This window comes from Triticum aestivum, chromosome 4B, assembly GCF_018294505.1.
Source record: "Triticum aestivum cultivar Chinese Spring chromosome 4B, IWGSC CS RefSeq v2.1, whole genome shotgun sequence".
In the NCBI taxonomy this organism is placed as follows: Eukaryota; Viridiplantae; Streptophyta; class Magnoliopsida; order Poales; family Poaceae; genus Triticum; species Triticum aestivum.
The window spans coordinates 443,736,667-443,808,755 of record NC_057804.1 but is presented as its reverse complement, the minus strand read 5'-3'; the positions used below and the strand labels follow the sequence as shown (position 1 = coordinate 443,808,755).

General features: G+C 45.9%; 1 protein-coding gene across 1 annotated transcript; it reads left to right on the top strand.

Moving 5' to 3' along the window:
* The first annotated feature begins 44,831 nt into the window (after positions 1–44,831).
* Positions 44,832–47,054, top strand: LOC123092605 (phosphate metabolism protein 8). Its single transcript, XM_044514406.1, has 7 exons — positions 44,832–45,046; positions 45,275–45,357; positions 45,527–45,592; positions 45,691–45,826; positions 45,926–46,013; positions 46,099–46,371; positions 46,491–47,054. Exons 2-7 carry the CDS (start codon positions 45,297–45,299, stop codon positions 46,710–46,712), a joined length of 846 nt encoding a protein of 281 aa, XP_044370341.1. The 5' UTR covers positions 44,832–45,046; positions 45,275–45,296; the 3' UTR covers positions 46,713–47,054.
* The last annotated feature ends 25,035 nt before the right edge of the window (positions 47,055–72,089 follow it).

The following is a 72,089-nucleotide window of genomic DNA, read 5'->3' as shown; positions in this document are numbered from 1 at the left end:
CATGATCCTATTTAATTGTGCATTTGCATTCAAAAGCAAATTTCAAACAATGCAAAAATTTAGGGGGAGCTCTTGCTTATCACATACTTCTCAAAGTGACAATGTATTTCATTCTTATTATCATTTGTCTAAGCTTTGATCTATATGTTGTCATCAATTACCAAAAAGGGGGAGATCGAAAGTGCAACTATAGTGATATGCTCCAAAATGCTCAACCACTTTCTCATTTCCACATATGTCCTAAACCTAAAAGTCAAATTCAGCCCCACTGATTTGATCTACCTGGCGCCACCGAGTTTCATTTGACATAGCCACTGCCACAAACCCTAGTCACTTCAGTTTCACCGATAGGGATCTTGGTCTCACCAAGATGGGATTGAAAACTCCTTGTTTCCTTTTTGTAACATTTTGGTCACACCGAAATGAGAAAATCGGTCCCACCGAGTCTGCAATGCAAACTCCTTGTTTCCTTTTCATAACACTTCGATCCACTGAAGTGAGCGAATTGGTCCCACTGAGTTTGCCTAACCAACTCCCTGTGTGCCTATTGCTGAAATTGGTCGCACCGAGTTCATGTGATCGGTCACACCGAGATTACGTTATGCCCTAACCCTAGCATATTGGTCCCACCGAGATGACTGTGTCGGTCCCACCGAAAAGCTCAACGTTCATATTTTGACTGGAATCGGTCTGACCGAGTTTGGGAATCTATGTGTAACGGTTAGATTTGTATGGAGGCTATATATACCCCTCCACCCACTCTTCATTCGTGGAGAGAGCCATCAGAACGTGCCTACACTTCCAGCATTCATTTTCTGAGAGAGAACCACCTACTCATGTGTTGAGACCAAGATATTCCATTCCAACCACAATAATCTTGATCTCTAGCCTCCCAAAGTTTCTTTCCACTCAAATCATCTTTCCACCATAGCCAAATCTGTGAGAGAGAGTTGAGTGTTGGGGAGACTATCATTTGAAGCACGAGAGCAAGGAGTTCATCATCAACACATCATCTATTACTTTTTGGAGAGCGGTGTCTCCTAGATTGGTTAGGTGTCACTTGGGAGCCTCCGTAAAGATTGTGGAGTTGAACCAAGGAGTTTGTAAGGGCAAGGAGATCGCCTACTTCCTGAAGATCTACCCTAGTGAGGCAAGTCCTTCATGGGCGATGGCCATGGTGGGATAGACAAGGTTGCTTCTTCATGGACCCTTCATGGGTGGAGCCCTCGGTGGACTCGCGCAACTGTTACCCTTAGTGGGTTGAAGTCTCCATCAACGTGGATGTATGATAGCACCACCTATCGGAACCACGCCAAAAATCTCCGTGTCAACATTGCGTTTGCTCTCTCCAAACTCCTCCCACTTACTTTCTTGCCAGTTGCATGCTTTACTTTCTGTTGCTCATATACTCTTTGCATGCTTGCTTGAATTGTGTTGAGATTGCTTTACTTGTGCTAAGTTGCTAAAATCTGCCAAGAACTAAAACTGGGAAAAGGTTAAGTTTTTATTTGGTCAAGTAATCTAATCACCCCCCTCTAGACATACCTTCGATCCTACAAAAATAATGATTCCTCCACCTGACAGCTGGGACCCACCGGAAGGGCCAATGTATTTCACAAAAAACGCCCCCCCCCCCCCCCCGCTGATAGCTCGGACCCACCAGCTGTATCTTCGCACACAAGGAAGTGCATCCTTATTATGCACAAAAATATGAATACTCCCCCTGCTAGCATGGACCCACCATAGCGAGAGGCTGACTTGTGGGCCTACTAAGTTGACGCGGATGGAGGGCTTTGTCAACTTAGTCAATATGAACGATTATAGCTCCAATGACCGTACGATGTCCATACAATGGCCATAGTGCTTCTACAACCTCTGGTCTTCTTGCTCCAGCCACCCAAACCAGCGCCGGTCGTGCCGCCTGCTCCTGCCTGGGTGGCTGGCGCTGCTGCCGCACAGTCCTCACCGCCCCACCCTACTCCAACCTCTGGTCAGGCTATCCCTCTACTTATCCACAACCCTTGTTATTCTGCGACGACAACAGCCTCACACTGTAGCAGAACTAGTCAACCCTCGTACTCCTCTCCGCATGGGCATCCACTGTCGCGTCTTCCCCGGCTCTGTGTCGTTCCCTTCCTAGGCTTCGCCGCCGTCCATCACCTTGGTGCTCTCGGCGTGGCATCGTCAATGTGGTCAAGCAACAACTTCCATCGGAAGAGTACTATACATGGAGAGGCTGACAGCTGGGTCCACGACCGCAGCAAGGAAGTGCAACCTTATTATGCGTAAAATAATTATTCCTCCACCTGACAGCAGGAACCCACCAGACGGGCCACCATATTTCACAAAAAAAAACATTTCCCCCCTGTCTGCTGGGACCCACCAGCTACATCTTTGCACACAAGGAAGTGCGGCCATATTACGGGCAAAAAAATTATTCTCCCCTTGACAGCTGGGACCCATGAGCAGTAACTCCACACGTAAGGAAGTACCTTCTTCCTCCCTAATAGTCGGGACCTACCTGGTCCAAGCGTACGTAGTGTTATCATTTTGGTCACGAATGTGTACGTACATACTGGTCGATCAGTCTGTCTGCAGGCTGTAGCGATGAACCGTGGCCGTGTAAGGAAGGGCACGTGTTGTAGTAGAGGCGCGGACGTAGGATGTCACGCAGTCCCGTCAATATCATGTACACGTACGTACAACCAGGGTGTAATAAAGTAAACGACCACGCACGTACATATGAGCGGGTTCTCGAACGCCTACTCGCGCATACGTACGGCCAGGGCTCGTGTACATGGAGAGGTAGCGGAGGACAGCAACGGCGTCCTGTTCATCGGCAGCCAACTGGCTGGGTCGAAATGGAGAAACTACACCATTGTATTCATCGGGAGGCAACGGAATGTGCCGTGTTCATCGGGAGCCAACTGGCTTGGAGGGAACAACCGAAACGAGGCCTGGCGTACCACAGAACGGAGGAAACAACCTTCTGTTCGGCCGCCTACGGTCGAAACGAGATCCTGTTCACCGGGAGGGGTCTAGCGTACTGTAAAACAGAGGAAACGGACTTCTCTTCGTCTTCCTACAGTCGAAACAGGGTCGTGTTGATCGGGAGGGGTGTGGTATACCGCAAAATGGAGGAAACAAACTTCTCTTCGACCTCCTACGGTCAAAATGGGGGTCCTGTTCATCAGGAGGGGTGTCGCCTACAGCAAAACGAGACTCCACGGGCTACTGTTCATCCACCGTCTACTGCCTCGCTACAGCCTCCACGGGCTACTGTTCATCCACCGTCGACCTCCTCCAGACTCCACCTACGACCGTTCATCCTGGGCATCTCCCTCCTGCCTCCATAAGCTACTATTCATCCACGGGCTCCTGTTCATCCAGCCTCCACCGGCTACTGTTCAACCACCCCTCCACGGGCTATGGTTCATCCATCCCTCCATCGGCTACCATTTAGCCCTCCATGGGGTCCTGTTCATCCACCCCCAACTGGATCGATCGGGGTCCTGTTCATCCAGCAGCAATGGCCTCTAGCTACTACCACGGGGTCCTGTTCATCCAACCACCAACAACGCTCACAGTTCATCAAGAGGCTACAAGTTTGATCGGCTTCAGTTAGCAGCAGTAGCAAAGGAATTGTTCGATCGGGTTTAGTTAATAGCTAGGGATCAATTGATCGCTTGGGTTCATTAATGCGTAGCCAGTGCAATCGCTAGGGTTTAGTAGGCGAACGCCTCGCTCGGGTTCAGTTAGAGCCCAATGCCTTGCACCCACGCACGTATGTGTATGAGAGAAATGCGCAATCCCTCCATGCATCGCTCGGCCCCGACCACCCATCGTAACCGTGAATTCTCGGATATTTTCCTCGCCCTCGCTTCTACCACAGTTTTTTCCATCATGGACGACCCAATGAATGTCATGCAATTGTGTCTCCGGCCCACCTAGGATGAAAAGCCAATTTTTTGTCATGATTTTTTGTCATAGAAGTAGGAGCCCACCACATCTATGATGATACCGGGTTTTGTCACAATTATCGTCAAAGAAGTGTCGTAAGCATGATAGAAAATAATTCGTTTGGCACAAAATGTCACGGATGTGTCTTTTTTTGTACTATCTATTTAAGTTTCCGGTCAATACAATTATAGCATGAATGATAAACATTTATCATGAACAAGAAATATGATAATAACCAATTTATTATTGCCTTTAGGGCATATTTCCAACACCATCACCTCGTCTGTGAAACACATAGGGTGGGCAGCTCCTTGGACATTGGCTACAACATGGCGGGTGTCAGACATTGTCAGGGTTCGATTGCGCATATAATCATGCGGGGCCCCATTCTTGGCTACCCAAGCAAGGTATTCTTTATGTCCTGTAGGTGGGTGCTCCCTGGACTTGTAGATTGATTATGATGGAGCAGCTGGTTGTTTGCCTTGTAGGTCATTTTTACGAGTCAGCTGTAGCGACACGATCCCAATTGATCGAAGTCTTTGTGCTTGAGTGTCATCACTGGATCGGTATGCTGACACACACAATACTCGAGGATTTTGTAATAGAGTTCAATCACACACTTATTACATCGAGGTCCTCATAAAGAGTATTTATTACATAAATATGGCTGAAGGATAACAAAATAAATTAACTGCGGAAGCTTTGAAGATAAATGAGTCCATCCAACTCCATGGCAATACCGAGTGCAGAACAACGACCTATTGCACCTTAATCTTCATCGGAAAACTCTGTAACATGAGACGTTACAGCCGTGTAGGTCACCACATGGAATATGCTGGCAAAGATACACAATAGGAGAATGATTGAAAATGAATATCTCTACATGCAAATTTGGCTGGTGGAGGCTCTAAGTTTAATTTTTGCATAAAGCTATTTTTGCCTACAACAAAGGAATAAATTTTATTTACCACCAAGTTTGTGCCATCATTGAGAGGGTTCCTCCAACTCAATCCCAAAATTACCAAGTATAAATAATAACCCAATTCAGTAATTAAATAGAGTGATGAGATCAACCAATAATTGACTTCTAGATACTCAAATTTGTCCATAACCGGGGACATGGCAAATCATGATAAATTTGTACACTCTGCAGAGGCTTGCGCACTTTTCCCCACAAGACTCGACCACCTCCATGATCGGAAGATCGAGACGTAGCCTTTCTGAAGTATTTCCTCTAAACCCTGGGTAGACTGGTATGCCTACTTTCCCCTATGATATGTCTCCAACGAATCTACTTTTCAAAACACTTTTGCCCTTGTTTTGGACTCTAACTTGCATTATTTGAATGAAACTAACCCGGACTAACGCTGTTTTCAGCAGAACTGCCATGATGTTGTTTTATGTGTAGAAAACAAAAGTTCTCAGAATGTCCTGAAAATCCACGGAGACAAGTTTCGGAAAATATAAAAAATATTGGCGAAAGAATCAAGACCAGGGGGGCCACACCCTATCCATGAGGGTGGGGGACACGCCCACCCCCTCTGGACGCGCACCCTGTCTCGTGGGCCCCCTCAGGCTCCGCCGACCTCAACTCCAACTCCATATATTCTGTCTCGTGGAGAAAAATATCAGAGAGGAAGTTTCATCGCGTTTTACGATATGGAGCCGCCGCCAAGCAATAATCTCTCTCGGGAGGGCTGATCTGGAGTCCGTTCGGGGCTCCGGAGACGGGGATTCGTCGCTGTCGTCATCATCAACCATCCTCCATCACCAATTTCATGATGCTCGCCGCCGTGCGTGAGTAATTCCATCGTAGGCTTGCTGGACGGTGATGGGTTGGATGAGATTTACCATGTAATCAAGTTAGTTTTGTTAGGGTTTGATCCCTAGTATCCACTATGTTCTGAGATTGATGTTGCTATGACTTTGCTATGCTTAATGCTTGTCACTAGGGCCCGCGTGCCATGATTTCAGATCTGAACCTATTATGTTTTCATGAATATATGTGTGCTCTTGATCCTATCTTGCAAGTCTATAGTCACCTATTATGTGTTATGATCCGACAACCCCGAAGTGACAATAATCGGGATACTTCTCGGTGATGACCGTAGTTTGAGGAGTTCATGTATTCACTATGTGTTAATGCTTTGGTCCGGTTCTCTATTAAAAGGAGGCCTTAATATCCCTTAGTTTCCACTAAGACCCCGCTGCCACGGGAGGGTAGGACAAAAGATGTCATGCAAGTTCTTTTCCATAAGCACGTATGACTATATTCGAAACACATGCCTACATTATATTGATGAACAGGAGCTAGTTCTGTGTCACCCTATGTTATAGCTATTACATGAGGAATCGCATCCGACATAATTATCCATCACTGATCCAATGCCTACGAGCTTTTCACATCTTGTGCTTCGCTTATTTCCTTTTCCGCTGCTACTGTTACAATTACTACAAAACTATTATCTTTTTTTTGCCACTGTTACCTTTATTATCATACTACTTTGCTATGAAATATTGTGCTGCAGATACTAAGTTATCCAGGTGTGGTTGAATTGACAACTCAAGTGCTAATACTCAATAATATTCTTTGGCTGTCCTTGTGTCGAATCAATAAATTTAGGTTGAATACTCTACCCTCAAAAGTTGTTGCGATCCCCTACACTTGTAGGTTATCAAGACTAATTTCTGGCGCCGTTGCTGGGGAGCATAGCTCTATTCTTTGAGTCATTGGGATTTATATCTGTTGATCACTATGAGGAACTTGAAAGACGAAAGAACCAAGATTTTGCCCTCAACTACGAGGGGAGGTAAGGAACTGCCATCTAGCTCTGCACTAGATTCACCTTCTGTTATTAGTAAGCTTGTGACACCTAAACCTGCTAGTGCTATGAATTCTGATATGTCGCATGTTATTGATGATGCCACTTGTGCTATGCATAATACTTATGATGAAACTACTTCTGTGCGTGATACCACTTTGCCATTAGGTGAATTTCTTGATGAACAACTTGCTAGGGTTAGAGAGAATGAAACTATTGAAGATGATATTATTGATGATAGTGATGATGAAAGTTCTCCCCCTGATTATGAATTACCTATTGTTCCTAAGGGTTATGTTATGAATGAGGAAGCTGCTAAAGCTATCTTTGCTTGTAAAGATAGATATGATCTTAAAAAATTATTAGCTAAATGGAAGCAACAATCTCTTAATGCTAGAATGAAACCTGACCCTTCTTTTGCTACTTCACCTATCTGTGTTACTGATAAGGATTATGAATTCTCTGTTGATCCTGAGATTATTACTTTGGTTGAATCTGATCCTTTTTATGGCCTTGAATCTGAAACTGTTGTGGCACATCTTACCAAGTTAAATGATATAGCCACCTTGTTTACTAATGATGAGAAGTCCCGCTATTATTATATCCTTAAGATATTTCCGTTCTCATTAAAGGGTGATGCCAAGACTTGGTTTAATTCTCTTGATCCTGGTTGTGTGCGTAGTCCCCAGGATATGATTTATTACTTCTCTGCTAAATATTTCCCTGCTCATAAGAAACAAGCTGCTTTGTGGGAAATATATAATTTTGTGCAAATAGAAGAAGAGAGTCTCCCAAAGAAGAGAGTCTCCCACAAGCTTGGGGGAGGCTTCTCCGATTACTTAATGCTTTGCCTGATCATCCTCTCAAGAAAAATGAAATACCTGATATCTTTTATAATGGACTAACTGATGCTTCCAAGGACTACTTGGATAGTTGTGCTGGTTGTGTTTTCAGGGAAAGAACAGTTGATGAAGCTGAATTACTATTGAATAATATGTTGACTAATGAAAATAATTGAACTCTCCCTGAGCCAATTCCTGAGGCAATTTCGGAACCAACTGAGCCAACTCCTGAGCCTATTCCTAAATCCACTCCTAAGAAGAGAGGTGTTCTATTTCTCAGTCCTGAAGATATGCAAGAGGCAAAGAAATCAATGAAAGAAAAAGGTATAAAAGCTGAAGATGTTAAGAATTTACCACCTATTGAAGAAATACATGGTCTTAATATACCTCCTGTCGAAGAACCACATTGTCTTGATAACCCGACATAGGTAGTAAAGGTAAATTCTCTCTATAGATATGATAAAGTTGAAATTCCCTCTACTAAATTTCATAGCCCATGCTTAGATGAATTTGATGACTTTATGGCTAGGCAAGAAAGTTTTAATGCTTATGTTGGTAGAGAATTAAAGAATAATGCTTTCGAGATAGGACGCGTGAGTGATTATATGGCTAGAGTTAAAGGTGAACTTAAACTCGTTAGAGAATATGCTTCTATGGTTGCTACTCAAGCTGAGCAAGTACTTAAAGCTCAAAATGATTTGCTCGATGAATTAAATAATAAACCTGACCTTGCTGTTAAGTGGCTACTAGAACTGGTAGAATGACTCGGGAACCTTTGTATCCTGAAGGCCACCCTAAGAGAATCGAGCAAGATTCTAATAGAAACAATTTAGAGGCACCTAGTTCTTCCAAAAATAAGAAAAAGAAAATCGATAGGACTTTGCATGATTCTAGTGAACTTGTTGTAGACACACCTGAGAATCCCAATGATATTTCTAGCTCTGATGCTGAAACACAATCAGGTGATGAACATGAACCTAGTGATAATGTTAATGATAATGTTCATGTTGATGCTCAACCTAGCAAAAATAATGAAGTAGAAATTGAACCTACTGTTGATCTTGATAACCCACAATCAAAGAATCAACGTTATGATAAGAGAGATTTTGTTGCTAGGAAGCACGGTAGAGAAAGAGAACCATGGGTTCAGAAACCCATGCCCTTTCCTCCTAAACCATCCAAGACAAAGGATGATGAGGATTTTGAGTGCTTTGCTGAAATGATTAGACCTATTTTCTTATGTATGTGCTTAACTGATATGCTTAAACTAAACCCCTATGCTAAATATATGAAGGATATCATTACAAACAGAAGAAAGATACCAGAAGCTGAAATTTCCACCATGCTTGCTAATTAAACTTTTAAGGGTGGAATACCAAAGAAACTTGGAGATCCGGGGTACCAACTATACCATGCTCAATTAAAATAAACTATGTTAGAACTGCTTTATGTGATCTTGGAGCTGGTGTTAGTGTTATACCTCTCTCTTTATATTGTAGACTTGAATTGAATAAGTTGACACCTACTAAAATATCTTTGCAAATGGCTGATAAATCAACTGCTATAGCTGTCGGTATTTGTGAGGATGTGCCTGTTATGGTTGCAAATGTCACTATCTTAACGGACTTTGTTATTCTTGATATTCCCGAAGACGATAGTATGTCAATTATCCTTGGTAGACCCTTTTTGAATACTGCAGGGGCTGTTATTGATTGCAACAAAGGCAATGTCACTTTTCATGTGAATGGTAATGAGCATATGGTACACTTTCCGAGGAAACAATCTCAAGTTCACAACATCAATTCTATTGGAAAAGTTCCAACTATCATTATTGGAGGTTTTGAATTTCCTCTCCCTACTGGCAAGAAAAAGTATGATATTCTTATTGTTGGAGATTTTCATATCCCCGTTGAGGTAACTTAGTGTTATTCGAAATTTCTTCGATTCCGTGTTATTCGGAATGAGTTTGTTAACAAGACTTGATCAACCTTGTTAGTGGATTCATTTTGATGATCATGAGATGGATGAAACTAGAAGGCACAACCTTCTGTACCCTCTTTTTACCTTCTGTTATTTAGAATAAATAAAGCAAAAATAGTATTATCCATCTATTTTTTGAATTATCCGTGCAATAAAAAAATATCTTGAAAATAAAAGTGCTCCAAATGCCCTGCAAATTTAGTATGATTTTTTATGGAATATTTGAGGATTTCAGGCACTGAAAACACTGGAGGAGGGGCAAGCACCAGGCCACGAGAGTGGAGGGCGCGCCCACCCCCTGGGCGCGCCCCCTGTCTCGTGGGCCCCTGGTGGCCCCCTCTACTTATGCCAGCACCCACACACTCCATCTTCTTCCCAAAAAAATCCCCATCCAGCTCAAGCACGAGTTCTAGCTCATTTTGCTGCGGTTTTCGATCTCCTTGCTCAAAGCTCCATTCACAAAACTGCTTTGGGAGATTGTTGCTTGGTATGTGACTCCTCCATTGGTCCAATTAGTTTTTGTTCTAGTGCTTTATTCATTGCAATTTTTTGCTGCATAGGTGACCCTGTTCTTGAGCTTGCATGTTAATATTATGAGGTCCCAAGTAATTTTAATCCATGATATAGGCTCTAGGCACTTGTAGGAGTAGTTGCTATGAATTTTGTTTAGTTTTATTCACTTTTATTTTGAAGTTACTGATATTTCAGAAATTTTCAGAAAATGTTAAGGAGATTTTTGAGGGGCTCTTCTAGCCAAGGCTCCCAGGAAAAACAAGCTAAAGAGACGGAAAAGGCCAAGTATAATCTTCCTCTCATAGCGGAAGTACGGCCATGTGAATGGCCATGCGATGATTTCTTAAGAGAAGCCGGTATTCATGAAGACTTTTATTCCTTGGTTGAAAATGCAGGCCTCAGCGACTTCCTCCACGACCGGATCGATCAGTATCTCTTACTCACCAATACTTTTGTGCAAAACTTTTATTATTATCCTAAGAGGTCATCGCCTTCAGTATCATTTCATTTATATGATGAATTCAGGGAAATGTCTTTACGTAATTTTTGCATGGTATGTAGGATACCCTTTGAGGGAAAATTAGATGAACCACATCGTAAAGACGTGGATGGATTTGTTAACACTATCACCTTAGGGGATCTAAAGAAGGGTTCCGGTGCGAGAATCTCTAGCATACACTTTCCTATTTTATGCTACTTTGCCATATTTGCTAGTAGATGCTTCATTGGTCGTGGAAATAGTGGAAACTTCAATGTTCCTGATATTATTATTCTTCACCATGCCTTGTTTGGAGATAATAGTTTTAGTATGGGTGTCGTCATTGCTAAACGGCTAAGCCTGAATCGTACAAAAGGCCCCATCTTTGGAGGTATCTATGCTGCACGTCTTGCTAGACATTATGAGATACCTATTAGGCATCATGAGAAAGAGGAGACAAAATTGCCTCCTTACATTTTAGATTACAAGATCATGGTAGCACATGAGTTCATTGTTAACAACGAAGATAAGATGCTCTTGTATAACCTGAGATTTAATAAGAAACACAATGAGACTATTATTTTGCCTGCACCTCTGTTGTTTGATTTGATTGTAGATAATTTTCTTGTCACGACGGAAGCAGTGTACGCTCATCGAGGCCAAGCATCCACTCCAGAACCTGAGCCTGAGTCGAAACCTTCACTGGACCCTTATCGTGCATCATCTTACCAGTGGGATTCGGAGGAGATGGCTAGCCCGTGGTATCCTGATTACACTCCTCAGTACACCGGGGAGAGTAGCCACGATCCTTGGCATTAGACCAACTTAGGCCAAAATCCTAAGCTTGGGGGAGTACGTATTTCTCACCGACTTTACATTCATGTTCACACACTATACTAGTCCTCGGTGCTCATACTCTTCCGTTGTATTATCCATGCTAGTTTAATTTTCCTTTTCTAGTTTTCTTCTTGTGTGTTTGATAAACCTTAAGAAAAAACAAAAAAAATAGTTAGTTTAATTTCCATGCTTGCAGTAGAAATTAAAATGAAAACCCAAAAAGATTTCTCGTTCTTCTTCTTACTTGTTGGGAGCTTTCCCGTGTAAATAGTTTTATTTTCTTTTCTTTCCTTTGGGGGTCGAGAGTAGAAGACCATATTGAAAATGTTTAGTGGCTCTCATATGCATGATTGTTTATTTAACTTAGAGCCCATATTACTTTGTCTTCTCTCTTGAGTTGAATGTTTGCAGATTCCAGCTTAGTCCAATGCACGTGCACAATTATTATTATACACATTGTTCGGTCGTGCAAGTGAAAGGCAATAATGACGATATATGATGGACTGATCGAGATGAGAAAAGCTGGTATGAACTCGACCTCTCTTGTTTTTGTAAATATGATGAGTTCATCGTTCCTGATTCAGCTTATTATGAAGTAAACATATTTGCAATGACATTTAGAGACTATAGTTGCTTGTGCCATGCTTGATTAGCTATGAGTTATAATGGTTTTAACTTGCGTGCCAACATGCTATTAGAATGATTATGATGTGATATGATGGGATGGTATCCTCCTTTGAATAAATTGAGTGACTTGACTTGGCACATGTTCACGCATGTAGTTGAAAAAAATCAACATAGCCTTCACGATATTTATGTTCATGGTGGATTATATCCTACTCATGTTTGTATTCGGTGTGAATTAATTTTAATGCATGTTTATGACTATTGTCGCTCTCTCAGTTGGTCGCTTCCCAGTCTTTTGCTAGCCGTCACCTATACTAAGCGGGAATACTACATGTGCATCCAAACTCCTTAAAACCCCAAAGTTATTCCAATGAGTCCACCATACCTTCCTATATACGGTATCTACCTGCCGTTCCAAGTAAATTTGTATGTGCCAAACTCGGAACCTTCAAATGAAATTCTGTTTTGTATGCTCTAGCAGCTCATGTTTAAACTAGGGTTGCCTATATCTTTCATGCTAGGTGGGTTATTCTTAAGAGGAGTGGACTCCGCTCCTCATTCACGAGAAAGGGCCGGTAACCGGGATGCCCAGACCCATGATCCAAAAAGATCAGAGCAAATCTAAATAATTAAACAAAACTCCCCCGGGTCTGTTGTTAGTTGGAGGCACTCGTTGTTTCGAGCAAGCCATGGATTGATGCTTGTTTGTGGTGGGGGAGTATAAACTTTTACCATTCTGTTTGGGAGCTGCCTATAATGCATGTAGTATGGAAGATACAGCCATCTCATAGTTATTGCGTTGACAGTGAAAGTATGCCGCTCAAACTGTCATTCAGTCTCTATTTTAAAATCAAGCTCTAGCACCTCTACAAAGCCCTGCTTCCCTCTGCGAAGGGCCTATCTATTTATTTTTATGTTGAGTCATCACCTTCTTATTAAAAAGCACCCGCTGGAGAGCACACTGTCATTTGCATTCATTACTATTGGTTGATATTGGGTATGACTTGAATGGATCTCTTTTACCATGAATTACAATGTTTAGTCAGTCCTTGATCTTTAAAGGTGCTCTGCATTTATGTTTTGCGGTCTTAGAAAGGGCTAGCGAGATACCATTTTGTTATATCATGTTATGATTGTTTTGAGAAAGTGTTGTCATCCGAGTTTTATTATTATGGCTCGCTAGCTGATTATGCCATTGATATGAGTAATTGTGAGACCTAAGTGTTATTGTGAGTATGGTTACTTCATAATACTTGCTGAAACATGAATGCTGGCTTTGCATGTTTACAACAACAAGAGCAAACCGAGTTTTTAAAAGTTTTTCTTTATCACTTTCAGTTTATCAACTGAATTGCTTGAGCACAAGCAAAGGTTTAAGCTTGGGGGAGTTGACACGTCTCCAACGTATCTACTTTTCCAAACACTTTTGCCCTTCTTTTGGACTCTAACTTGCATTATTTGAATGAAACTAACTCGGACTGACGCTGTTTTCAGCAGAACTGCCATGATGTTGTTTTATGTGTAGAAAACAAAAGTTCTCGGAATGTCCTGAAAATCCACCGAGGCAAGTTTCAGAAAATATAAAAAATATTGGCGAAAGAATCAAGACCAGGGGGCCCACACCCTGTCCACGAGGGTGGGGGGCGCGCCCACCCCCTCTGAGCACGCCCCCTATCTCGTGGGCCCCCTGAGGCTCCGCCGACCTCAACTCCAACTCCATATATTCCGTCTCGCGGAGAAAAATATCAGAGAGGAAGTTTCATCGCGTTTTACGATACGGAGCCGCCGCCAAGCCCTAATCTCTCTCGGGAGGGCTGATCTGGAGTCCGTTCGGGGCTCCGGAGAGGGGGATTCGTCGCCATCGTCATCATCAACCATTCTCCATCACCAATTTCATGATGCTCACCGCTGTGCGTGAGTAATTCCATCATAGGCTTGGTGGACGGTGATGGGTTGGATGAGATTTACCATGTAATCAAGTTAGTTTTGATAGGGTTTGATACCTAGTATCCACTATGTTCTGAGATTGATGTTGCTATGACTTTGCTATGCTTAATTCTTGTCACTAGGGCCCGAGTGCCATGATTTCAGGTCTGAACCTATTATGTTTTGATGAATATATGTGTGTTCTTGATCCTATCTTGCAAGTCTATAGTCACCTATTATGTGTTATGATCCGACAACCCCGAAGTGACAATAATCGGGATACTTCTCGGTGATGACCGTAGTTTGAGGAGTTCATGTATTCACTATGTGTTAATGCTTTGGTCCGGTTCTCTATTAAAAGGAGGCCTTAATATCCCTTAGTTTCCACTAGGACCCCGCTGCCACGGGAGGGTAGGACAAAAGATGTCATGCAAGTTCTTTTCCATAAGCACGTATGACTATATTCGGAATACATGCCTACATTATATTGATGAACTGGAGCTAGTTCTGTGTCACCCTATGTTATAGCTATTACATGAGGAATCGCATCCGACATGATTATCCATCACTGATCCAATGCCTACGAGCTTTTCACATCTTGTGCTTCGCTTATTTACTTTTCCGTTGCTACAATTAAAATTACTACAAAACTATTATCTTTATTTTTGCCACTATTACCTTTATTATCATACTACTTTGCTACTAAATACTTTGCTGCAGATACTAAGTTATCCAGGTGTGGTTGAGTTGACAACTCAACTGCTAATACTCAATAATATTCTTTGGCTCCCCTTGTGTCGAATCAATAAATTTGGGTTGAATACTCTACCCTCGAAAGTTGTTGCGATCCCCTACACTTGTGGGTTATCACCCTACATCAGCTAGTCTACCACAGAAAGAGGTTATACAACTTACTCAACTATGCTAGAGCCCATAATGGCTTGTGGATGCACATGGAAGTTTCTAGGCATGAAATATCGTATGATCTATTTAGCCTCGGTGGCGGACCTAGGGTAATCACACGGATACTCCGGGATCCCCTTGGGCAAGCACTAGTTTCTCCATGTGCCCCAAACAATCCACCCAGATGTGTATTAAAGTTGCCACCGTAAGTTTACCCAAAATTATTATTTCTCTCACAACTTGCATGAATCACACATACCAATCCCCGTCTACAAGCATGGCTAGGCAATATATGATACAACGAATATTCCCGGGGTGTTTCAAGGATCATTGGTTCCTACCTCATGAACTACATAGAGTGATGCCCCAATTCCCAATCCTACTCATGCAAATTTGTAAGAGTAAACTAATGCATAGTGAAAACTAGGAATATAAGAGTATGATCAAAGTGTAACTTGCCTTGCTGATGATCGTTAAACTCTAGGGATTCGTAGTAAGAAGCTTCGCACTCCGGATGATCTAACGAAGCAAACAATAACATACATAAGCACACAAGCAAAGAATCAAAAAGAAATCAAAGAAAAGACTTATGAAAACTCCAAAAACAACCAAATAAAACTTCTGTACATAACGAAATTTTAATAATAGAAAAATTGTGTGGTTTTGATCTTAACAGAAAGTACATGCCAAGAGCTTCGATTTGCAAAAAGATTCACCTAAAATAGAGTTACGAAACTCAAATTATAGCCAAATGAAGTTTGAATTCAGATCTGTAAAATTCAAATTTGAAAACTTTCAAAAATATTTTTAGTTTGGTTCCCTAGATAGAGGTAATCATGATGAAGAATTTGGTGTTGGTTTCGTTGCATTTGGACAAACGATTTAAAAGTTGTGAGGGTTTCAAAATCAGGGGCTAAACTGAAAGAAAACAAAACTACAAATAGGTCCCTAGGCACGTGTCAGATTGCTGTTGGGTGAAAACGTTCGCTACGAGGCTAATTGAGCGAACGCCCGCTACTTAGTGCATACCAGTTCGAAAATAAATAAAAACGTAACGTACTAATCCTATCCATCTAACCTAGATCGGACGGCTGAGACCGACAACAGCTTACTGCCGCGGTGGTTGACGTCGGCGGCGGCTTCGGCTTCGAATGGGGTAGCGTCTCCGGTGGGTCTCCGGCTCATCCAAGAGCACGAGGCGGCGCTGCACGACAAGGCGAAGACAATGGCGGTGGCGGCGTCGGTCGAGGGCGGCGGTGGAGCGCGGGGCGAGGCAGCGGATCTTCGACGGAGCTCAAGAATTCCGACGAACTCATGCGGAAGCTGCAGTGGCTTTCGGGGGTTGAGATTTGAGGAAAAAGAGAGTCGGGGTCGAGGCTATATATATGCGGCTTTCATGGAGGAGGGGCAAGGCGGGGAAAATAGACCCGAGCGGACTCGGCTTCGGTCGGCGTCGGTGTTCTCGAGCGGGACTCCGCCTTGGTGTGGGGAATAGGAACCCGACAGGTGGGACCCATCTGCCGGTGGCTGGGCAAGCGAGCGGTTCTGCGAGCGGGCGAGCGGGGCGGAGGTAGTTCGGGCGCAGCGATGGGCGAGAGCGCGACAAGATGGGCCGGCTCGCTTGTCGCCTAGCCTGGACGGGCACGGTTTTTCTTAAAAAACGTTTTCAGATTTGTTTTATTTACAGAAAACACTAAACCACCGAAAAGAAAATAAATAAATAAATTCAAAAAAAATCCAGAAAAAATCACATAATTCCCTCCTAATAAATGGGATTAGGTGAACATTTTTCCTGGCCTGAATGCAAATTTTTAAAATAAACTTTTTGCTTTGCTAATAAAATTTGCACCAAAATAATTTGTAAATAAATCCCAATATATACTTTGATTTCAAATTCAACTTCCAATATTTCTATTCTGTTTTTTAAGAAGTCATTTTATCTTCTCTCTTTATTTTATTTTTGAAATGGAAATGAATTTTTGGTGAAACCAAAATTGATCCAAATTCCCAACTTTGAAAATTTCAAAAATGGTTTTAGGGAAACTTCCAAGTCTATCTTTTGGTCCTTGAGTTGCTCAAAGTTCCGTGGATCAATATTCAAATAAAACAAATGAAGGCAAAAATGACTAAATCATGGATGCATATGAATGATCTATAAATAACATCCAAATTGAAAATCGGGATGTTACAAACCTACCCCCCTTAAAATGAATCTCACCCTCGAGATTCGGGTTGGGTAGCAAAAAGGTGTGGGTGGTCCTTTCGGAGGTCTTCTTCTCGTTCCCAAGTGGCTTCCTCCTCAGTATGGTGACTCCACTGTACCTTTGCAGAACTTGATGACCTTTCTACGTGTAATTCGGTTGGCAAACTCAAGAATCTTAATGGGTTTTTCCTCATAGGTCAGGTCACTCTCCAATTGAATTGCCTCCAGTGGCATGGCATCTCTCAGAAAAATATTGGCCATCTCCGCATGACACTTCTTCAACTGGGAAACGTGAAACACATCATGAACTCCTCACAAACCTTCGGGTAATTCCAACTTGTAGGCAACTTCACCCATGTGTTCCAAGACTCTGTATGGCCCCACAAATCATGGCGCTAACTTTACTTTGGCTCCAAACCGTTTAACTCCTCGAAGTGGCGACACATGAAGATATGCTCTGTGTCCGACTTCATAGGTTACCTCCTTGCATTTAGTATCGGCATAACTCTTCTGCATGGACTGGGCTATCTTGAGTCTATCACGGATCAATTTGACCTTCTCCTCAGAATCTCTAATTAAGTCTGGTCCGAACAATTTACGGTGTCCAACTTCATCCCACATCAATGGTGTCCTGCACCTCCTTCCATACAAAGCTTTGAAAGGGGCCTTCTTCAAGCTAGCTTGATAGCTATTGTTATATGAGAACTCTGCGTAAGGTAAATTATCATCCCAACTAGATCCATAATCCAGCGCACAAGCGCTCAACATGTCCTCCAGAATCTGGTTGACTCTCTCGGTCTGCCCATCTGTTTGCGGATGAAAGGTTGTACTGAACTCTAGCCTGGTACCCAAAGTTTCGTGTAACTGATTCCAAAACTTCGAGGTAAATTGTGTTCCTCTATCTGATATGATGGTCCTCGGAACTCCATGCAGACACACAATCCTGGTCATGTATATCTTGTCCAACTTAGCACTCGTATATGTGGTTTTTACGGGGATGAAGTGAGCTACCTTGGTCAAGCGATCAACTACATCCCAGATGGAGTCTTAACCTGAACGAGTCCTGGGTAATCCCGTGATGAAATCCATGCCAAGCTTATCCCATTTCCAATCGGGTATCGATAAAGGCTGAAGTATTCCTGCTGGTTTCTGATGCTCTGCCTTAACTCTTTGACATACATCGCATACTGCTACATACTCGGCAATATCCTTCTTCATACGTGTCCACCAGAAATTTTTGCCTTCACGTCCAAATACATCTTGGTGTTTCCTGGGTGTATTGAGTAAGGCGAATCATGAGCCTCCTGAAGAAGCAACTTCCTCATCTCTGGGTCATTGGGCACATAAATACGCTGCTCAAACCATAAGGTTTCATGTTTATCCTCACAAAATCCTTCTGCCTTCCCTTGGTTCATTCTATTCTTTATCTCTGCAATTCCTTGTCTAACTTCTGGGCTTCCGAAATCCTTCCCAACAAAGTGGACTGAATATCTAGTGTTGCAACATATCCTCTCGAAACTATCTCCAATTGGAGGTCTCTGAGATGTTCGGCTAACACCTACGGTAATCCTCCGGTTACGAGAGTATTAACATAACTCTTGCGGCTCAAAGCATCTGCCACGACACTGGCCTTTCCTGGATGATAATGCAATCTCATGTCATAATCCTTTATGAGCTCCAATCATGTCCTCTGCATGTGGTTTAACTCTTTCTATGTGACGATATACTTCAAACTTTTGTGATCCGTGTAAACATCACAATGATTTCCAATAAGAAAATGCCTCGAGGTCTTGAGCGCATGCACTACGACTGCTAACTCCAAATCATCTGTGGCATAATTCAGCTCATGAGGTCGAAGTTGGCGTGAGGTATACGAAACAACTCTTCCTTCCTGCATAAGGAAGCCTCCAAGTCCCTGACGAGAAGCGTCGTAATATACTTGGAAATCCTTGCGTATATTTGGAAGAATTAGTACTGGGGTTGTAACCAAACGTTTCTTCAACTCCTTAAAACTGGCCTCACAATCCTTGGTCCAATTAAACTTGGTGTCTTTCTTCAATAACTCCGCCATGGGCTTCGCAATTTTGGAGAAATTCTCAATAAACCTCCGGTAATATCCTGCGAGTCCAAGAAAACTGCGTATCTCTCCAATTAAGGTGGGTGCCATCCATTTGGTGATGGATTAAACCTTAGTAGGGTCTACTTCTATTCCTTTTCCTGATATAACATGTCCGAGAAATCCGACTTCCTTCAACCAAAACACACATTTGTTGAACTTGGCATATAGCTGATGTTCCCTGAGCTTCTCGAGAACCAAACACAAATGTTCCTTGTGTTCTTCTTCATTCTTCGAATAAACCAATATATCATCAATGAACACCACGACGAACTTGTCCAAAAACTCCATGTATACCTTGTTCATCATACTCATAAAATAGGAAGGGGCATTAGCCAAACCAAACGACATGACCTTATACTCATACAACCCATACCTCATGGTAAAAGTTGTCTTAGCTATGTACTTCTCTCGGATTTTCAGCTGGCGGTAACTTGTTCAAATATCAATCTTGGAGAATACTCTTGCTCCTTGCAGCTGGTCAAACAAATAATTGCTCATCGGCAAAGGATATTTGTTCTTGATCGTCACCTCATTCAACGCATGATAATCTACAACCATTCTCAAGGATCCATCCTTCTTCTCAACTAGAAGCACTGGGGATCCCCAAGGTGATGAACTCGGTCGAATATAACCTTTCTCCAATAATTCTTTAATATGCTTTTTAATTTCCTCTAGATCATTTGCAGGCATCCGATACGGTCTCTTGGATATTGGTCTGGTGCCTGGCAACAACTCGATCAAAAACTCTATGTCTCGGTCTGGTGGCATGCCTGGTAATTCCTCCGGGAATACATCGGGATAATCCTTCACAACTGGTACTTCCTCCTGAACAACTCCCGAAAGGGAATTCACTTGAGTCCTCCTTGGCATATGCCTAGACACATACTTGATCCGTTTTCACTCTGGGGTGGTGAGAAGAATCGACTTACTGGCACATCGATGTTTTCCTCGTACTTGGATAGCCAACCCATGCCTAGGATCGCATCCAATCCTTGTGATTCCAGGATAATGAGGTCTATGGGAAAAACATGCCTACCTTGGTCAATGGCAACTAAAAACATCCCTGACTAGCCATATACTCTGCTCCTGGGGAACTCACTAACATAGGTGACTTAAGGGTGAAGGAAATATGCCCAAGAGGCAATAATACAGTTATTATTTATTTCCTTACATCATGATAAATGTTTATTATTCATGCTAGAATTGTATTAACCAGAAACATGATACATGTGTGAATACATAGACAAACTGAGTGTCACTAGTATGCCTCTACTTGACTAGCTCGTTTATCAAAGATGGTTATATTTCCTAGCCATGGACAAAAGAGTTGTCATTTGATTAACGGGATCACATCATTGAGAGAATGATGTGACTGACTTGACCCATTCCGTTAGCTTAGCACTTGATTGTTTAGTATGTTGCTATTGCTTTCTTCATGACTTATACATGTTCCTATGACTATGAGATTATGCAACTCCCGTTTACCGGAGGAACACTTTGTGTGCTACCAAACGTCACAACATAACTGGGTGATTATAAAGGTGCTCTACAGGTGTCTCCAAACGTACTTGTTGGGTTGGCGTATTTCGAGATTAGGATTTGTCACTCCGATTGTCGGAGAGGAATCTCTGGGCCCACTCGGTAATGCACATCACTATAAGCCTTGCAAGCATTGCAACTAATTAGTTAGTTGCGAGATGATGTATTACGGAACGAGTAAAGAGACTTGCCGGTAACGAGATTGAACTAGGTATTGAGATACCGACGATCGAATCTCGAGCAAATAACATACCGATGACAAAGAGAACAACGTATGTTGTTATGCGATTTGACCGATAAAGATCTTCGTAGAATATCTAGGAGCCAATATGAGCATCCAGGTTCCGCTATTGGTTATTGACCGAAAACGTGTCTCGGTCATGTCTACATTGTTCTTGAACCCGTAGGGTCCGCACGCTTAAAGTTAGATGACAGTTATATTATGAGTTTATGTGTTTTGATGTACCGAAGGAGTTCGGAGTCCCGGATGAGATCGGGGACATGACGAGGAGTCTCGAAATGGTCGAGACGTAAAGATCGATATATTGGACGACTATATTCGGACTTCGGAAAGGTTCCGAGTGATTCGGGTATTTTTCGGAGTACCGGAGAGTTACGGGAATTCGCCGGGGAGTATATGGGCCTTATTGGGCCATACGGGAATAGAGGAGAGAGGGCGAAAGGAAGGAGGTGCGTAGCCCCCCTCTGGTCCGAATTGGACAAGGGGTGAAGCCCCCTTTTCCTTCCTCCTCTCCCCCTCTTTCCTTCTCTCCTACTCCAACAAGGAAGGGGGGGAGTCCTACTCCCGGCGGGAGGAGGACTCCCCCTGGCGCGCCCCTCCTGGCCGGCCGACCCCCTCCCCCTTGCTCCTTTATATATGGGGGCAGGGGGGCACCTCTAGGACAACAACAATTGATCCCTTGGATCTCTTAGCCGTGTGCGGTGCCCCCCTCCACCATAGTCCACCTCGATAATATTGTAGCGATGCTTAGGCGAAGCGCTGCGACGGTAGAACATCAAGATAGTCACCACGCCGTCATGCTGACGGAACTCTCCCTCGACACTCGGCTGGATTGGAGTTCGAGGGACGTCATCGAGCTGAACGTGTGCTAGAACTCAGAGGTGCCGTAGTTTCAGTGCTTGATCGGTCGGGCCGTGAAGACGTATGACTACATCAACCGCGTTGTGCTAACGCTTCCGCTTTCGGTCTACGAGGGTATGTGGACACACTCTCCCCTCTCGTTGCTTATACATCATCATGATCTTGCGTGTGCGTAGGATTTTTTTTGAAATTACTATGTTCCCCAACAGTGGTATCAGAGCTAGGTTTTATGCGTTGATGTTATTTGCACGAGTAGAACACAAGTGAGTTGTGGGCGATACAAGTCATACTGCTTACCAGCATGTCATACTTTGGTTCAGCGGTATTGTTGGATGAAGCGGCCCGGACCGACATTACGCGTACGCTTACGCGAGACTGGTTTTACCGCCGTGCTTCGCACACAGGTGACTAGCGGGTGTCTGTTTCTCCAACTTTAGTTGAACCGAGTGTGGCTACGCCCGGTCCTTGCGAAGGTTAAAACAACACTAACTTGACGAACTATCGTTGTGGTTTTGATGCGTAGGTAAGAACGGTTCTTGCTCAACACGTAGCAGCCACGTAAAATTTGCAACAACAAAGTAGAGGACGTCTAACTTGTTTTTGCAGGGCATGTTGTGATGTGATATGGTCAAGACGTGATGCTATATTTTATTGTATGAGATTATCATGTTTTGTAACCGAAGTTATCGGCAACTGGCAGGAGCCATATGGTTGTCACTTTATTGTCTGAAATGCAAATGCCCTGTAATTGCTTTACTTTATCACTAAGCGGTAGCGATAGTCGTAGAAGCAATAGATGGCGTAACGACAATGATGCTATGATGAATATTAAGGTGTCGCGCTGGTGACGATGGTGATCACGACGGTGCTTCGAAGATGGAGATCACAAGCACAAGATGATGATGGCCATATCATATCACTTATATTGATTGCATGTGATGTTTATCCTTTATGCATCTTATCTTGCTTTGATTGACGATAGCATTTTAAGATGATCTCTCACTAAATTATCAAGAAGTATTCTCCCTGAGTATGCACCGTTGTGAAAGTTCTTCGTGCTGAGACACCACGTGATGATCGGGTGTGATAAACTCTAGTTCAAATACAACGGGTGCAAAATAGTTGCACACGCGAAATACTCAGGATAAACTTGACGAGCCTAGCATATACAGATATAGCCTCGGAACACAGAGACCGAAAGGTCGAGCGTGAATCATATAGTAGATATGATCAACATAGTGATGTTCACCATTGAAAACTACTCCATCTCACGTGATGATCGGACATGGTTTAGTTGATTTGGATCACGTGATCACTTAGATGACTAGAGAGATGTCTGTCTAAGTGGGAGTTCTTAAGTAATATGATTAATTGAACTTTAATTTATCATGAACTTATTCCTGGTAGTATTTTGCAAATTATGTTGTAGATCAATAGCTCGCGTTGTTGCTTCCCTATGTTTTTATATGTGTTCCTAGAGAAACTAAGTTGAAAAATGTTAGTAGCAATGATGCGGACTGGGTCCGTGATCTGAGGTTTATCCTCATTGCTGCACAGAAGAATTATGTCTGTGATGCACCGCTAGGTGAAAAACCTATTGCAGGAGCAGATGCAGACGTTATGAACGTTTGGCTAGCTCAATATGATGACTACTTGATAGTTTTGTGCACCATGCTTTATGTCTTAGAACCGGGACTACAAAAACGTTTTTGAAACGTCACGGAACATATGAGATGTTCCATGAGATGAAATTGGTATTTCAAACTCACGCCTGTGTCAAGAGGTATGAGACCTTTGACAAATACTTCTCCTAAAAGATGGAGGAGAATTGCTCAACTAGTGAGCAAGTACTTAGATTGTCTGAGTACCACAATTGCTTGAATCATGTGGGAGTTAATCTTCCAGATAAGATAGTGATTGGCAGAGTTCTCTAGTCACCATCACCAAGTTAGTAGAACTTTGTGATGAACTATAGTATGCAAGGGATGACGAAAACGATTCCCGAGCTCTTCGTGATGTTGAAATCGACGAAGGTAGAAATCAAGAAAGAGCATCAAGTGTTGATGATTGACAAGATCACTAGTTTCAAGAAAAGGGCAAAGGGAAAGAAAGGGAACTTCAAGTAGAATGACAAGCAAGTTGTCACTCCCGCGAAGAAGCCCAAAGCTGGACCAAAGCCTGAAACTGAGTGCTTACACTTCAAAGGAAATGGTCACTGGAAGCGGAAATGCCCCAAATATTTGGTGGATAAGAAGGATGGCAAAGTGAACAAGGGTATATTTGATACATAGGTTATTGATGTGTATCTTACTAGTGTTTATGGTAGCCCCTGAGTATTTGATACTTATTTGGTTGCTAAAAATTAGTAACTCAAAACAGGAGTTACAAAATAAACAAAGACTAGTTGAGGGTGAAGTGACGATGTGTGTTGGAAGTGGTTCCAAGATTGATATGATCATCATCGCACACTCCCTATACTTTCGGGATTAGTGTTAAACCTAAATAAATGTTATTTGGTGTTTGCGTTGAGCATGAATATGATTGGATCATGTTTATTGCAATACGGTTATTCATTTAAAGTCAGAGAATAATTGTTGTTCTGTTTACATGAATAAAACCTTCAATGGTCATACACCCAATGAAAATAGTTTGTTGGATCTCGATCATAGTGATACACATATTCATAATATTGATGCCAAAAGATGCAAAGTTGATAATGATAGTGCAACTTATTTGTGGCACTGCCGTTTGGGTCATATCGGTGTAAAGCGCCTAAAGAAACTCCATGCTGATGGGTTTTTGGAATCACTTGATTATGAATCATTTGATGCTTGCGAACCGTGCCTTTTGGGCAAGATGACTAAAACTCCGTTCTACGGAACAAAGGAACGAGCTACTGATTTGTTGGAAAGAATACATACCGATGTATGCAGTCCAATGAGTATTGATGCTCGTGGCGGGTATCGTTATTTTCTGACCTTCACAAGATGATTTGAGAAGATATGAGTATATCTACTTAATCAAGCACAAGTCTGAAACATTTGAAAAGTTCAAAGAATTTCAGAGTGAAGTGGAGAATCATCATAACAAGAAAATAAAGTTTCTGCGATTTGATCGCGGAGACAAATATTTGAGTTATGAGTTTGGTCTTCAATTAAAACAATGTGGAATAGTTTCACAGTCCACACCACCTAGAACACTATAGCGTTATGGTGTGTCCGAAAGTCGTAACCGCACTTTATTGGATATTGTGCAATCTATGATATCTCTTATTAGTTTACCACTATCGTTTTGGGGTTATGCATTAAAGACAGTTGTATTCACTTTAAAAAGGGCACCATCGAAATCCGTTGAGACGGCGCCTTATGAACGTTTGGCAAGAAACCAAAGTTGTCGTTTCTTAAAGTTTGGGGTTGCGATGCTTATGTGAAAAAGTTTCGACCTGATAAGCTCGAACCCAAATCGGAGAAGTGTGTCTTCATAGAATACCCAAAGGAAATTGTTGGGTACACCTTCTACCACAGATCCGAAGGCAAAAGTCTTTGTTGCTAAGAATGGATCCTTTCTTGAGAAGGAGTTTCTCTCGAAAGAAGTGAGTGGGAGGAAAGTAGAGCTTGATAAGGTAATTGTACCTTCTCCCGTATTGGAAAGAAGTTCATCACAGAAATCAGTTCCAGTGATTCCTACACCAATTAGTGAGGAAGTTAATGATGATGATCATGAAACTTCAGATCAAGTTGCTACCGAACCGCGTAGGTCTTCCAGAGTAAGATCCACACCAGAGTGGTACGGTAATCCTGTTCTGGAAGTCATGTTACTAGACCATGATGAACCTACGAACTATGAGGAAGCGATGATGAGCCCAGATTCCGCGAAATGGTTTGAGGCCATGAAATCTGAGATGGGATCCATGTATGAGAACAAAGTATGGTCTTTGGTGGACTTGCCCGATGATCGGCAAGCCATAGAAAATAAATGGATCTTCAAGAGGAAGACGGACGTTGATAGTAGTGTTACTATCTACAAAGCTCAACTTGTCGCGAAAGGTTTTTCGACAAGTTCAAGGTGTTGAATACGATGAGATTTTCTCACTCGTAACGATGCTTAAGTCTGTCCGAATCATGTTAGCAATTGCCACATTTTATGAAATCTGGAAAATGGATGTAAAAACTGCATTCCTGAATGGATTTCTGGAAGAAGAGTTGTATACGATGCAACCAGAAGGTTTTGTCGATCCGAAAGGTGCTAACAAAATGTGCAAGCTCCAGCGATCCGTCAATGGACTGGTACAAGCATCTCGGAGTAGGAATATACGCTTTGATGAGTTGATCAAAGCATATGGTTTTATGCAGACTTTTGGAAAGGCCTGTATTTACAAGAAAGTGAGTGGGAGCACTACAGCCTTTTTGATAAGTATATGTGAATGCCATATTATTGATCGGAAATGATGCAGAATTTTCTAGAAAGCATAAAGAAGTGTTTGAAAGGAGTTTTTCAAACAAAGACCTAGGTGAAGCTGCTTACACATTGAGCATCAAGATCTATAGAGATAGATCAAGGTGCTTGATGAGATTTTTCAATGAGTACATACCTTGATAAGATTTTGAAGTAGTTCAAAATGGAACAGTCAAAAAAGGAGTTCTTGCCTGTGTTGCAAGGTGTGAAGAAACCCGACCAAGGAAGAAAATAGAAAGAGAATGAAAAGTCATTCCCTATGCCTCAGTCATAGGTTCTATAAAGTATGCTATGCTGTGTACCAGACCTATTTTATACCTTGCTATGAGTTTGGCAAAGGAATACAATTTTGATCTAATAGTAGATCACTGGACAGCGGTCAAGAATATCCTTGGTGAGGACTAAGGAGGTATTTCTCGATTATGGAGGTGATAAAAGAGCTCGTCGTCAAAGTTACAACGGTGCAAACTTTTTACACTGATCTAGATGACTCTAAGTCTCAATCTGGATACATATTGAAGGTGGGAGCAATTAGCTAGAGTAGCTCCGTGCAGAGCATTGAAGACATAAAGTATTGGCGAAATACATACGCCTCTGAATGTGACAGACCCGTTGACTAAACTTCTCTCACGAGCAAAACATGATCATACCTTAGTACTCTTTGGGTGTTAATCACATAGCGATGTGAAGTACATTATTGACTCTAGTAAACCCTTTGGGTGTTGATCACATGACGATGTGAACTATGAGTATTAATCACATACAAATGTGGATATTGGTGTTAAATCACATGGCGATGTGAACTAGATTATTGACTCTAGTGCAAGTGGGAGACTGAAGGAAATATGCCCAAGAGGCAATAATAAAGTTATTATTTATTTCCTTACATCATGATAAATGTATATTATTCATGATAGAATTGTATTAACCAGAAACATGATACATCTGTGAATACATAGACAAACTGAGTGTCACTAGTATGTCTCTACTTGACTAGCTCGTTTATCAAAGATGGTTATGTTTCCTAGCCATGGACAAAAGAATTGTCATTTGATTAACGGGATCACATCATTGAGAGAATGATGTGACTGACTTGACCCATTCCGTTAGCTTAGCACTTGATCGTTTAGTATATTGCTATTGCTTTCTTCATGACTTATACATGTTCCTATGACTATGAGATTATGCAACTCCCGTTTACCGGAGGAACACTTTATGTGCTACCAAACGTCACAACGTAACTGGGTGATTATAAAGGTGCTCTACAGGTGTCTCCAAAGGTACTTGTTGGGTTGGCGTATTTCGATATTAGGATTTGTCACTCCGATTGTCGGAGAGGTATCTCTGGGCCCACTCGATAATGCACATCACTATAAGCCTTGCAAGCATTGCAACTAATTAGTTATTTGCGAGATGATGTATTACGGAACGAGTAAAGAGACTTCCCGGTAACGAGATTGAACTAGGTACTGAGATACCGACAATCGAATCTCGAGCAAATAACATACCGATGACAAAGGGAACAACGTATGTTGTTATGCGGTTTGACCGATAAAGATCTTCGTAGAATATGTAGGAGCCAATATGAGCATCCAGGTTCCGCTATTGGTTATTGACCAAAAACGTGTCTCGGTCATGTCTACATTGTTCTTGAACCTGTAGGGTCCGCACGCATAAAGTTAGATAACAGTTATGTTATGAGTTTATGTGTTTTGATGTACCGAAGGAGTTCTGAGTCCCGGATGAGATCGGGGACATGACGAGGAGTCTCGAAATGGTCGAGACGTAAAGATCGATATATTGGACGACTATATTCGGACTTCGGAAAGGTTCCGAGTGATTCGGGTATTTTTCGGAGTACCGGAGAGTTACGGGAATTCGCCGGGGAGTATATGGGCCTTATTGGGCCATACGGGAATAGAGGAGAGAGAACGAAAGGAAGGAGGTGCGCAGCCCCCCTCTGGTCCGAATTGGACAAGGGGTGAAACCCCCTTTTCCTTCCTCCTCTCCCCCTCTTTCCTTCTCTCCTACTCCAACAAGGAAGGGGGGGAGTCCTACTCCCAGTGGGAGGAGGACTCCTCCTGGCGCGCCCCTCCTGGCCGGCCGACCCCCTCCCCCTTGCTCCTTTATATACGGGGGCAGGGGGGAACCTCTAGGACAACAACAATTGATCCCTTGGATCTCTTAGCCGTGTGTGGTGCCCCCCTTCACCATAGTCCACCTCGATAATATTGTTGCGGTCCTTAGGCGAAGCGCTGCGTCGGTAGAACATCAAGATCGTCACCATGCTGTCGTGCTGACGGAACTCTCCCTCGACACTCGGCTGGATCGGAGTTCGAGGGACGTCATCGAGCTGAACGTGTGCTAGAACTCGGAGGTGCCATAGTTTCGGTGCTTGATCGGCCGGGCCGTGAAGACGTACGACTACATCAACCGCGTTGTGCTAACGCTTCCGCTTTTGGTCTACGAGGGTACGTGGACACACTCTCCCCTCTCGTTGCTATACTTCACCATGATCTTGCGTGTGCGTAGAATTTTTTTTAAAATTACTACGCTCCCCAACAAAGGGCTACGGTCGGTAACTTAAAATTGTCCACAAATCCCCTTGATATGAGTGAATGTGATGAACCAGTGTAAAAAAGAACAAGGGCTGTAAATGCATCACTTAAAATTGTCCACAAATCCCCTTGATATGAATGAATGTGATGAACCAGTGTAAAAAAGAACAAGGGCTGTAAATGCATCAATAAAAAACTTACCAACAACTGTGTGAGGCTGCTCGTCAATTTCCTCCACATTGACATGATTCACCTGTTGGGGAACGTTGCAGAAAACAAAAATTTTCCTACTCGTTTCACCAAGATCATCTAGGAGTTCATCTAGCAACGAGTGATTAGATGCATCTACATACCTTTGTAGATCGCGCACGGAAGCGTTCAAAAGAACGGTGATGATGTAGTCGTACTCGACGTGATCCAAATCACCGATGACCAGCGCCGAACGGACGGCACCTCCGCGTTCAACACACGTACGGGACGGGAGACGTCTCCTCCTTCTTGATCCAGCAAGGGGGAAGGAGAGGTTGATGAAGATCCAGCAGCACGACGGCGTGGTGGTGGATGCAGGGCGTCACAGCAGCAGGGCTTCGCTGAGACTACGAGGGAGAGACGTAACGGGGGAAGATGGAGGCGCCAGGGGCTGGTGTATGAAGTCCCTCCTCTCCCCCACTATATATAGGGGTGCCAAGGGGGGGTGGTGCGCAGCCTAGGAGATCCAATCTCCTAGGGGGCGGCGGCCAAGGGGAGGTTTCCCTCCCCCCCAAGGCACCTAGGGGTGCCTTCCACCACTAGGACTCCTCCTAGGGGGAAACCCTAGGCGCATGGGCCTATAGGGGCTGGTGCCCTTGGCCCATCTAGGCCAAGGCGCACCCCCTACAGCCCATGTGGCCCCCCGGGACAGGTGGCCCCACCCGGTGGACCCCCGGGACCCTTCCGGTGGTCCCGGTACAATACCGATAACCCCGAAACTTGTCCCGATGCCCGAAATAGCACTTCCTATATATAATTCTTTACCTCCGGACCATTCCGGAACTCCTCGTGACGTCCGGGATCTCATCCGGGACTCCGAACAACATTCGGGTTTCTGCATATACATATCTTCATAACCCTAGCGTCACCGAACCTTAAGTGTGTAGACCCTACGGGTTCGGGAGACAAGCAGACATGACCGAGACGACTCTCCGGTCAATAACCAACAGCGGGATCTGGATACCCATGTTGGCTCCCACATGCTCCACGATGATCTCATCGGATGAACCACGATGTCGAGGATTTAATCAATCCCGTACGCTATTCCCTTTGTCTATCGATATGTTACTTGCCCGAGATTCGATCGTCGGTATCCCAATACCTCGTTCAATCTCGTTACCGGCAAGTCACTTTACTCGTACCGTAATGCATGATCCCGTGACCAGACACTTGGTCACTCTGAGCTCATTATGATGATGCATTACCGAGTGGGCCCAGTGATACCTCTCCGTCATACGGAGTGACAAATCCCAGTCTTGATCCATGTCACCCAACAGACACTTTCGGAGATACCCGTAGTCTACCTTTATAGTCACCCAGTTACGTTGTGACGTTTGGCATACCCAAAGCACTCCTACGGTATCCGGGAGTTACACGATCTCATGGTCTAAGGAAAAGATACTTTGACATTGGAAAACTCTAGCAAACGAACTATACGATCTTGTGCTATGTTTAGGATTGGGTCTTGTCCATCACATCATTCTCCCAATGATGTGATCTCGTTATCAATGACATCCAGTGTCCATAGTCAGGAAACCATGACTATCTGTTGATCAACGAGCTAGTCAACTAGAGGCTCACTAGGGACATGTTGGTGTCTGTTATTCACACATGTATTACGATTTCCGGATAACACAATTATAGCATGAATAAAGACAATTATCATGAACAAGGAAATATAATAATAATGCTTTTATTATTGCCTCTAGGGCATATTTCCAACAGTCTCCCACTTGCACTAGAGTCAATAATCTAGTTACATTGTGATGAATCGAACACCCATGGAATTCTGGTGTTGATCATGTTTTGCTCTAGGGAGAGGTTTAGTCAACGGATCTGCTATATTCAGGTCCGTATGTACTTTACAAATCTCTATGTCTCCATCTTGAACATTTTCACGAATGGAGTTGAAGCGACGCTTGATGTGCCTTGTCTTCTTGTGAAACCTGGGCTCCTTGGCAAGTGCAATAGCTCCAGTGTTGTCACAGAAGAGCTTGATCGGCCCCGACGCATTGGGTATGACTCCTAGGTCGGTGATGAACTCCTTCACCCATATTGCTTCATGTGCTGCCTCCGAGGCTGCCATGTACTCCGCTTCACATGTAGATCCCGCCACGACGCTTTGCTTGCAACTGCACCAGCTTACTGCCCCACCATTCAAAATATACACGTATCCGGTTTGTGACTTAGAGTCATCCAGATCTGTGTCGAAGCTAGCGTCGACGTAACCCTTTACGACGAGCTCTTCGTCACCTCCATAAACGAGAAACATTTCCTTAGTCCTTTTCAGGTACTTCAGGATATTCTTGACCGCTGTCCAGTGTTCCTTGCCGGGATTACTTTGGTACCTTCCTACCAAACTGACGGCAAGGTTAACATCAGGTCTGGTACACAGCATGGCATACATAATAGAACCTATGGCTGAGGCATAGGGGATGACGCTCATCTCTTCTATATCTTCTGCCGTGGTCGGACATTGAGCTGAGCTCAATTTCATACCTTGTAACACAGGCAAGAACCCCTTCTTGGATTGATCCATATTGAACTTCTTCAATATCTTATCAAGGTATGTGCTTTGTGAAAGACCTATGAGGCGTCTCGATCTATCTCTATAGATTTTGATGCCTAATATATAAGCAGCTTCTCCAAGGTCCTTCATTGAAAAACTTTTATTCAAGTAGGCCTTGATGCTGTCCAAGAGTTCTATATCATTTCCCATCAAAAGTATGTCATCTACATATAATATGAGAAATGCTACAGAGCTCCCACTCACTTTCTTGTAAACGCAGGCTTCTCCATAAGTCTGTGTAAACCCAAACGCTTTGATCATCTCATCAAAGCGAATGTTCCAACTCCGAGATGCTTGCACCAGCCCATAAATCGAGCGTTGGAGCTTGCACACTTTGTCAGCATTCTTAGGATCGACAAAACCTTCCGGCTGCATCATATACAATTCTTCCTTAAGGAAACCATTAAGGAATGCCGTTTTGACGTCCATTTGCCATATTTCGTAATCATAGAATGCGGCAATTGCTAACATGATTCGGACGGACTTCAGCTTCGCTACCGGTGAGAAAGTCTCATCGTAGTCAACCCCTTGAACTTGTCGATAACCCTTAGCGACAAGCCGAGCTTTATAGATGGTCACATTACCATCCGCGTCTGTCTTCCTCTTAAAGATCCATTTATTTTCTATGGCTCGCCGCTCAACGGGCAAGTCAGTCAAAGTCCATACTTTGTTTTCATACATGGATCCTATCTCGGATTTCATGGCTTCTAGCCATTTGTCGGAATCCGGGCCCGCCATCGCTTCTTCATAGTTCGAAGGTTCACCGTTGTCTAACAGCATGATTTCCAAGACAGGGTTGCCGTACCACTCTGGTGCGGAACGTGTCCTTGTGGACCTTCGAATTTCAGTAGGGGCTTGATCAGAAGTATCTTGATCATTGTCATTAACTTCCTCTCTAGTCGGTGCAGGCACCTCAGGAACATTTTCTTGAGTTGCGCCATTTTCCGGTTCAAGAGGTAATACTTCATCAAGCTCTACTTTCCTCCCACTTACTTCTTTCGAGAGAAACTCTTTCTCCAGAAAGGACCCATTCTTGGCAACAAAGATCTTGCCTTCGGATCTGAGGTAGAAGGTGTACCCAATAGTTTCTTTTGGGTATCCTATGAAGACGCATTTTTCCGACTTGGGTTCGAGCTTTTCAGGTTGAAGTTTCTTGACATAAGCATCGCATCCCCAAACTTTTAGAAACGACAGCTTAGGTTTCTTCCCAAACCATAATTCATACGGTGTCGTCTCAACGGATTTCGACGGAGCCCTATTTAAAGTGAATGCGGCAGTCTCTAAAGCATAGCCCCAAAAGAAAGCGGTAAATCGGTAAGAGACATCATAGATCGCACCATATCTAACAGAGTGCGATTACGACGTTCGGACACACCATTACGCTGAGGTGTTCCAGGCGGCGTGAGTTGTGAAACTATTCCACATTTTCTTAAGTGTGCCCCAAACTCGTGACTCAAGTATTCTCCTCCACGATCTGATCGTAGAAACTTGATTTTCCTGTCACGTTGATTTTCAACCTCACTCTGAAATTCCTTGAACTTTTCAAAGGTTTCAGACTTGTGTTTCATTAAGTAGATATACCCATACCTACTTAAATCATCAGTGAGGGTGAGAACATAACGATAGCCACCGCGAGCCTCAACACTCATCGGACCGCACACATCAGTATGTATGATTTCCAATAAGTCGGTTGCTCGCTCCATTGTTCCTGAGAACGGAGTCTTGGTCATTTTACCCATAAGGCATGGTTCGCACGTGTCAAATGATTCATAATCAAGAGACTCTAAAAGTCCATCAGCATGGAGCTTCTTCATGCGTTTGACACCTATGTGACCAAGGCGGCAGTGCCACAAGTATGTGGGACTATCATTATCAACCTTACTTCTTTTGGTACTCACATTATGAACATGTGTAGCATCACGTTCGAGATTCATAAAGAATAAACCATTCACCATAGGAGCATGACCATAAAACATATCTCTCATAAAAATGGAACAACCATTATTCTCAGATTTAAAAGAGTAGCCATCTCGAATTAAACGAGATCCCGATACAATGTTCATGCTCAAAGCTGGCACTAAATAACAATTATTAAGGTTTAAAACTAATCCCGAAGGGAGATGCAGAGGCAGCGTGCCGACGGCGATCACATTGACCTTGGAACCATTCCCGACGCGCATCGTCACCTCGTCCTTTGCCAGTTTCCGCTTATTCCGCAGCCCCTGCTTTGAGTTACAAATGTGAGCAACTGCACCGGTATCAAATACCCAGGAGCCACTACGGGCACTAGTAAGGTACACATCAATTACATGTATATCACATATACCTTTTGTTTTGCCGGCCTTCTTATCCGCTAAGTACTTAGGGCAGTTCCGCTTCCAGTGACCGCTTCCCTTGCAATAAAAGCACTCAGTCTCGGGCTTGGGTCCATTCTTTGGCTTCTTCCCGGCAGCTTGCTTGCCGGGCGCGGCAACCTCCTTGCCGTCCTTCTTGAAGTTCTTTTTACCCTTGCCTTTCTTGAACTTAGTGGTTTTATTGACCATCAACACTTGATGTTCCTTCCTGACTTCTACCTCTGCTGATTTCAGCATAGCAAATACTTCAGGAATGGTCTTTTCCATCCCCTGCATATTGAAGTTCATCACAAAGCTCTTGTAGCTTGGTGGAAGCGACTGGAGGATTCTGTCAATGACCGCATCATCCGGGAGATTAACTCCCAGCTGAGTCAAGCGGTTATGCAACCCAGACATAGTGAGTATGTGCTCACTGACAGAACTGTTTTCCTCCATCTTACAGCTGAAGAATTTGTCGGAGACTTCATATCTCTCGACCCGGGCATGAGCTTGGAAAACCATTTTCAGCTCTTCGAACATCTCATATGCTCCATGTCTCTCAAAACGCTTTTGGAGCCCCGGCTCTAGGCTGTAAAGCATGCCGCACTGAACGAGGGAGTAGTCATCGAAACGTGCCTGCCAAGCGTTCATAACATCTTGTTCTGCAGGGAGAACGGGTGCGTCACCAAGCGGTGCTTGTAGGACATAATCTTTCTTGGCAGCTATGAGGATGATCCTCAGGTTCCGGACCCAGTCCGTATAGTTGCTGCCATCGTCTTTCAGCTTAGTTTTCTCTAGGAACGCGTTGAAGTTGAGGACTACGTTGGCCATTTGATCTACAAGACATATTGCAAAGATTTTAGACTAAGTTCATGATAATTAAGTTCAACTAATCAAATTATTAGTGAACTCCCACTTAGATTAGACATCCCTCTAGTCATCTAAGTATTACATGATCCGAGTTAAACTAGACCGTGTCCGATCATCACGTGAGACGGACTAGTCAACATCGGTGAACATCTTCATGTTGATCGTATCTTCTATACGACTCATGCTCGACCTTTCGGTCTTCTGTGTTCCGAGGCCATGTCTGTACATGCTAGGCTCGTCAAGTCAACCTAAGTGTTTGCATGTGTAAATCTGTCTTACACCCGTTGTATGTGAACGTCTGAATAAAACACCCGATCATCACGTGGTGTTTTGAAACAGCGAACTGTCGCAACGGTGCACAGTTAGGGGGAACACTTCTTGAATTTATTGTGAGGGATCATCTTATTTACTACCGTCGTTCTAAGTAAACAAGATGCAAAACATGATAAACATCACATGCAATCAAATAATAAACGTGACATGATATGGCCAATATCACATAGCTCCTTTGATCTCCATCTTGGGGCTCCATGATCATCTTGTCACCGGCTTGACACCATGATCTCCATCATCATGATCTCCATCATCGTGTCTCCATGAAGTTGCTCGCCAACTATTACTTCTACTACTATGGCTAACGCGTTTAGCAATAAAGTAAAGTAATTTACATGGCGTTTCTTGATGACACGCAGGTCATATAAAAGAATAAAGACAACTCCTATGGCTCCTGCCGGTTGTCATACTCATCGACATGCAAGTCGTGATTCCTATTACAATAGCATGAACATCTCATACATCACATATAGATCATTCATCATTCATCACAACTTTGGCCATATCATATCACAAACCACTTGCTGCAAAAACAAGTTAGACGTCCTCTAATTGTTGTTGCAAGTTTTACGTGGCTGAATTAGGGTTCTAGCAAGAACGTTTTCTTACCTACGTTAAAGCCACAACGTGATTTGTCAACTTCTATTTACCCTTCATAAGGACCCTGTTCATCGATTCCGCTCCAACTAAAGTAGGAGAGACAGACACCCGCCAGCCACCTTATGCAACTAGTGCATGTTAGTCGGTGGAACCGGTCTCACGTAAGCGTACGTGTAAGGTTGGTCCGGGCCGCTTCATCCCACAATACCGCTGAAGCAAGAAAGGACTAGTAACGGCAAGAAAGTTGACAAATCTACGCCCACAACAAATTGTGTTCTACTCGCGCAAGAAGAACTACGCATAGACCTAGCTCATGATGCCACTGTTGGGGAACGTTGCAGAAAACAAAAATTTTCCTACTCGTTTCACCAAGATCATCTAGGAGTTCATCTAGCAACGAGTGATTAGATGCATCTACATACCTTTGTAGATCGCGCACGGAAGCGTTCAAAAGAACGGTGATGATGTAGTCGTACTCGACGTGATCCAAATCACCGATGACCAGCGCCGAACGGACGGCACCTCCGCGTTCAACACACGTACGGGACGGGAGACGTCTCCTCCTTCTTGATCCAGCAAGGGGGAAGGAGAGGTTGATGAAGATCCAGCAGCACGACGGCGTGCTGGTGGATGCAGGGCGTCACAGCAGCAGGGCTTCGCCGAGACTATGAGGGAGAGACGTAACGGGGGAAGATGGAGGCGCCAGGGGCTGGTGTATGAAGTCCCTCCTCTCCCCCACTATATATAGGGGTGCCAAGGGGGGTGGTGCGCAGCCTAGGAGATCCAATCTCCTATGGGCCGGCGGCCAAGGGGAGGTTTCCCTCCCCCCCAAGGCACCTAGGGGTGCCTTCCACCACTAGGACTCCTCCTAGGGGGAAACCCTAGGCGCATGGGCCTATAGGGGCTGGTGCCCTTGGCCCATCTAGGCCAAGGCGCACCCCCTACAGCCCATGTGGCCCCCCGGGACAGGTGGCCCCACCCGGTGGACCCCCGGGACCCTTCCGGTGGTCCCGGTACAATACCGATAACCCCGAAACTTGTCCCGATGCCCGAAATAGCACTTCCTATATATAATTCTTTACCTCCGGACCATTCCGGAACTCCTCGTGACGTCCGGGATCTCATCCGGGACTCCGAACAACATTCGGGTTTCTGCATATACATATCTTCATAACCCTAGCGTCACCGAACCTTAAGTGTGTAGACCCTACGGGTTCGGGAGACAAGCAGACATGACCGAGACGACTCTCCGGTCAATAACCAACAGCGGGATCTGGATACCCATGTTGGCTCCCACATGCTCCACGATGATCTCATCGGATGAACCACGATGTCGAGGATTTAATCAATCCCGTACGCTATTCCCTTTGTCTATCGATATGTTACTTGCCCGAGATTCGATCGTCGGTATCCCAATACCTCGTTCAATCTCGTTACCGGCAAGTCACTTTACTCGTACCGTAATGCATGATCCCGTGACCAGACACTTGGTCACTCTGAGCTCATTATGATGATGCATTACCGAGTGGGCCCAGTGATACCTCTCCGTCATACGGAGTGACAAATCCCAGTCTTGATCCATGTCACCCAACAGACACTTTCGGAGATACCCGTAGTCTACCTTTATAGTCACCCAGTTACGTTGTGACGTTTGGCATACCCAAAGCACTCCTACGGTATCCGGGAGTTACACGATCTCATGGTCTAAGGAAAAGATACTTTGACATTAGAAAACTCTAGCAAACGAACTATACGATCTTGTGCTATGTTTAGGATTGGGTCTTTGTCCATCACATCATTCTCCCAATGATGTGATCTCGTTATCAATGACATCCAGTGTCCATAGTCAGGAAACCATGACTATCTGTTGATCAACGAGCTAGTCAACTAGAGGCTCACTAGGGACATGTTCGTGTCTGTTATTCACACATGTATTACGATTTCCGGATAACACAATTATAGCATGAATAAAGACAATTATCATGAACAAGGAAATATAATAATAATGCTTTTATTATTGCCTCTAGGGCATATTTCCAACATCACCGCACTCTGGTGAAAGGGTTGGGCTTCTTTCCAGAGCTTCCATTGCCATTCCCATTCTTCGCCTTGCGACATTCGGTGGCATAGTGCCCGGTCTTCCCACACTTAAACATGAAATGTGACTCAGATCTTTCTTTGCGGGTGTCGCGGGGTTGGAACGATTGTGAATGCCGCTTCCTCCATTCCCATTATCATTCCTATGGCCATTATGGTTATGTCCAATTCCTCCATGATGGGAATGTCCTCCATGGTTATGGTGATGGTGTCCTCCCGAGTATGGAGCGTAGCTGGGCTTCTGCTGAGCTCAAGGGTTGTACTTCCCCTGGCTATACTTTTGCTTGCGGCTATCAATTTGTTGCTGCTTGCCTTCAGGGATGACGGCCTTGTCTACCAGCTCCTGGTAGTTTTTGAAAGTTGCCACCATCTGCTGCATTCCCAGATCATCACTCAGTCCTTCGAGAAACTTCTCCTGCTTTGCGGCATTTGTGGCCTCATCATCTGGGGCATAGCGAGCTAACTGGCTGAACTCATCCACGTACTGCCCCATAGTACGATTCCCCTGGTGTAAGTTGCGGAACTCACGCTTCTTCAAACTCATGGCTCCAGTTGAGACATGTGCGGTGCGGAAGGCCTGCTGAAACTGATCCCATGTAACCGTGGCAATGGGGTAAGTGGCGGTGTAATTATCCCACGAAGAGGTTGCGGATCCATCAAGTTGATGTGCAGCAAAGCGCATCTTCTCCGCATCCGTGTATCCAGCAGTTGCTTCCTCCCTCCCGTTCTTGCGGAGCCAATCATCAGCAACAATTGGCTCGATGCTGCTAGAGAACACCGGTGAATTCAACCTTAGGAAACAGGTCAGGTTGTCAACTGAGGCATCTGATGAGAAATTAGGATAGAATAAGGGCCTGATGAGAAATTACACTACCCATATGCATATGAGGCAAATAAATTCCAAATCACACCACTCAATTTCAATCAAGGTTCACAAAATTGGGTCTAAGCTAACTATTACAAAATCTCACAAATGATATCGAACTACTTGAAAAAAAACTCTAATCGAAAGTAAAGCAAATTTCTAATATCTAAAATGGTGGTCGGCTAGAAGTTCTGATCGGTAGAAGACTCCATCCAGTCATCATCATCATCATCATCATCATCATCATCATCATCATCATCATCATCATCATCATCATCATCATCATCATCATCATCATCATCATCATCATCATCATCATCAGACTCCATTAAGTCATCATCGTCGTCGTCGTCTTCATAATCCTTGTCTTGGCTGATGAAATTTCCGTTAGAGTTGTCCTCCTGAATGTTCTCTTCCTGGTCCAGCTTCTCCTCGGTTGCCTCTAGCTTCTTCTTCAGGTCCTCATACCTCTCCAGTAGCACACTAATTTCCTCTTCATATCCATCACGGGTTGCCTTGATTTCATCCTCCAGCTCAAAATTTCGGATGATCAGCTTCTTGGTTTTCTTCATGCTAGCGCACATCTGATTCTCCAATCGGTGGATGTGCTGGTCCATATCATGTATGTATGATGCGATCAACTCATCTCTCCTGGTGCGGACCATTTCCCATTGGTGATCCCGGCGTTCGCATATCCTGTAGATGGTTTCTTCAAGTTCCTTGTTGTACACCTCACAAATGCGTAGCAAGGTGATGTGTGCGGCCATACTCCTTCCTAAGCTCCAAGTTGGCGCATCCAAGGTAAAATCGATAGGCTCGGTAGCTGGTGCAAAGGTCCTTCCAGGGACATAAATTCTGATCCTCCAATATTTCTCTCCCGGCAAGGTAGCGATGAAGTTCCGGTGAAAGTGGGCAGGGCGATGTTCAGATACTTCACAACTTCCTTCAGGTGTCGTCCGAAGGGCGTGGTCTCGTCGAGTTGAACAAACTTGGTCCTAGGGTTCGACATCTATATTGTTGAAATAGGGAAGGATTAGAAATGAATAGAGGAGAGCATAAGACCAATGATATATATGGAAATTATAAAATAAGATTTTTCCATCCTAAGGCTTTTCCATTCCTAGTGGTCGCGTCTAACAGCCAGCGTGTGCTCTGATACCATCTTGTAGCAACCCGATCCCAATTGATCAAAGTCTCTGTGCTTAAGTGTCATCCCTAGATCGGTATGCTGACACACACAGTACTCGAGGATTTTGTAACAGAGATCAATCACACACTTATTACATCGAGGTCCTCATAAAGAGTATTTATTACATAAATATGACTGAAGGCCAACTAAATAAACTAACTATGAAAACTTCAAAGATAAATGAGTCCATCCAACTCCATGACAAAGCTGAGTGCAGAACAACGACCTATCACACCTTAATCTTCGTCGAGAAACTCTGCAACATGAGACGTTGCAGCCGTGTAGGTAAGCACATGGAATATGCTGGAATATGTCGACGTTGCAGCCGCATCGGCCGACGGTGGCGGTGGAGCGCGGGGCAAGGCGGAGGATTTTCGGCGGAGCTCAGGAAGTCTAGCGAACTCGTGCGAAAGCTATAGTGGCTTTCGGGGCTTGAGATTTGAGGAAAACGATGTCCGGGGTCGAGGCTATACATATGCGGCTTTCGTGGAGGAGGGGCAAGGCTGGGGAAAGAGTCTCGAGCGGACTCGGCTTTCTGGAGCAGGACACCGCCTTGGCGTGGGGAAGAGGAACCCGACAGGTGGGACCCACCTGTCGGCGGCTGGGCGAGCCGGCGAGCGGGGCAGAGGCGGTTCGGGCGCAGGGATGGGCCAGAGCGTGGCAAGCTGGGCCGGCTAGCTTGTCTCCTGGCTAGGCCGGGCACGATTTTTCTTAAAAAAACGTTTTTTAGATTTGTTTTATTTACAAAAAACCCTAAAGCACCGAAAACAAATAAATAAATCAAATTCAAAAAAAATTCCAGAAAATTCACATAATTCCCTCCTAATAAATGGGATTAGGTGGACATTTTTCCTCGCTTCAATGCAAAATTTTAAAATAAACTTTTTGCTATGCTAATAAAATTTGCACCAAAATAATTTGTAAATAAATCCCAATAAATATACTTTAATTTCAAATTCAATTTCCAATATTTCTATTCTGTTTTTCTGAAGAAGTCCTTTTATCTTCTCTCTTTATTTTATTTCTTAAATAATGGAAATGAATTTTTGGTGGAACCAAATTTGATCCAAATTCCCAACTTTGAAAATTTCAAAAATGGTTTTAGGGAAACTTCCAACTCCATCTTTTGGTCCTTGAGTTGCTCAAAGTTGCTTGGATCAATATTCAAATAAAACAAATGAAGGCAAAAATGCATAAATCATGGATGCATTCGAATGATCTATAAATAACATCCAAATTGAAAATTTGGATGTTCCATTAGCTGAGGTGGATTTACTCTTCCATGGCGCCGGGGGACCTCGAGAGGGTCCTTGTATCCGCCAGCTAGCCTATCTCGGTCCTAAGGAGCGCGATCGGGTTTCTCGGCCCAACCGTGATTTGATAGCATGCTGCGATCGGCCTCCTCATCTAACTCCGGGAGTAAATTTATCCTGGGGCAAAATTTGTTAGCCTCATTCTTCACAAGCTTGTCCCCAAGATCCTACTTGGCCTGGAGGAGTTCGACTCATCTATCATTTGGTTGATCCTGCTCGGACTTCAACTATTGGGTCTTCTGCTTGATGCTCTTGGCCATATTGGCCAATCGCTTCTGGTAGACCTCGAGCTGGGGTGGCTCGAGGGGCTCCTCAAAGTCATCAAATTCATCAGGCCCGAGGCTTCTATCTTCCTTGGATTCGGGGTAGTAGTCAGCATCCTCGGGATCCTCGTCGTCCCTATTAACGATGCCGTTATTCCCGTTGTCGATGTTTTCACCATGTTCTTGCCGTTGTCGGCGCCATTTAGAGTGGTGCCATCATCAACGGTGTCACTGTTTCTAGTGCCGCCGTTGTCAGTGCCACTTTTACGGTGGCCCTTGCATCGGCATCTCGGGGATTTTCTGCTTCCTCCTCCATCTTTGGGGGTATCCACCATGTAGACGTCATACGTGGTGGTAGTGGCCCACTTGCTGGTATTACCGGTGGGAGGTGGTGAGGCGGCGCCCGACGTCTCGTCGACATCTTCATCCATGTCGTCAGACATGTACGATAAAATGACGGTTAAGTCCTCGACGATAGTGACTAGGTGGGTGGTGGGTGGGCTTAAAATTCCGACCACTTAAGGTCTCTCCCTGATCCGATAGTAGATTGAAGCTTGATCATCCAAGACTGACAGACTCTGAATCTGATCTAACATCTCATTCAGAAGCGTGATATCGGCCTCGCCCATCTTTTGATAGTAGGCGAGGCTTAATTGAGCTTTACCCGAGGTTCCACCTGACGCGATCTTGGGGGTTTTGGTGGTCGGCCCTAAAGTTTGATCCGATGGGGTAACGTCCTGCTCCGAGATTGAGCCTTGTGCTAGGACGATGGTGTTGGCGAGATCCTCGGTTTGGTCTGACACCCAGCCCAAAAAAGCAAGTTCGCCATTGGAGTCCGCGACATACTCCAGATTGGCAAACATGATGGTCTGGCCTGGGACGAGATTCTCAACCTGGCCACGGTGGCCAGTTGAGTTGGCTTGCAGCACGGTGCTATCAAGGTAAAAAAGTTGTCCGGTGAGGAACGTCTTCCTGTAACCAATGTTGCCGTCGATCCGGAGATGAGCCATCGAGCCTTCATGACCACATAATGTGGCGAGTACCCACTAATCCAGGACACCGTGCCATGGCCCCTTCTTGTCGCGCCGCCACTGCAGCTCGCCCGTTGTGGCCGTCGCAACTCGTTGTGGTTGCGGATCCAACATGCGACCATCATGATTGCAACTCGCTGGCTAGCTCGCGGTCTGAGAGAGAGAGAGAGAGAGAGAGAGAGAGAGAGAGGAGAGAGAGAGAGAGAGAGAGAGAGAGAGAGAGAGAGAGAGAGAGAGAGAGAGAGAGAGAGGGAGAGGTAGGAACGGGCGAGCTCGGCCGACGCAAATCCATGTTGGTCACGCGCGAGGGGGGAGGGGGTTTGAGGGAAATGGAGAGAGGTGCATAAAGAGATAAGCTGAAGAAGAGAAGCAATGGTTGGAGGCATGCACAAAAAGGAAACAAGGGCTGCTTGATTCGCTTCCATCCTACAACGCACGCGTGTCAGGTGGAAGTTTCGTCTCGCTAGTCGGATAGAATCATTTCCCTATAAGATGAGATTGTTTCAACAAGGTCAAGCCGGCTGCGGTAGTGGAGCAGCAACATCGGCGCGTCGGCGGCTCGTTCTGACGGCAATAATGGTCGTTCGGTGGTCTCAGAATCTCGATACAATTTTTACTATATTTGAGATGCTTTGTACTTTCGATGAACCTTTGCAATAGATTTTTTGAAAAAGAAAACAATGTATAGTACTCCGTGTAAACTAATATAAGATTGTTTAGATCATTTTTTAGTGATCTATACGGCGCGCCTTCGGCTCGCTTCAGTGCTTGTAGTCGTCGTTAGGTGGTCTACGGATCTGGATGTAGTTTTTATTATTTCTAGTGTTCGTTGTATTACCATGGTTGAAGATGAATAGATCGAAAGTTTTTTCGACAAAAAATATATATTAGGTTACAGATAAGGAGTGCATTATTTCTTTGGTGCATGAGTGTTTAAGAATTGGAATTTTGGAGCGCACAGGCGTATACGGTGCGGGCGATGACGCGTCGGCCAGTTAGCCCGACAGAAAAATCGGGCGACACGTGGCCGTCCACAAGTATTGTCTAATGATTTGGTCCAATAATTGGGCGCGCAAATGATTTGCGCCAGTGGCAACCTGTCCAGAACTCGTCCCTCGAACATCCTGGCCGCTGTATTAATCGCCAGGTCTCGACCTCCTGGTCATGGAACAGTCTAGCGTGATCCCGATCCATGGTCACGGCGTCCCAACGGAAACGTTTTTCTTCATTCCATTTTTACCGGAACGGCCAATCATAGGGAAAGAAGTGGGCGAGGTAGATATCGTGTTTGACAAATTTGCATCGCGGAATTGGACAAGTGTTTTCAACCGGAAGTCGTGTCGAATGAAGCAAGAGAAGCGAGCCCTCTCAAGCAGAAGAGAAGTTGGGGAGAACAAATCCGTTGTTCAAATGGGGGAAGAAGGCAAGAGGCCCAAGTTTGCTGCGCGTACACAGCCACATGAGCCCCCCCTTTTCCACCCCCTCTGATCCAACCATTTCCAGATTTTTGCCACCCATATATAATCTTGCCAATCTCGGTATTATCCCGTCGGATATTCCAACAGTGCTACGTAAGTATTTACCACCAACCAAACCATGCATGAGTCTCGTACCTCTTGCCATTGGTCTAATTACTCCATTTTTCACCATTTTTGCCTTCTTTTTAGGGATTGTGTGACTAGCGTTTCATCGTTTCGAAGCCGTAGTTTTATCCGGACCGCTATTTGCTTGGTTCTTTCTTTGGATCATTGGGCCACAGCTGTCACGGTGCCCGTTTTCCATGGAACAGGTCTGGGGGTCACGTTATTTGCCTCAGGCCACACGGCACGAGCAAGCACCTGCAATGTCACGGTCTCCTCCGTTAACCCGTTGAACAACTCTTTCCTCATCATTAATTAATTTAAATATACAATGGATCATGTGTATACACATGGTTATCGTGCGAAGCATTCTCTTCTTCTCTAGAAAGAAAAATATAGTAACATGACAGCCATTTCCCCTCTCCCCTCCTCCAAGAAATAAGAAATGAACACCCTGTCCTGTCCTCTCCGGGCAGAGACGGGTTCTCCACGAGCGACAACGGACGGAGGGGGTAATTCAGGGGTGACGAAATGATGAAAATGAAAAACGCCCGCCCCCACGGTTTGATAGGGCCCGACCAATCATGGGGCGACAGCTGGGGTGCACTGCCCTTGGAGGCTATTAACAACCGCGCGCGCTCGCTCGACCAATTAACTAGTGCTGATGGGCTGCTAATCCCGACCGGAGACCCCTATTTAAGCCCGCCCCCTCCCTTCCTCTTCTCCTCCCCCCACTCCCGCTCTCCCTCTCTCTCTCTCCTCCATACGCCTCGCCTCTTGAGCGCGCTCTTGAAGGAAGGCTCCAGACCTCTGCCTTCTGCTCTCCCCGGCTCTGCATCCGCGAGAGCTGTTGCATTGCTGCAGCTCGCGAGCGCCCGGGTCCTTAGTAGGTATGGTCCTGTTCTCTGGCCGCGGATTCATGGCAAATGTGGCTCCGTTCAGAGCTCTGATGTTGAGCCGCGTGCTTGTCAGTAACAATGGGGGGAAATGATCCGGGGGGTTTATAATAGATTAAAACCTGGAGTGTATATATGATAAAATTGATGGAACTAGGAATATGGTTGAATTTACCCGGAGAAGTAATCGAACGGCCTGCTGATTGTTGACCCTTTCTGCAGTTCTTTCACCACAGCCCGGATCATGGAGTTCGACGAGCGCTGCCTCAAGGTCCAGGAGCCCAAATTTGATTGCCTCCTCTTTGGTAGGCAACCTCTTCTCTGCGGAATGCCACTCGCCATTTATTCTCTTATTTATTTATGTCTGCCTTTTGCTCTAATTTTTTTATTTATATCTCCGTGTTTCCTCCTTTTACAACTCTGTTTTTTTTACTGAATGAATGCACAAGTTCTGATCATGTTTCTCTGCTGCAGACCTCGACGACACTCTGTACCCGCTGAGCTCGGGGATCTCATCACACGTCAAGACCAACATTGAAGGTGAGGCCTCTCACCTCTCCTGCTGCTTCTCATCTCCTCTCGTTTCTCAGTGTGCGAATCTGTTAAACTGAATGCATGTTTTGCTATTCTCTATATAGCTTACATGATTGAGAAGCTGGGTATTGATGAGAGCAAGATCGAAAACCTTGGCAACCTGCTGTACAAGAACTATGGCACCACGATGGCGGGCCTCAGGGCAATTGGCTACAACTTCGACTACGATGAGTACCACAGGTACGTACACACATGAGCCCATCTTCTCCTACGAGCGTGTGGATTCTTTGTGCTACTCTGCTCTAACATCTTCCTGTATTTCCTTCTTGCCTCTGACAGCTTTGTCCATGGAAGACTGCCCTACGACAACATCAAGCCAGACCCCGTTCTGAAGCAGATTCTCAAGAACATGCGCATCCGCAAGCTCGTATGTCCCCTGCCCATGCTGATGAAACTCCATACTCGGAGCAAATGGCTAATTAATGGGCTCCTGACACATGTGTTTGTTTCAGATTTTCACCAACGGTGACATGATCCATGCCGTGAGAGCCCTCAAGAGGCTGGGCCTGGAGGACTGCTTCGAGGGGATCATCTGCTTCGAGACCCTGAACCCGCCGTGCCTGCTGACGCCGTGCGACCAGGCGCCCGAGATCTTCGACATCGCCGGCCACTTCGCCGGGTTAGGCAGCGCCGACGACCTGCCCAGGACCCCCGTCCTATGCAAGCCCAACGTGGGCGCCATGGAGGCGGCCCTCAGGATCGCCAACGTCAACCCTTACAAGGCGGTAAGTCTTGACAGTTTGAGTTACCAGAACATTCGAATACTATTTACTTGCAGCATTTCAGTTTTGTGTTTGGCCGTACGTCAACTAATAACGAAATTAAACTCGCTTAATTACCGCAGATTTTCTTCGACGACAGCGTGCGCAACATTCAGGCAGGCAAGCGAATTGGCCTCCACACGGTGCTGGTTGGCACGTCGCAGCGGGTGAAGGGCGCGGATCACGCGCTGGAGAGCATCCACAACATCAGGGAGGCGCTGCCGGAGCTGTGGGAGGAGGCCGAGAAGGCGGAGGACGTCCTCTACGCCGATCGCGTGGCGATCGAGACCTCGGTGACCGCGTAAGACGCCGCTGGCTCCCGGTGCACCTTCAGTCTGATACCCCAAGCGCAACCCGATTCGACCCGAGCCTGCCGGACAGGTGATCTTCACGTGGAATGCTCTTCAGCATTTGCCGGGCAAACAGTATCCATCACGAGGAGAGGAGGGGGAGTTCAGAAAGTCAGGAATTAATGCAGCATGCACACCATGCCGGGCCGGTCCTAATATATGTACATGTATCGATCAGATCTTTGCTTGTAAATTACTACTGCTAGGTGGAATGAATAATAAAAAAGAACGGGGTTACTTGTAAGCGAGTTATTCGTATTTAGCCGAAGCAATAAATCAAGGACTTGGCCAGATGAACATGCATGTCTCCTCTGAATAACTGAAACACACAAACTGACACACTGATGTCTCTCACTTTGCTTTCATTTCTCCTGTATCTTGATGCCCCGGGAGCTGCTGAGCTGAGCCAAATCCTTGGGAGATTTGGGATATTCCGCGTGGATGGCAGTAGCAGTAGCATACGTCGTGATACGCCAAAAGCCACCACTACTTATTTGTGCCTTTGGCTTGCAAGCTTTTGCTACTTGGACTTGGAAAGCACCCGTGTACACGCATAAAGAAAAAAAAGAAGAGGAAGGGACCGTGCGTGAAGCATGTGAAAGCCTCCAGGTCATCGGCTGTTAGGGTCACTCGCAGACTTTGGATGCTAGACTACAAACCGGACGTGACACAACCGGAGGAAAATACGGGGGGGTTAAGTACGGGTTACGGTGTAATTACCTGGTTTCTGGTAAGTAAGTCAGCATCGTCTTATGTATGTGGACCAAACTTGCAAGCCAGACCATGAGGGAGAAGGGCGAGTACGACTGAAATTACATGATGGCTCCAGCGGAATAATTAGTTAATTAATTAAAAATGGTTTGTTGATGCTGTGATCAAGAAAGTTTTAGCGTGCGGAGAAGAGCCCAAGGGGCCTAGATAGATCCTACTTTCCCTTCTTCCTTGTGATGTTAGGGAATCAGACAAGAGCGCCCGTACTAGTTATAATGGGGAAATGACATGATTGACGAGACCTCCAGTGTCATCTACTCCTAGTTGTTGAAGTTTAGGACCGGGAGCTTAAAAGAGGCAATATTCAGTGTGCAAGTTGCGCAGCAAGACAAAGCCACAGAAATGTCACAGCATCAAGGCCGCTTTCCGGTGATACTTACCGGAGCCACTCCTCCGATTTTATACTCCTCGCCTGCTTATCGGCCAATGGCTAACCGCGACCTGGCGCTACTGAACAAGCTTGAGAACAACGCCAAGTTGCCCAGTGACATCAGGAGAAATGACAAATGGGATGGGGCCGTCTATGTTCATTTCATTACCTCCCTCCGATTAGCCTTCCGATTAGCAGGAAGGAGTAGGGATTAACATTTTTTTTGAAAAGGAGGAATACCCCGGCCCTCTACATCAATAGTTGCATGCAACCATATTATTAAATAAAAACATAACAAGGTCATAAGGTCCAAAGATGCTTATAAATTGAGCAGTAGTCGAAAGAAAATAATCTGAAAACAAACTGAGTAGTAGTAGGGATTAGCATATGATGGCCACGGAAGGCACACATGTATGTCAACAGCGAGCCGAGTTTTTTAGCGGTTTTCTAGCATCAGCGTGAATCACATGAAATACTAGTATGGAAAGCCGCTCATGAGGTCCCCCTCATTGACTTAGTGCAATAGCTGTATTAATTAGTCATGGGCGTTTTTCTATGAAAATTAGTCATGAGGGTTCACAAGCCGCTTCATGGACCGCTCGATTTATTTCAGTTGGTTGCTCGATCGCTTCTCAACTTAAAAACAATTGCCTCCGTTTCAAAAAAAATAAAAAAATGAAAAAAAAACGAGCTTGAAGGGACAGGAACAGGAACCACCCGCGGCTCTGAATTGAACCGTGGCGACTAGGGAGTCCCGTGATGACAGCTGCGAGAAACATTTCTTTTCTGGCATGAAAAGTTATGTCACCGTTGAACTGTTCACGTTCATCAGGCATTGAACCAACGGAAAGGAAACGTTTTGGGGTAGTGATATACTACATACGCACAGTTGACATGGATTGGACGACTCACACTCACGACTAGAATGGCAAGAAACGCTTTCATGTAAGATGGACACTGATTCATGGTTTTGCTCTTCTCATGCCTCCGCTTTGTTGTTTCATGTTTAGCTGTCAGGCACTCAGCTTTCCCTTTGTTGAGATCGATCCCTTTGTTATCCGAAATCCATTTTCCCCTTCTGATCGTTTATGATTCGACGAAATGCGTTGATGGCTTCTTCGACCGATCCACGAGCTTTATTATACAATCTCATCGGTCATCACCGCCATACAACAAATCTGTATCGAGTTCCAGTGGAACAAGCTAAGCTGTTGATACGTGAGCTTGGCTCGGTGAGTGACACCTCAACTGTCCAATATGTTCCAGTACATATCTAGTTTAGGGGTAACGTAAAAAAAGCTACTCCAGAAAAGAGTACCCACATATATACAGGCGTTCATCACTTCATCCCACTTGTGAGCTATTTTAACAAAGCTTACCAGGTTAGAACGAATGAATTAACCACTGCCCGCACACGGTATCTAGCCTAGGCTGATCCTGATGTGCGTAGAGCACAAACGGAAGAAGGATCCAGGCACGCCCGGACCCGGCGATCGACATAATTTGTCAGTTTGCCGGCGGGGTTGAAATGGAATCAGGGAGCACACAGGGAAGATGTGATTGAGGTGGCTGCACTGCACACGAGTAGCACAAAAGGAGCTCGACTGTGCGGTGCTCCAAGTGGCCGGCATGACGGTGGTGAAGTCGCTCACTGGTCACGGCGGTGACCAAAGGAACAAAATTCACCGGCCGGCCGGTCTAGCCTCGCCCCTTTGCCTTTCGGCCCGCTTTTGTTTCTTTTCGGTTCGCTTTCCGTGTTCTCTAGTTAGTTTCCAGCCATCGAATCAGCGACGGGAGCGTCGCTGTTGCGGCAATAGCAGCCAGGCATGAGCTCCATGTTGCAGCAGTAACTTCCATGTTCAGTTTGGTTGGTTGGTCGCTTGCTTGTCGCCTTTGTTTTTTCTTGATGCATACTGCATGGTGTGCCCTCTTTGTTCCTTTCCTCCTTGGAATCGAGGTGCCCTAGCTCGGCGGGCATATGCCCCAGGAACAGGAAGGGTGCACATATGGCACTGAAACATCAGCTGTTCTAAACTGGTGTTATCATATGGAAGCTAATGTCGTAGAGGGGCCGAACCTAGTCGACTTTTAACATATCATATGCACTAACATATGCAGATCACCGTTGTTGCTTGTTTACGGGTATATATCACATCAGATATATTCGTGAGGAGGTGGCCGTCCAAATTTATCCTTGCACTAGTTAAGTCCCAACGTCTTTCCACGTACCCATGGATCAGTCATCCAGGATCGACGATCGTCCACACAAATTTGTATTGGATTATCACCAGCTAGCCATTATTCGTTACCACATATATATCAGTGTCTGCTTCAGATCATTTGTCACTCTGGATGGAACTTTTCCAGCGACTGCTCCGACGATTTGATTGAATAAATTAACAGCCAGAACGCGCTGCACCATGTATATTTTGTTTCCTCGAATGTTCTGACGAATTCGGCTCAAACCGATTCAAGAAGATGATGGCAACATAAGTAGCGGTTCCCATGGGATTTTCATGACATGAAATGATTTGAAAATGGTGATGGCAACACAGAGTTATAGTACTATAAGGCAGGCAGCTATGAGACAACAGGTGACACAGGTACTCAAGAAACCATTGCTGGAACGATCAAGCTATCTAATCCAGCTCAGCACTTATCCCCCGGGAACTGCAACACTAGTGGCGTGCGTTTACTCCCAATAACCATTACTGTTTACTAGAGGAATTCGGGTATTATTTCTGATGGAGACGAGAGCTGCAGTACACTAGTGGTACGTGTGCAGGTGATGATGGGCTGGTGTGTGTGTGGCCGACGTGCTGTCCCATGGGGGCAAGGCAGGGGGCTTTCGCTGGTCCACGAGCGATTTAGTCCCGGGGTCTGCTGCTCGGAGTTGATGTTCTTCGAGTCTCCCAGTGTGGCACCTTTGGTCCCAGCGGTTGACTTCTTTCTCAGGGGTGGTGAAGGTAGTTCATGGACCATTGACCGAGGCGCAAATTATTCAGCAGCTGCAGGAACTCGCTCCGGGTAATTTTCAGTGGTCGTTGCTCAAACTAAATGATACATCTTACAAAGTTGATTTCCCGTCTAAGGAGGATCAGTTGCGAATCCTTAAGTTCGGTATGAGCAGGGTTACATGCACTAGTTTTATGTTGCAGTTTGATGAGTGGAAAAAGAAGGAGCCGCAGGCACGCCGTTGAGGCAGATTTGGGTCCGTTTCTCCGGGGCGCCATCGGATCCCCTGGACAGCTTCTTGGTGATGTGGAGTTTGGGGTCTTTGATCGGCAAGACGGTTCAGGTGGATATGCCATTCACTCGGGCCAACGGTGTGGCTCGTTTACTTGTCGGTGTTGCTAATATTGAGTTCTTGCCGAACGTGGTGCCCTGGACGTATGATGATGTTCTCTATAAGCTGGATGTTCTATACGAGGATCCGAATTTGTTCGATGAGTTTGAGGATGACAATCCTATGGACACGACTGAGGGAGGAGGTGCACCGGGAAACCAGGATGACTCGGCTATGGGGGATGATGATGGGGCCAAGGAGCCGGTCGGCCCGTCTGGTTCTAGTGATATTGCCCCTGCTCGGTCTTCTGGTGTGGCTCCGGCGTCCACCTTGCAGCTTGGGTCTTTGGGACCGTTCTCTGCACCGCCCAGGCTTCGGGGTGTCTATCCGGGTGCTGTGGATCCCGTGGCCCCCCTTTGTGCGCCGACAGTTCTTGAGTTGGGAGATACCGAGGGGCAGGTGGCCCTTCCCTCGTCTCATACCTCTCTGGCGGCTTCCGGGGATGGTGCTGCTCTGTCTGCCATGGCTAGAGGTGACGGCCAGGAGGCCCGGTCCCCGGTGGTGCCGGTGCCGATTGCGCCGGTGATTGGCTCGGCGTTCTTCTCCACGTCGTCACGCACGGGTGGAGGGGTGGCTATGCAGGGCGCCGTCGCCACACTCTGCCCCGATGCGGTGGCCGGGTCAGGTGGCGCGCCCGTCTCTTCGGATCCATCTCCGGAGCACCGCGCGAGGGTCTCCCCGGTCCTTGCTGTCGGCGGGTCGCCCGTGGACAGGCTGCGGGAGGCGTCGTCAGGAGGCTCTCCTGCCCCGGTGGCTACGGCCCGGGGTTCTGCTGTTGGGGGACGGGCAGGAGGCCTTTCCCCTAGCAGGGTTTCTCGCGAGGAGGTCATCGCTTTTGGCGGTATCCCGTCTCCCGTCTCCCAGGGGAGGCGGGTCAGTGGGAGGCTGCAGGAGAAGCCGGACGTTGATGACATGTAGCTGAGGTGTGCTTTGAGAGCTGCTAAGTTACGCGATGTCGAGATCTCCTCTGGTATGTCGGTTAATAAGTCGAATTCCATTTTGCATTTTACTAAGGATGAAATTATTCACAATGCAAATCACTTAGGAGTTTCGCTTGGTAACAATGATTTTGAGGTATCTAGGTCGGTTAACAACATTCTTGATTTAGAGGCTGATCGCGCGATAGATATGATCCGTCACATTGCTGCTGTTAAACCTATGAACGATTCAGAGATAGATGCGCTTGGGGTTAGGGTGCTTGATGGCTTGTGTGCCGATCTTGATCCTGCATTACCCAAAACGGAGGAGGACACCATTCCTGAGGTGTCTCTTCATGTAGATGAGGCCGTGGAGATAGACGCTGAGATTGAGTGTGCGGATCAGGCTGATGGTCACATTAAGCCAAAACAGACTTGGAAGCGGAAGGTTTATCCAGTCTCGGCAGCGCGCAGGAGTGCTCGGATCCGTTCTGCAATGTTTTTTGATGAATTATGAGAGGCATTTTCTGGAATCGCAGAGGTCTTAGAGACTTGGCTAAAAGAAGGTTTCTAGCGGAGGCTTCTCTCGAACATCAGTTAGATTTTATTGCATTGTCTGAGACTGGAAGAAGCAACTTCACTTCACAATTTCTTGCCACTTTGTCTGGAGGAGTAGATTTTGACTGGCATTGCCTCCCCCCTCGAGGAAGATCTGGTGGGGTTTTACTTGGGGTTAAGTGCAAGACGTTGGAAGTTCGGAGTGTAGTTTTGGGGGATTTTGCTGTCAAGTTTCGAGTTAGAACTAAGGCAGACGGGTTTGATTGGGCTTTGGTGGCGGTGTATGGAGCTGCGCAGCCAGAGCTCAAGCCAGACTTTTTGGCGGATCTGGTTCGTATTTGTGGTAATGAACAGCTTCCCATCTTAGTGGAGGGGGGGGGGATTTTAACATCATCCGTAGGAAAGAGGAAAAGAGTAATAATAATTTTGATGGTCGATGGTCGTTTATGTTCAATACTATTATCGAAAGCTTGGATCTCAGAGAGATAGAGCTATCGGGTAGGAAATTCACTTGGGCTAACTCGTTGCCGGTCCCGACTTTTGAGAAGCTTGACCGTGTCCTGGCAAGTGTCGAATGGGAACAGAAGTTTCCTCTGGTAACCGTGCAGGCTATGACACGAGGTGTATCTGATCATACACCATTGCTAGTCGATTCAGGAGTTCAAACTTTTGTGGGCAACAAGAACATTTTCTCGTTTGAACTTGCCTGGTTTGAAAGGGATGGGTTCCTCGAGTTGTTAGCTCGGGAGTGGGCTAAAGACTCAGGAGGAAGGACACCTATCGAGCGATGGCAATGCAAGATTCGTCATCTCCGAAGGTTCCTTCGTGGATGGGCTAAGCACACGCATGGAATTTATAAGGCGGAGAAGGAGAGACTTCTTCTACTTATTCAGAACCTTGAAGTTAAAGATGAAACTTCTATCTTGGATTCCAGTGAGTTGGAAACAAAGATAGAGGCGGAGATGCGACTTAAACAGCTTCTTCGCGAAGAAGAATTGAAGTGGGCGTTGAGAGCTAAGGTTCGCAAAATTGTTCAAGGCGAGGATAATACTCAATTCTTTCATATGATTGCTAATGGGAAGCATCGTAAAAAGAGAATTTTCCAGCTTGAACAAGATGAGGGGATGATAGTTGGTCAAGACAATCTGAAAGTCTACATTACCAATTATTACAAACAGTTGTTTGGCCCCCCGGAGAGAATTTTGTGTCCTTAGATGAGTCTAGGGTTGAGGATGTTCCTCAAATTGAGACTGCCGAGAATGAGCTCCTGACTGCTCCATTCTCTGAGAAAGAGGTGTTTGAGGCCATTACACAAATGGAGAATAATAAGGCTCCAGGACCGGATGGGTTTCCGGCGGAGTTCTACAAAAAGTGCTGGCATTTTATTAAGGGAGATTTGATACCCATGTTTCAGGAGTTTTTCGAGGGACATCTTCAGCTGTTTAAGCTGAATTTTGGAACGATAACTCTTCTTCCTAAGAAGACAGACACTGTTCGCATTGAGCAGTTCAGACCTATATGTCTGCTTAATGTGAGTTTCAAAATCTTCACCAAGGTCGGGACGAATAGACTTACGCAGATTGCGCACTCTGTGGTTCATCCATCCCAGACTGCTTTCATGCCGGATAGAAATATCCTTGAAGGGGTTGTTGTCTTGCATGAAACGCTCCATGAAATCCACTCAAAAAACTTGATGGCGTAGTTTTTAAAGTGGATTTTGAAAAAGCATATGATAAAGTTAAATGGCCTTTCCTTCAACAAGCTTTGCGTATGAAAGGTTTTGATCCGGCTTGGAGAAACCAGATTGATTCCTTTACGCAAAAAGGGAGTGTAGGGATTAAAGTGAATGACGACATAGGACACTATTTCCAAACACACAAGGGGCTAAGGCAGGGTGACCCGATGTCACCGATCCTGTTCAACATAGTAGCTGATATGCTGACCATTTTAATAGGTCGGGCAAAGGATGCAGGGCAGGTAGGTGGCCTAGTCCCACATCTAGTTGATGGAGGGATTTCCATTCTCCAGTATGCTGATGATACTATCATCTTTATGGAGCATGATTTGGTGAAAGCAAGAAACATGAAGCTTCTGTTATGCTTGTTTGAACAATTGTCTGGCCTCAAAATTAACTTCCACAAGAGTGAATTGTTTTGCTTCGGAAGAGCAAAGGATGAACAGGACACGTATAAACAATTGTTCGGGTGTGAATTGGGTTCCTTACCGTTTACGTACTTAGGTATACCCATTCATCATCGTAAGTTGACTAACATTGAGTGGAAATGCATCGAGGATCGTTTTGAAAAGAAATTGAGCTGCTGGAAAGGGAAGCTCATGTCATATAGAGGACGATTGATTCTGATTAATTCGGTCCTTACTAGCATGCCTATGTTTCTCTTATCCTTCTTCCTGGTTCCGGTGGGTGTCAGGAAAAGGTTAGATTTCTACCAATCTCGATTCTTTTGGCAGAACGATGAGCACAAACGGAAGTATAGGCTTGCTAAGTGGGATATAATTTGTAGGCCGAAGGACCACGGGGGTCTAGGTATTGAAAATTTGGAAATCAAAAACATATGTCTCCTTAGCAAGTGGCTTTTTAAGCTGGTTTCTGAGACGGAAGCTACTTGGGCACAGATTTTGCGTAATAAGTATCTTTATGCTAAAACATTGGCCCAGGTAAATGTCAGGCCTTCCGACTCACTTTTTTGGAAGGGTTTGATGAGAGTAAAGCAACTCTTTTTCAACAGGTCAAAATTTATTGTCGGGAATGGTGCTTCTACGAGGTTTTGGGAGGATACGTGGCTTGGGGAGACGCCCCTTGCAATACAATATCCTACTATGTACAGCATTGTGCGACGTAGAGATGCCTACGTGGCAACTGTTTTACAATCCACTCCCCTCAATATTAGTTTTCGGAGGACGCTAGTTGGAAATTGATGGGTGGCCTGGCTCCATCTTGTTAGACGTTTAATGGAGGTCAGGCTGTCCTAGCAACCAGATAAGCTGTATTGGAAACTTACTACGAACGGTGTGTTCTTAGTTAAATCTATGTATCTGGATGTCATTAACTCTAGCGTCGTTCCTTCCTCCATTCACGTTTGTAAAGTAAAGGTTCCCTTAAGAATCAAAGTGTTTATGTGGTTTCTGCATAAACAAGTCATTTTGACTAAGGATAACCTGGCTAAACGAAACTGGGTGGGCTCTTCTAGATGCAGCTTTTGCGATCATAACGAAAATATCAAACACCTCTTTCTCGAGTGTCCGTTGGCTAAGATTCTGTGGCGATCGATTCATATTGCGTTCAATATTAATCAGCCCACCTCTATCAACATGTTATTTGGAACGTGGCTTGATGGGGTTGATCCCGATACTGCAAGACACATTCGTGTTGGCGTCTGTACTTTATTTTGGGCAGTATGGAACTGCAGAAATGATTTAGTCTTTAAGAGATCAACAAACATTCACTTTTTGCAGGTTATCTTCAGGGCCACGGCGTTCATCCATATGTGGTCGCTACTCACTCCGATGGAGGCCAGGGAGCGTTTGGCTACTGCGTCTACCCGATGGGAGATGGTAGCGCGGGCTATTTTCAACCGGTTTGGATGACGGTCATGTAATAGGATAGGCATGTAGTGATCCTATTGTGTTTGCCAGCCGGTTGTGGCTTTGGGTTTGTCGCTCTTATGAGCTTTTTCTTTATTTTAGCACCTCGGTACTTGGCAACTTTGTTACTTCTTTATCTTTATTAATAATATGAGCCGTATGCATCTTTCTGATGCAGAGGCTGGGGTAAACCCCCTTTTCCAAAAAAAACCGAGCGATTTAGTTCTTGCATAATTTCTCACGTCTATTGAAGAGGCGTTTGTACAATTTGTGACCGATTTTCGTCCGGAGGCCCCTTCGGCTCCGTCTTGTCCATGTAATCATCACCGGCTCGAATGTTTTTTCTGGTTGGATATATGTCAACTGTTGTGGCCGAGGAAATGAAAGCTAGATAAAAAATATCAGTGTTTTTTTGCGAGGAGGAAGATCAGTGTGTTAACCTTTGAGTTAGAGCAACTCTAGCATAGCGACCCGCAAAAAAAAACTCTAGCATAGCAGAGTCGTCGGTCCGGATCGGCATAATAACTAGCAGTATAGTGATTTTGAGTTGTCATATGGCTGTCCATCAACATAATTTATGGACCAGTTCGCTCCATAAACAAACCATCTACGTGGGAGAAAAGTTTCAGCATTTTCCTCCTCACGCCATAGACCTCACGCCACGGACGAGTTTGAAGCACGGCGCCACCCGTACATGTATATCCGCACCCCGATTAATCATCGGCGAGTGGGCACCGGTAACCGTTGAGCCATTAATGGCGGCCACCGCTCCCCCTGGTTCCCAAGGCGGTTGTTTGGATGGCCACACCGCTTCATCCCCGGCTATGTAAGCCCGACGACGAAGCGTCCGCATCACCCAAGCACTAGTCCCCCTTCCCATCTCCTTCTCAGCGTCTCCTTTCCCCTCATCTCCTCCCCTTCCGCGCGATAATGTCACCACGCCATAAGTTTGCCGACTTGCTGAATGTGGCAGTGGAGTGGAATGTCTCATCACAGAAGGTGCACAACTATGGGGCAAAGTCTCCCCGTGTTAGTCGCTGGTTTATCTTCCACGAAAAAATGACGAATCTGGCGGGAGTGGCGGACCAAGCGCATCTGTGGCGCTGATGGCAACCATGGGGTAGCTAAGGCCCTCTTCTGGGTGAAGGAGGAGCCGGAGGAAGATGTCCTCAATAGCCCAACCACCCCCTCGCCTTGGTGAATGCCACCATTCCCGTTGCGTCCAGCCAGAGTCTGAGCCCGAGGACCCGATCCATGTCGTGCTCAAGCTTGATTCCCTTTGAGATCCGGTTTGGATGGCATAAGGTAGTTGTGCCTTTTCCCCAAGTAGGACCCCTGAGTTATCGAACCCATGAGAGGATGTGCACTATAACAAAGGCTCTGACAAGTTATTGCTAACGAAATAAATTCCAATTTTCAGCCAGACCTTTAACAACCTTTTGGGTGTAAACACTAGTATTAAAACATACATGGCTATGAGGTTTTACTCTCACAACCTTATACTTGTCCGTGGGATCTTATCTTGATAATAACATAGCTCAGGAAGACAACTGCTATGATATGCTTTTGACACATGATACGGGGGATGTGTCCAGAGTACGTCTTGACCGGTGCATAACCTGCGTCAAGAGTCAATTGTCCAACTGATAGCCCTTAACGTCTCGCGGGGTTACCTCGATTATTAAAAACAAATATTTAGACAAACACAATGGACGTTTATTGACTACACCTCATTTGTTCCCAAGGAATAACTTTCCGCTACCGTACTAACCCCTTCCCTCACTGCTATTTGGGATAACATGTCGGCGTTCTGGGAACCAGGGTACCCAGAAATGCCTGCTTGCGGCCCATGGCATGGCTCCATCGATGTCCTGGTACGACCCATCTACAAGACCATCAAGACAAGACCCTCGCGAGGGGCCAAGCCTCGTGAGGTAGACAACGCCAAGACCTCCTGAGGGAGCGGCCTCCCCAGGCTACTCCTGAGGATCGGAGATTCCTATGCAGGTGCCCAACCTCATGAGGTTGCGGTGACGCAAGCCATGACGATCAAGGCTAGGCGGGCTCTAGTGCGCGCAGAGAAGACATTTCCTATGTGATGCTAAGGAGGCAAGCGCAGGCGTGGGTTCCCGAGGAATTAGGCGAAGGTTTCCATTCCCGTGCAAAAAGACCAAGACCACCAGGACGGCAGGAGGGATGTCGTCACCGAGCCCACCGCAGTATCACGACCAGAAGCTTTGCAGGCGAACACCACCTTTTGTCAGGATAAGATGTACTACTTGTCCCCTTTCAAATTGGCCACTGTGGAGTCCCTTCCCTCCTACATTTTGAGGGAAGAGGAACGAGGCCACTATAAGTATAGGCTATCTACCACCATAGAGGAGGACCCAGATCCCAGAATCCGAACCTCTTGACTCACTCCCTCACCAGAGCAGACCTCACAAGGTTGTTCATCCCTTGTACTAGTTCATCCTCAGCCCCTTGTGAGGCAAATCCACCACAAAGTAGGAGTAGGGTATTACACCGCAAGGTGACCCAAACCTGGGTGAACTATCGAGTCCATCTTCTTCCTTGTTCATTGAGCTAGGCCGTGGGACGACGGGTTGGTTGGATGGATAGGTCAATTTCTTCGCTCACGCCCCAGAGTTCGAACCTTTCTTGGGTCCACGGAGCCCTAAATCCGACATTTGGCGTGCTGGGTAGGGACGTGTAGAAGCTTCCCCTCCACCGTCCGTTTCGTTGTTCCTATGGCCGACGCTCGTCGTGTATGTTCCGAGCGCCGGGCCGCGCAGCGTTGCCCAGACGACACCTGTGGGCGACGGCGCTCCTCACCGCTCTGCCTCCTCGGTGGCTAACGCCGCCATCGACCCTGCTACCCACGAACAGTAGGACTCATCGTTGCCACCATCCGTGCATCGCGATGGCCGCACAGCAACTCCATCACCCACTCCAGCCACGGTGTCGTCTTCTCACGCTCAACGCGGGCCGGCCAACGAGCAAGCTGCCCTAACCATGGCACACAAGCTTCTGCGCTATCGTCCGGCCAACAACCTCTATGACGACTGGCTCACCTGCATCGCCGAGCTCGTCAACACCACCGGCGAGGCCCCGACACCGTCTCGTTCGACTCGTCCTCCATCGTCCCTAGCGGGCGACCTGGCTCATGGCATGCCTCCCCATCCTCCTCTGCATGGCGTGGACCTCAAGCCCAGGCGTGAGACACCCTGGCGTGACCCACCGTGCAGAGCGCCGGCGCGCGATGAAGAAAGTTGCCAAGTTGTGCAGCGGCCCCAAGGAGAGGCGCGCTCGCTCCCAGCGCCGCCGCGTCAAGACCGCGCGCCGCCAGAGGCGGTGGCGCACGGGCGCCAAGACCAAGCTCCTCCCATGCGACCGGTCCCTGTGAGTGCGGCAGACTGTCGTTCTTTCACCCTGGAGTCGCGCCGTGTCGTCTGGCCCGACAAGTTCAAGCTGGATCTGCCTCCATGCTACGACGACACTCCTGACCTCGCTAAGTTCCTCCAGCTCTACGAGTTGAGCATCAAGGCAGCAAATGGCAAAGACAAGGTCATGGCGAACTGGTTCCCCATGGCCCTCAAAGATGGCACACGCTCTTGGGTCCTGAACCTCCCGGTCGTGTCAATCTCCTCCCGGGACGACCTCCGCGAGTGTTTCATCGCCAACTTCTAGGGCACTCGAGACCGTGCTCCTACAGAAGGCAACCTGCGGCGCATAAAGCAGCATCCGGGCGAGACCTTGCACAAGTACATATAGCGCTTCACCAATGTTCGCCTGAAAATCCTGAAGGTGTCAGACGAGGCCATCATTTCAGCATTCTCTGAGGGTGTCTGGGATGTCAAGATGAAGGAGGATCTCACCATACACGAGGACTTATGCTCGACTCTGGAGATGTTCAACATGGCCTCCAGGTGTACGAGGGCAGAGGAAGGTTGTCTCTCCCTCCTGGAGCTTCCAGAGGCCGATCCCGAAGACAAGAAGGCCAAGGCTAAGGAGGTAAAGCGCAAGGGCCCCATTGTGCTCGCAGTTGAACCTGAGATGAAGCGCGGCTGCAACCACGGCGAATCTTCCAGGGGCAACCACCCGTTCTGCGTCTTCCACAACGTCCACAACCACACACTGCCCGGAGTTCAGGGAAATCCGCAACGGGCTCCTTGGCCACCGACCCGAGCGCAAAGACCATTGCTAAGGCCGCGGAGGAGGCCGCGGTGAAGGCCGCTGGGACAACCGCGACCCCCGCCAGGATTGGCGCGATCAGCCTCGTGAGGACCGATGGCAGGGCCAGCCCTGCGATGGCCCTTGGCGTGACCAACCTCGCGAGGACCTTCCTCAGGGCAATGCTGGCCTCCCTCTGCTGCCACCGCCTCCAAGAAGGAATGGTGACAACCGCCAAGATGATGGGAGTGCGAGCTTCCAGGAGCCACGTGCGATTGCCTGCATCCTAGGTGGTGCTTAGCCCCTGCCTCTCATCGCATCTTTAAGCAGTTTGCTCGCGAGGTGAACGCGGCCCTTCCCAAGCTCAAGGCATCACGTCCCCTTAGGTGGTCCATGTACGCCATCACCTTCGACTCTACGGACCATCTCTGGTACTCAGCCGCCGCCGGCACACTCTCGATGCTCTGCACGCCGACCATCAACAACGTCCTCGTCACCAAAACACTCATCGATGGTGGCACGGGGCTCAACGTTCTCTCTGTTGAGATGTTCGAGGCGCTCCAGGTGCCATACGACCAGCTCCTCCCCACCAAGCCCTTTTCAGGGGTGACCGATGGCTCCACCATCCCCATATGGCAGATTCACCTCCCTATCACCTTCGGCAAGCGCGACAACTACCACACCGAGCTCATCGATTTCGATGTCGCCCATATTCACCTTCCATACAATGCCATCCTCGGGTATCCAGCCCTTGCCAAGTTCATGGCAGCGACTCACCATGGCTACAATGTCCTCAAGATGCCAGGAACTGGCGGTGTCATCACAGTTGCTTGCGATGAAAAGGATGCGGTGTGCTCCCTCGAGCACGCCTACCAAGCTGCGGCAGTCGAGAACTCAGATGGCGAGGGTGCCACCCTGCCTCCTGAGGCCATCCCCAAGAAGAAGAAGCATCTCCCCCCGAAGGCCCGTCAAGAGGCTGGGGCGCCCGACGACTGTGACTCAGGCCTCGCGCCCACTGCTGGAGCGCCCTTCCCTCTCGCATAGGAAGGTGCGCCCGGCGCCCCTCTCTGGACGGGCTTAGGGGCTCTCATCTGGAGGGCCTCTGACCTGACCAGCATAACAAGGGAGGCATTCGGGCACCACATGGGGGCGTGCTTTGATGCGCGCCTCCGTGAGCAAGGCGCAAGGCGCGAGGCACCAGGCCCTCAGGTGTTCATCACCAAGACGATCGAGGGGCTTCAGGAGGTGATAACCCACAAGTATAGGGGATTGTTTGTAGCCTTCTTCGATAAATAAGAGTTTCAAACCCAACAAGGAGCTAAAGGTAGAACAAATATTCCCTCAAGTTCTATCGACCACCGATACAACTCTACGCACACTTGACGTTTGCTTTACGTAGAACAAGTATATAACTAAATTGCAAGAATAAAACTATGAGTACTTTGCAAGAATAAAACTACGAATAAATTGCAAGGTAATAAAAGTGGATACATTTTGTCAACAAGAAAGTCATTTGCCGCTAGGCAATCGACAACAAGTACCGGTAATCATTCTTGTAATTCTATATGTGGAGGAGGCATGAGCTAACATACTTTCTCTACTTGGATCATATGAACTTATGATTGGAACTCTAGCAAGCATCCACAACTACTGAAGATCATTAAGGTCTTGAAACCCAACCATAGCATTAAGTATCAAGTCCTATTTATCCTGTACGCAACAACCCACCTACTCGGGTTTAAGATTCTGTCACTCTCGCAACCCACCATAAGCGAATCATGAACGTATTGCAACACCCTACAATGGGGACCCCTCACGTTTACGCGAGACGGAGGGCACCGTAGGACAGCACCATAAATAAAATATACAATCATACCAACCAAGATCATGATTAACCCACAGGACAAAAGGGATCTACTCAAAAATCATAGGATAACCAAATATCATTGGGAAATAATATATGGAGTTGAGCACCAAGTTTAAGTAGAGATTACAGCGGGGAGAATATGTGTAACACCGCTGCATAGAGGGGGAGAGAGAGTTGGTGTTGACGGTAGCAAGATTGTTGATCTAGATCGTCGTCACGATCCTTGCCCCGACGGTGTTCCAACGCCACCGGGAGGGAGAGGGGGAGAGAGCCCCCTCCTCCTTCTTCTTCGTTAGACGCCTCCTAGATGGGAGGATAGTTCCACCTCTGGTCCATGGCCTCCATGGCGGAGGGGCAGGAGCCCCTCCAAGATTGGATCTCCGCCTCTATTCTCTTCTGTTCCGTGTTCCCCAGAGCTGACCCTTCACGGTTTCTTAAATTCCTAGAGATCCGTAACTCCGATTGTGATGAAATTTTTACATGATTTTTCCCATAAATTATATTTCTTGCGCCAGAAGAAGGGCCCCAACCGACTTTCTAGGAGGGCATGAGACACTTGGGTGCGCCAGGGGGTGCCCGGCGCGCCTTGGTGGGTTGTGGCCACCGTAGGCCCCCGTGTGTGTTGATTCCAAGTCCCAAAAATCACATATATTCCAAAATAATTCTCCGTAAATTTTTATCGCGTTTGGACTTTGCTTGATATGGATTTTCTACGAAACAAAAAAACATGCAACAAACAGGAACTGGCACTGGGCATTGGATCAATATGTTAGTCCAAATAAATCATATAAATTGTTGCCAAAAGTGTATAAAAGTTGTATAATATTGGCATGAAACAATCAAAAATTATAGATACACGAAGACATATCAGCATCCCCAAGCTTAAATCCTGTTCGTCCTCGAGTAGGTAAATGATGAAAAAGGTAATTTTTGATGTAGAATGCTACCTAGCATAATCTTGATCATATATCTAATCATGGCATGAATATTAAGACATAAGTGATTCAAAGCAATAGTCTATAATTTGACATAAAGACATCAATACTCGGTCATCCCAACAAACAATCACGTCTTTCAAAATGTCAATGCTAAATAACCTTATCCTTGCAAAATCATATATTCTTGTCATGCTTTGTCTTCTTAACACAAAGTATAAATCATGTGCTACCCCGGTGTCAGCCAAGCAATTGGTTCATACTTTTTAATGCGCTTCAGCATTTTCATTCTCACGCAATACATGAGGGAAAGCCATGGATATAGCACTATGGGTGGAATAGAATACAGTGATAGGGTAAATATAGAGAAGACAAAAAGGTAAGGAAGTCTCACATCGACACGGCTAACCAACGGGCTATGGAGATGCCCATCAATCGATATCAATGTGAGGAGTAGGGATTGCCATGCAATGAATGCACTAAGGGCTATAAGTGTATGAAAGCTCAATATGAGAACTAAGTGGGTGTGCATCTAACTCTATAATGAAAAATTCCCACTAGTATATGAAAGTGACAACATAGGAGACTCTCCATATGAAAAAAACATGGTGCTACTTTGAAGCACAAGGGTGGAACTAGCATGCCCCTTCTCTCTTTGTTTTCTTTTTTCCTTTTTTTCTTATTTTCTTCTTTTTTTTCTTTTTTCTTTCTTTTTTCTTATTTTTTCTTATTTTTTCTTATTTTTTCTCTCATTGTCCGGAAGCTCATCCCGACTTGTGGGGGAATCATAGTCTCAACCATCCTTTCCTCACTGGGGCAATGCTCTAAAAATGAATAATGATGATCATCACACTTCTATTTACTTATAACTCAAAAGAAATATAAATTACAACTCAATACCTATAACAAAGTATGACTCTATATGAATGCCTCTGGCAGTGTACCAGGATGTGGAATGATCAACAACAATATCAAGAAACGGACAAGCCATGGAAATATCATGCTAGCTATCTTACGATCATGCAAAGCAATATGACAATGAATGCTCAAGTCATCAAAACAGAAGCAGTGGAAGTTGCATGGCAATATATCTTGAAATGACTATGGAAAGGCCATAATAGGTAGTTATGGTGGCTGTTTTGAGGAAGATATAATAAGGCTTATGTGTGATAGAGCGTATCATATCACGGGGTTTGGATGCACCGGTGAAGTTTGCACCACGTCTCGAGGTGAGAAAGGGCAATGCACGGTACCGTAGAGGCTAGCAAATTGCGGAAAGGTAAGAGTGCGTATAATCCATGGACTCACATTAGTCATAAAGAACTAATATACTTATTGAAAAAGTTTATTAGCCCTCGAAGCAAAGTAATAGTACACATGCTTCTAGGGGGGAGGTTGGTAGGAGTTAACCATCACGCGCCCTCGACCTTCACACAAAGAGAGACAATCAAGGATAAATTGTGCTCCAACTTCCCGGCATAACGAGAGACTATACGCGCATGCTTCGGGAATGACAAACTTTAATACCAATATCTTACTAAACACGATCATACACTAGTACCTCCCACATATTATCATCTCTATATCGCAAAATTATTTCAATGAATCAAACATATCATTTTCAGTGATCCACAAGTTTTATGTAGGATTTTGTGACTAACCATGCAATTGACCAATTTTGTTTGCCGATATAAGTGAAGCATGAGAGTTTAATTCTTTCTACAAAAGACCATGCTCTAACAAATATAAGTGAAGCAAAAGATTATTCTACGAACATCGGTTTTCTATGTGAAGAGAAACAGGCAATCCAAACTTCAAATGATATAAGTGAAGCACACGAAGCATTCTATAAAGCCATACTCAAAAGATATAAGTGAAGTGCAATGAGCATTCTATAAATCAACCATGGACTATCTCATACTAGCATGGTGCATAAAAGAAAAGAAAAATGAAAACTAAGCACAAAAGACGCTCCAAGATTTGCACATATCACATGAACAAAATGAAAACGAAAACATACCGATACTTGTTGAAGAAACATGGGATGCCTTCCGGGGCATCCCCAAGCTTAGACGCTTGAGTCTCCTTGGATATTTACTTGCGTTGCCTTGGGCATCCCCAAGCTTGAACTCTTGTCTCTCCTTCTTCTCCTCATATCGAGACCTCCTCGATTTTTGATCACTTCATCCACACAAAACTTAACAGAAAGCTCATGAGATCCGTTAGTATAATAATGCAAATCAGTACTATAAGTACTATTGAAAACCAATTCATATTTTGTTTTTTACATTGTAGCTACTGTAATACAACTTTTCCATGGCTTATACCACCGATAGAATCGATAATTTCATCAAAACAAGCAAAACAATGCATCAAAAACAGAGTCTATCTTAAACAGGACAGTCTGTAGTAATCTGAACACTACCATACTTCTGTAACTCCAAAAATTCTGAAAAATTAGGACAACATAACAAACTTGTATAGAAATAGTGTGCAAAAAGTTTCAGAAGCGTTTGAAGTTCCAGTAAAAAATAAAAATTCACGCGCTACAGCCAAAGTTTCTGTTCCTGCACCGCACATACCAACAAGCAATCTACTCATCCTAAAGGCAAATCTTGGCACAATAAGTTTACAATGCAAAGGATTTGTATAACGGAGTAATTATTTTTGTTGAAAAGTTTCTGTAATTGATATTCACAAAGGTTCCATGGGCATGCACAAATTTCAAGGACGCCCCCCACTTCAACGGTGTTCGTCTTTCTCACTTTCACTTTTTTTGTGAAGTTTTTAGTTCCCCTCTATATTTTTTATTTTTAAACATTATAAAATCACTCAACAGAATAAAATGACTCTCTAAAAGTTCCGGGTTGTCTCCCTGGCAGCGCTTTCTTTAGAGCCATTAAGCTACACATAAAGTCCTCAAGTAATGGATCCACCCGGATCCCAAGGTATATCAAAGCCAATTTTAATAAGAAATAATTTGGCATTTAGTAGCGAGCAAAAATCAACATGTATCATGCAATGACGAAGTCTAACTCTCTTCCTATGCATCGGCATGTCATAAGAGAATAATTCATGCACATCAAGTAAAGGCCAATACATAGCATAAGCAGTTTCTTGCAATTTTATCGTGTTGGAAACATAAAGAGGTGGAGATGTAGTTCCTCTCTCATAATAATTGCAACTCGGAGCAGTAAGCACATGCATAATATATTCATCAAAATCATCATGTGCAACAGTAAAAGGCAACCCATCAATATAATCCTTAACAAGTGCAAACTTCTCTGATATAGTGCAGTTGGGAGAATTCAAAAAGATAATAGGACTATCATGTGTGGGAGCAGTAGAAAAAATTTCATTCTTAACATAAGGGACAATAGCAAGTTCATCTCCATAAGAATAATTCATATTGGCATCTTGGCCACAAGCATAGCAAGCATCAATTTCATCAAAAATGGATATTTCAAAAGAATCAACGAGATCATAGCAATTATCATAGCATTCATCCTTCGGTAAGAACGATGGGAAATTAAACAATGTATGAGCTAAAGAGTTACTCTCATTAGAAGGTGGGCACAGGTAGTTAATCCGATCTTCCTCCCTTTGTTCTTTGCTCTCCTGATCATCTTTTTCATCCAATGAGCTCACAGTTTCATCAATTCCGTCTTCCATAGACTCCTACAAAATATTAGTCTCTTCTTGGACAACGGAGACTTTCTCAATGGACGCATCAATATCGGAATTGTATTTATAATTCTCATAGCAATATTTAAGTATAGCAAAATTTTTGGGTCTATAAACATCATCATCAAAAGCTTCATACTTTTCAAACAAAGATTCAATTATGTAAGCACCCTCAAAAGCAACAAATTCTTCTATTTGTTCCACATCATAGTAATCATATCTACCATTAGCATAAAAAGCTAAGTTTCATTATCACTGAATTTGCATGAAAAGGGAAGGTGTGGAGCATTCATCCTAGAGCAACAAGTAAAATCATATCTATGGCATAAATTCCAAGCGTACCAATGCAACATATCAATTTGATCCCATAACAATTTCCCTTTTTGTGTTAAGCGATAATCCCTAAAGTATTCGGTGCTATACAAATGGTTTTTGACCCCTTCTCGCGACGGCATTTGGAACCGTCGCTGAGGGAGTTCCGGACTAGGGGGTGTCCGGATAGCCGAACTATCATCATCGGCCGGACTCCAAGACTATGAAGATACAAGATTGAAGACTTCGTCCCGTGTCCGGATGGGACTTTCCTTGGCGTGGAAGGCAAGCTTGGCGATACAGATATGTAGATTTCCTACCATTGTAACCGACTTTGTGTAACCCTAGCCCTCTCCGGTGTCTATATAAACCGGAGGGCTTTAGTCCATAGGACGAACAACAATCATACCATAGGCTAGCTTCTAGGGTTTAGCCTCCTTGATCTCGTGGTAGATCCACTCTTGTAACACACATCATCAATATTAATCAAGCAGGACGTAGGGTTTTACCTCCATCAAGAGGGCCCGAACCTGGGTAAAACATCGTGTCCCTTGTCTCCTGTTACCATCCGCCTAGACGCACAGTTCGGGACCCCCTACCCGAGATCCGCCGGTTTTGACACCGACATTGGTGCTTTCATTGAGAGTTCCTCTGTGTCGTCACCGATAGGCTCGATGGCTTCTTCGACCATCATCAACGACGCAGTCCAGGGTGAGACCTTTCTCCCCGGACAGATCTTCGTATTCGGCGGCTTTGCACTGCGGGCCAATTCGCTTGGCCGTCTGGAGCAGATCGAAAGCTACGCCCCTGGCCGTCAGGTCAGATTTGGAAGTTTGAACTTCACGGCTGACATCCGCGGGGACTTGATCCTCGATGGATTCGAGCCACAGCTGAGCGTGCCGCACTGTCACGGCGAGCATGATTTAGCTCTGCAGCCGGACAGTACCCTGGAGGCCACACTCGAACCCGCTCCGATCTTCAATTCGGAGCCGGCTGCGCAGATCGAGGACGGATGGCTAGACACCGCCTCGGGGGCTGCAACCTCTACGGCGATGGAGCCGAACAATGACCTTGTCCCTCATGAAGCTCGTGACTCCGAGGTGCCGGACTCCTTGCCGGACTCCGAACCTCCAGCGCCCTCTCCGATCGAATCCGATCGGGCGCCAATCATGGAGTTCACCGCAGCGGACATCTTTCAACACTCACCTTTTGGCGACATCTTGAGTTCGCTAAAGTATCTCTCGTTATCAGGAGAGCCCTGGCCGGACTGCGGTCAGGACGGTTGGGATGCGGACGACGAAGAAATTCAAAGCCCACCCACCACCCACTTGGTAGCCGCTGTCGACGATCTAACCGACATGCTAGACTACGACTCCGAAGACATCGACGGTATGGACGAAGATGCCGGAGACAACCAAGAACCAGCGCCTACCGGGCACTGGAAAGCCACCTCATCATATGACATATACATGGTGGATATCCCAAAGGATGGGAATGGCGAAGGAACAGAGGAGGATGACCCCTCCAAGAAACAGCCCAAGCGCCGGCGTCAGCGGCGCCGCTCTAAATCCCGCCACAGCAAGAATGAAGATTCCGGCACCGGAGATAATAATACACCGGACAGTGCCGAAGACAACCCACTCCAGCAAGATCCAGCGCAGGAGGATGGAGACGCCAGCCCTCATGAGAGAGCGGCAGAAGAAGAGGTAGAGGATTATATGCCTCCCTCCGGAGACGAAGCAAGCCTCGACGACGATGAATTCGTCGTGCCTGAGGATCCCGTCGAACAAGAGCGTTTTAAACGCAGGCTTATGGCCACGGCGAACAGCCTCAAGAAAAAGCAGCAACAGCTTAGAGCTGATCAAGATCTGCTAGCCGACAGATGGACTGAAGTCCTCGCGGCCGAAGAGCATGAGCTCGAACGCCCCTCCAAAAGCTACCCTAAACGCAAGCTGCTCCCCCGATTAGAGGAGGAAGCGTATGAACCCGCATCACCAGGAGACAATACGGCTGACCGACCACCCCGTGGTCGCGACAGAGAGGCCTCTAGGCCCTTCACTAGACCCGTACCCCGGCATCGCTCGAAAAGCACAAGGCCACAGGGGAACGCTCCGGACTTGCGAGATATATTGGAGGATAAGGCAAGACAATCAAGATCGATCTATGGATCGCGTGGGCGCCCCACGGTACGTGACGACAGCCGTCGCGCCGGACACAGTAAGTCCGGCCGGGTCGAACAAAACAGACAAAGTTCTTCTGAGCTCCGTCGTGATATCGCCCAGTACAGAGGCGCCGCACACCCACTATGCTTCACAGATGAAGTAATGGATCATCAAATCCCCGAAGGGTTTAAACCCGTGAATATCGAATCTTACGATGGCACAACAGACCCCGCGGTTTGGATCGAAGACTATCTTCTTCACATCCACATGGCCCGCGGTGACGATCTTCACGCCATCAAATATCTCCCCCTCAAGCTTAAAGGACCAGCCCGGCATTGGCTTAACAGCTTGCCAGCAGAGTCAATTGGGAGTTGGGAAGACCTGGAAGCCGCATTCCTCGATAACTTCCAAGGCACGTATGTGCGACCACCAGACGCTGACGACCTAAGCCACATAATTCAACAGCCAGACGAATCGGCCAGACAATTCTGGACACGGTTCTTAACCAAGAAAAACCAAATCGTCGACTGTCCGGATGCGGAGGCCCTCGCGGCCTTCAAGCATAACATCCGCGACGAGTGGCTTGCCCGGCACCTGGGACAGGAAAAGCCGAAATCCATGGCAGCCCTCACATCACTCATGACCCGCTTCTGCGCGGGTGAGGATAGCTGGCTAGCACGCAGCAACAACCTCAGCAAAAATTCTGGCAGTCCGGATTTCAAGGACCGAAATGGCAGGTCGCGTCGTAACAAAAACAAGCGCCGCATCAACGGCGACAATAGTGAGGATACGGCAGTCAATGCCGGATTCAGAGGCTCTAAACCCGGTCAGCGGAAAAAGCCATTCAAAAGAACTGCTCCGGGTCCGTCCAATTTGGACAGAATACTCGACCGCTTGTGCCAGATACACGACACCCCCGAAAAGCCAGCTAACCACACCAATAGGGACTGTTGGGTATTCAAGCAGGCAGGCAAGTTAATTGCCGAAAACAATGACAAGGGGCTGCATAGCAATGACGAGGAAGAGAACTGACCGCCGAACAATAGAGGACAGAAGGGTTTCCCCCCACAGGTGCGGACGGTGAACATGATATACGCAACGCACATACCTAAAAGGGAGCGGAAGCATGCACTCAGGGACGTATACGCGATGGAGCCAGTCGCCCCGAAGTTCAATCCATGGCCCTCCTGCCGATCACTTTTGACCGAAGGGACCACCCCAACAGCATCCGCCACGGCGGATTCGCCGCATTGGTCTTAGACCCAATCGTCGATGGATTTCACCTCACCAGAGTCCTGATGGACGGCGGCAGCAGCCTGAACCTGCTCTATCAGGATACAGTGCGCAAAATGGGCATAGACCCCTCAAGGATTAAACCTACCAAGACGACCTTTAAAGGCGTCATACCAGGTGTAGAAGCCAATTGTACAGGCTCAGTTACACTGGAAGTGGTCTTCGGATCCCCGGATAACTTCCGAAGCGAGGAGTTAATCTTCGACATAGTCCCGTTCCGCAGCGGCTATCATGCCTTGCTCGGACGTACCGCGTTTGCAAAGTTCAACGCGGTGCCGCACTACGCATACCTCAAGCTCAAGATGCCAGGCCCTCGAGGAGTCATCACGGTCAACGGAAACACTGAACGTTCTCTCCGAACGGAGGAACATACAGCGGCTCTCGCGGCAGAAGTACAATGCAGCCTCTTAAGGCAATTCTCGAGTCCGGCCGTTAAGCGGCCGGACATAGCTAAGCGCGCCCGGAGTAACCTACAACAAGACCACCTGGCACGTTCCGAGCACGCGTAGCAGTGCGGCCCCAACCCCAGCCCCTGCAAAACGTCAAAACAGGTCCTTCGCGTACACCATTACGCTCTGAAGATACCATGGGCATGGGGAGAGGGGCACGACCACGATAAGCCTAGACTGCGGCTCAACCACACCAGGGGCTCTCAAGTGTGTCGTTCTTTTTTTTCTTTTTACCTTTTATTTTTTACCCACAGGACTCCGTTCGTCAGAAGCCCTGTCCGGCAGCAGACCTGCCGAACTCACGATGCAACAGCCAGGGAAGGATAAAGGCTACAACGAATATACAGGTGGTCTCCATTACGAGCATTTTTATACACCAATCCGCAGCCTACCCCTGGAGGGGGACATGTTTAACAGTCCCATCCCTTGCTTATCGCACTATTTGTATCGTTCTGCATTCATAGCAGCACTTATTGAATAAAACAATGCAGCACCTTTTTGCTTATAATTGCATTTCTTTTCATACATATGTTCATTTACGACATGTCGCATCCGTACACTTTGGTACGGTTAAAACACACCAGGGGCTTATGTTTCCCGCATCATGGTGTGATAAGTCCGAACACTTTCACAAGTGCGGCACCCCGAACTTATAGCATTATATGCATCGGCTCCGAATCATGTCTTGGGTCAATAGTTGGGTTTGCCCGGCTCCCATGTTTTGGTACCTTACGTTCCGTTGTATCGGCTAAGGTAGCACTGGGAGAACCACTGCGATTGCGCCCCAGTTGAGCTGGGTTAACGCCTCAGTGGAGAAAGCTAAAACTGACCGTCATGATGAGGCGAGAGCCGGTCGCTGTTCGAGAGGTTTTTGCGAGTCCTTAAAGACTTATGC

What these genes read in the sequence shown, in the direction of transcription:
- LOC123092605 (XM_044514406.1), top strand. Translation starts at nt 45,297, where the DNA reads ATGGAGTTCGACGAGCGCTGCCTCAAGGTCCAGGAGCCCAAATTTGAT. An exon ending in ATTTGATTGCCTCCTCTTTG is followed by an intron (nt 45,358 to 45,526) that starts GTAGGCAACCTC and finishes TCTCTGCTGCAG; the next exon opens with ACCTCGACGACACTCTGTAC. An exon ending in ACATGCGCATCCGCAAGCTC is followed by an intron (nt 46,014 to 46,098) that starts GTATGTCCCCTG and finishes TGTTTGTTTCAG; the next exon opens with ATTTTCACCAACGGTGACAT.